At 37.3% G+C, this 60,948-nt stretch overlaps 7 protein-coding genes and 1 long non-coding RNA gene across 9 annotated transcripts; 6 read left to right on the forward strand and 2 right to left on the reverse strand.

Annotated features, from left to right (window-relative positions):
* The first annotated feature begins 20,074 nt into the window (after window positions 1-20,074).
* On the forward strand, window positions 20,075-24,305 carry LOC131298875 (PWWP domain-containing protein 3-like). Its single transcript, XM_058324374.1, has 2 exons — window positions 20,075-20,212; window positions 20,472-24,305. The coding sequence occupies exon 2, from the start codon at window positions 20,513-20,515 to the stop codon at window positions 23,966-23,968; it is 3,456 nt and encodes a 1,151-aa protein (XP_058180357.1). The 5' UTR covers window positions 20,075-20,212; window positions 20,472-20,512; the 3' UTR covers window positions 23,969-24,305.
* Window positions 24,306-25,030: 725 nt separating this feature from the next.
* Window positions 25,031-27,679, reverse strand: LOC131298876 (universal stress protein A-like protein). 2 transcript variants are annotated; one of them, XM_058324376.1, is made up of 5 exons: window positions 27,556-27,655; window positions 27,291-27,525; window positions 25,930-26,051; window positions 25,670-25,788; window positions 25,031-25,372 (listed from the first exon to the last, which is right to left on the reverse strand). In XM_058324376.1, exons 2-5 carry the CDS (start codon window positions 27,481-27,483, stop codon window positions 25,264-25,266), a joined length of 543 nt encoding a protein of 180 aa, XP_058180359.1. In that variant the 5' UTR covers window positions 27,484-27,525; window positions 27,556-27,655; the 3' UTR covers window positions 25,031-25,263. The 2 variants fall into 2 exon arrangements, with proteins under 2 accessions (XP_058180359.1, XP_058180358.1); XM_058324375.1 differs by having other exon boundaries at window positions 27,291-27,679.
* A 4,345-nt stretch (window positions 27,680-32,024) lies between these two features.
* LOC131298877 (cinnamoyl-CoA reductase-like SNL6) lies at window positions 32,025-39,166 on the reverse strand. The gene is made up of 5 exons (XM_058324377.1): window positions 38,628-39,166; window positions 37,329-37,513; window positions 33,618-33,812; window positions 32,815-32,968; window positions 32,025-32,509 (listed from the first exon to the last, which is right to left on the reverse strand). Exons 1-5 carry the CDS (start codon window positions 38,869-38,871, stop codon window positions 32,208-32,210), a joined length of 1,080 nt encoding a protein of 359 aa, XP_058180360.1. The 5' UTR covers window positions 38,872-39,166; the 3' UTR covers window positions 32,025-32,207.
* Window positions 33,820-36,906, forward strand: LOC131298878 (uncharacterized). The gene is made up of 2 exons (XR_009190570.1): window positions 33,820-34,193; window positions 34,567-36,906. It is a non-coding gene; the product is annotated as an uncharacterized LOC131298878 (long non-coding RNA).
* Window positions 39,167-44,204: 5,038 nt separating the features above from the next.
* Window positions 44,205-49,309, forward strand: LOC131298879 (uncharacterized). Its single transcript, XM_058324378.1, has 8 exons — window positions 44,205-44,387; window positions 45,938-46,098; window positions 47,459-47,506; window positions 47,591-47,637; window positions 48,468-48,534; window positions 48,609-48,652; window positions 48,953-49,010; window positions 49,088-49,309. Exons 2-8 carry the CDS (start codon window positions 46,039-46,041, stop codon window positions 49,136-49,138), a joined length of 375 nt encoding a protein of 124 aa, XP_058180361.1. The 5' UTR covers window positions 44,205-44,387; window positions 45,938-46,038; the 3' UTR covers window positions 49,139-49,309.
* A 4,497-nt stretch (window positions 49,310-53,806) lies between these two features.
* On the forward strand, window positions 53,807-54,939 carry LOC131298880 (uncharacterized). The gene has a single exon (XM_058324379.1). It carries the CDS (start codon window positions 53,924-53,926, stop codon window positions 54,665-54,667), a length of 744 nt encoding a protein of 247 aa, XP_058180362.1. The 5' UTR covers window positions 53,807-53,923; the 3' UTR covers window positions 54,668-54,939.
* Window positions 54,940-56,974: 2,035 nt separating this feature from the next.
* LOC131298881 (uncharacterized) lies at window positions 56,975-58,206 on the forward strand. Its single transcript, XM_058324380.1, has one exon. The coding sequence runs from the start codon at window positions 57,148-57,150 to the stop codon at window positions 57,901-57,903; it is 756 nt and encodes a 251-aa protein (XP_058180363.1). The 5' UTR covers window positions 56,975-57,147; the 3' UTR covers window positions 57,904-58,206.
* Window positions 58,207-60,014: 1,808 nt separating this feature from the next.
* LOC131298496 (uncharacterized) lies at window positions 60,015-60,671 on the forward strand. The gene has a single exon (XM_058323983.1). The coding sequence runs from the start codon at window positions 60,015-60,017 to the stop codon at window positions 60,669-60,671; it is 657 nt and encodes a 218-aa protein (XP_058179966.1).
* The last annotated feature ends 277 nt before the right edge of the window (window positions 60,672-60,948 follow it).

Consider the following 60,948-nt stretch of genomic DNA (forward strand, 5'->3'; position numbering starts at 1 on the left):
GTTGAACACCTTTTTTTTTCCCTACGTAGTGTATCAGATTTGACTCTATATAAATTTTTAGATTTTTTATGCATGTTAAAATTGGATTCTATGAATGCAGCATGGTATTGGTTTTGAGTTTTGTGGTTTGGATTAATATAGTTCAGTGTGTATCCTATCAATGCAATTAACTCGGTATATGTGATTAGGATTATCATTGGTAGTGATATACACACGGGTAGAGGCTTAACAAATAAAACTTTTTGTTGCGGAGTGCTGCAGGCATAGGTAATTAGCATATTAAAGTTTTGCAACAACAAAAATATACCGTATTTTACTTTGTTCCTACCCATTTTTTTCAACATGTCATCCCTTTGCTCATTGCTCGACCCGTAGCTTTAGTTGTCTTCAAAATGTGTTGCGCCGTGCCTTCAGGCACGGACATTCGCTATAAATATATATAGTTGAATGGATCATGTGAAATCATATGGGTACATGTTATACAAGAATATTCTAGAATTAAGATAAACAATTCGGTTTACATTGTTGAGCATCAACGTAAAATATAATAGGACTAAAATCCATTTCTAATAACGAATTCGAGTTTTTAAATATTCATCCTTAGACCTTATCTCACGTAAGTATTCATTCTGGTCATTTTGAACGATTATGTTTTCATCCTTCCAAATGCTGAATTACCTATCTTACCCTTTTTAATAAAATATTCATATGTATGTGTATATTGTCTTCCTAAATTAGTGAAATTCAACCATTTCCTAATTTAATGAGATTCAACCATTTCAATAGTTCCTAAATTAATGGGATTCATTGTTATCTATAATTAAGGACTTTTTAAAATATTCGGAGGAATTCAAATAGTGGGATTGATATTGTTTCTATATGTAACGAATTGCATCCAAAAGTCACATTGTAATCCAAACATCAAGTTCGTCATTCTAACTACAATCCTACAATTATGCAAGTTCGTTTAGTCCCTTCTCATGAATGTTCCTAATTTAAATCACAAAAACACCATGTACTATACGTAATTCCACCATGAAATTGGTCTCATAAACATGATTGATTTAAAAAAATGAACCTCAAAAATATGAAATATTTCGTAACTCGGTCCAAGTACCCCACAGATTCATGGCGGATTCCATAATTCCACCAGGAAATTGATCTCCTAAATATGACATATTCCAAAAACATGAAATTGATTTCTTACACATGAGTGACAGAATACATCACGACGTATGCTTGATAAGATACCCCATGACGAAATACACCATGAAAAGAAATACAACATGAAATTTGCTTGATAGAATAAATAATCTACTTGATATAATGCACCATGATATTTGCTTGATAGAATATGTACACCATAAACCTGATTGATAAACAAAATACACCATGAAAAAAGAAATACACCATTGAAATCGTACTAATTTTGTGACAAATTTCTGCAAATATTCTATGAATTCCATGATTTCACGAACCAAAGGAGAATAAAATATGATTTAATTGAAAATACATGAAAAACCATGAAAACATAAAACATGAATAACCATGAAAAAAATAAGCCATGAAATAAATATATAAACCATGAATTCGAGATCCAAGCCTAGCCCTTGCCGACCAAGCATCGCCGACCACCGGCGACTCAAAATCATCCTTGCGAGTTGGGGTTTTCATAGAAACTGCATTCGGATTGTTGAGGAAGATCTGTGCGCCGATTTAATTTCTTTATCGGATGTTGGGCACAATGGAGGACTGGTGCCGATTTGGGATTTTCATAGAAACCGCATTCAGATTGTTGAGGAAGATCAATGAGCCAATTTTCTTCACTGGATGTTGCAGGACTTGCAACAATGAAGGACGTGTGTTTCGCCATTTAAGATTTCTTCCAAACAGGGGGATAAAAAATCAAATGGCCTGGGGTTTTCCATTTGAGGGGAACAAATCAATCAATATCTACTCGAGATTTGCGGGATTGTGCGGAGAAATATATGGAAGCTGAAAGTCCAATTAAACAGTGGGACTTGAAGTCTTAAGATTCCATCCCAAAAATCATTATTATTATTATTATTATTATTATATATATATATATATTTGCATGTAAGGGTACTTTTGGGATTAAAAAATAGTGAGGATGAAAACATAAGTGCCAAAATTGGGCAGGATGAAAATCTACGAGGGGTGGGTTCTGAGGATGATTCTTTAAGTCTCCCATTATATAAACCCAAAAAATATTCTCGCAGCACCATAATTCATTCTTCCAACGGTCCGGGTGTCCGGGTCTGCATGCGCATATCACGACAAATTCTATATCCAATTCGATCAAATGTAGACCATCTACATCGAGATTAAGGAGTTCACAGGATATTACTTACATACGGCCTGACTCAAAGAATTGAATCCTAAAAAATTGTACGACGAGCAAATTCACAAATCAACCGGACTAATCTTTCGGGGGTTGCAGTAAAATAATCATCAGATCCCTCAATCGGACAAGGTTGCTGAATTTCATACAAGCACCTCCTTCGGCCACGCTGCTTTCTTGGGCTATTTAACAAGAATCATTGCTATTTGTCTCTCTTGTAAGTTTGTAACAATCATGCTACAGACACACCACTCTTTTACTCCCCAGACACTCCTCACTTACAAGCACTGAAACTCGCAGATGTGAAAAGAGAAGTGTTTGGGGGGGACCGAGTGGTATATCCCATCATGTCACAAAATAAGAGAGGAAAGAGAAAAACAATGAAACAACGGATAACCAAAGGTCACCGAATGTGAGAAAGGAGTACAACTTCTCCCTCCGCAATAGACGATTTGGGCTACACCATGCTATTTGACTACCTAGATTCCACCCCGATCTTCTTGAATGATTCAAGCGATTTATTTTAGGAATTCCTCTTTTAATGCCGCTTGTTTGGGCATAATACTTGGAAACCAAGACTAACAAAATTAAAAGACTAATAGGAATATGAGTAACAAAATTAAAAAACTAATAGGAATATGCCTAAACAAGCGGTATTAAAAGAGGAATTCCTAAAATGAATAATTCCTATAAAATAAAGTTTTCATACTTCCATCCTTTTTAAGTGTCATGCTTCGTAATTTCAATTTATTAAAAAGACATCATCATTACACCTTTCACATCAATTTTTACCTCTACTTTCCATCCTTACCCTCTATGGAAATATCATCATTACATTTTTACTCACTAACTTTTCAAAATGAAATCTACTTTTATGGGCAAAATGAAAATTTCACCAACTTTTACCCACTAACTTTACAAAATGGACACTTATAAAAGAACAAACCAAAATGGAATACTGGACTCTAAAAAAGGGACGGAGGGAGTAATTGAAATCTCCTAAATTCTTGTCTTACATCAAGTACGCTAACTAGTCGATCTCTTGAGAATTCCGCTGCGTTATCATTGTTTGTTGTTTGATTTTTTTGTTTGGTTGAGTATCAAAGAAGGAAGGAATTTCATGGATCTTGAGTTTTGTGGGCAAATTTGCTTCACTAATCCCTTTCCTTTTGCTGTTTCCTCAACAAAACCGGCTATAAATAATCCATCTTCGTAGATACAAGAAAATGCCGCCTTCCAAACGCAGCCTTTTAGTCATTCTTAGCTCGACAGTGTCGAGCCAAATGGATTTTGAACTGGCATTGCTCATTATCTCAAATTAAAGTAGGCTTGCTTTGACCGGAGGAAACTGAAGATTATTGATATCCCAGAGACCAGCTTTTGTATTATTTTTTTCGCATTTGTTATTAGTTTTCTGTCAATTTCTTGTAGATTATTGATTCGTTATGATGAGAGGAATCTAAAAAGTAAAAGAATAACTTGGAAACCCAAATCTTTTTGAATTATCAAATTTGATTAAGGACAAAAAAAATAATCTAAATAGATTATTTAGCCAGAAAAGACCTTAGCTCTGCCCCATAGCTTCTCTAGCAGTGTTGGGCAAATTAGTGTTAGGTGAAACGGGAAATGTTCAATCCACAATCCACCAAATAGCAACATTTTGATTTGAAGACGGGCTCCATTACAAAAGGCAAATTAAGTATTTATTTTTTAAGAAAGGTAATTTCAAGCTCAAAAATCATGTGTTTATGTAAATAATTTTCCTATCAATATGGATCTTATTTGATAGATCTCATTGAGATCTTTTAATCGGTGCAAAAAAAATCAAAAAATTATTTTTCACTGACATTATTTTTGAGTTTATAAATGTGAAATAAGCTGCTTATTTTTTAAGAAGATTTCTGGAACGGGGTAGAGCATAGTTTGTTGCCTTGGTGGTTTATGACTATCTGTGGAAATTAGCTCTCGACCTGGGGTGCTAGACTCATTTTGTATCGGTCAGTTTCTGTAAGGAAGCCTCGTCAATAGTAGAACTACCGTGATAGCTGTTCATCGAGATCTTGCATGCGGTTCTCTCTAACATCCGACCGCCGAATCATTTTATCATTGGATGTATCCTTCATCTAATTTGGTCGTGTAATCCGTCTTCATGTGTGCAATTTCTCTTTTTAGTTGTATTAGATGCGCACGGTATATGGTAATATAATTTTATCAATGAAGTTCTTAGTCTTTGAAAAGAAAAAATGACTCTGAATCTTGGTCCGCTTCTAGCATCTCGATCGACCCACAAGATGGACTTTTACCAGTCACGTCCCCCGTCTTTGTGTTCCCCGTGAGATACGCCAAGGAATTAAGCCGTGTTTATAGACCTTAAATTGGCATGATCTAAAGTCATCGCCTAATTAATGCATCTAAATAATACCATATATAGACCACAATTGAAGGCCTGAAGCAAGCAAGCAAAGTACATCGATCCTTACAAGTTTATAGTACATATATATCTCCTCACTAGCTGTTCTTTTTCTTTGGGTGGGAGAAGATGTTTGATCGCAAGGTGTGTTTTGCTTTGTTTGTTGTTCTCTTAATTTCACTTCCCACCCCAATGGCTGCCCGGGTTTCTCCATGTGGTAAGCATCGTCAATTTTCTGTCTTGGAAAAGCCTTCTCTGATACACATTCTTATTTGATTGTGTATAATATGCACCCTTTAAACTGCTTTAATTGAATTTGTACGTAACATTTTTTGCGTAAAAGTCCACAACTTTACTCTCGAATTCATAACTATTATGTATGTATGAATCTTTATAATATACAAATGTTAGGGATTTTCATACAAAATCGTAATTTTTTTGGGTTATTGATTCGTGTTAACGAGAGGAATCGGAAAAGTAAATTTTTTTTAACTTTTACCCAAGTATTTTGATAAATAACCATTTTTTAGCAAAGAGTGACTTTTTCAGCTACAGAGTTGTTATTTCTCAAAATACTTGGATATAAAAGTAAATTTTTTTTTTACTTTTCTTATTCCTCTCGTTGAGATCGACGAATCAATAATCCAAAAAAATTTAGCACAAAACTAACAAATGTGAAAAAAATTCAAATAAGGACAAAATTAACAAATTTAAGTTAAGCTCATAAGAATGCAGCCTAAAATCTTTTCTTGAGAATTCGAACATGCTGCATTTTACTAGGAAGAGCTGAGGGGAGAAGGAAAGGTAAGAACTAAAGCCATTCACAGTAGTATAATAAAAAATGGATAATCAAAAATTGACATCAGCTTTTGATTATTCATTTAAGAAGTTGCTAAGCTTAACAATATTGAAGTTCACAATGGTCATTTCTAGTTCATAACCAAAATAAGGGATCCACTACAATTTCTCTCTCTCTCTCTCTCTCTCTCTCTCTCTCTCTCTCTCTCTCTCTCTCTCTCTCTCTCCTCCTCTATTTCCCGCCATTCACCTCCTTCCGTTAAATTTTTTTAGGGCAAAAATATATCGAACATATGGTGTTCTTCATAGTGTTCTCTATCAAAACAACACCGAAACAATTTTTTTCTTCGTATTCCTGTAGCCTATCTAACCAAACTAATATCACAAATCCACCACTCTCTTAATCTTCCAAAAAAATAAAATCAGATGTGTTTTTGAATTTGAAAAAAAATACAAGGTTCTTCATGTATTCAACCATAGGGGAGGAATGAAAAAGGAATAAAATAGAAAAGGAAAAGAAGAATGAAACACCTTAATCCGGCAACGATGGATTGAATTGTAGATGATCGAGAAATATGAGCTTCACTTTTGGAGGGAAAGAAAGATTAACCATTTGTGGTTGAAGTGAAGAGATATAGAGCAGGCGAAGAAGATAAGAAGAAAATACTAGTTGAAACTCGCGTATATACAAAATTTGGAACTAGCTAGTTAACTTATATGGTGTGAGATTCACAAATTTTGATTATTGAAAAAGGTTGCTAATTTTAGTTATCCAAAGCCTAAAATTTGATTATTTCTAAGGATGTTGCTAAGTTTGATTTTACCATTGTGAGCCATCTTTTGCATCAACATTGTTAACTTTAACAATAATTGGTTTTTGATTATACCACTGTAAATGGCTTAAGAAGTAAGAAATAAATATACATACAAATACACCAAGAGGTCTTTGGGCCAACAACATGAGGGAGTGCGCTTAGGTACTAAGGCCATCCATAGTGGTGTAATTAAAAATGGATAACCAAAAGTTGACATATCAGCTTTTGATTATTCACTTAAGAGGTTACTAAGCTTAACAATGTTGAGGTTCACAATGGTCACTTCTAGTCCATAACCAAAATAAGAGGTCCATTATAATTTCACACAATCTCTCTCTCCCCCTCTGTTTCCTGCCATTCACTTTCCTCCAATACATTTTATTTTGTTGGCAAAAATATATCGAACATATGGTACGTTCTTCCTAGTGTTATCTATGAAAACAACACCGAAACTTTTTTTTTCTTCCTATTCCTGTAGCCTATATCACAAATCCACCACTCCCTTAATCTTTCAAAAAAAAAAAATTTAGATGTGTTCTTGAATTTGAAAAAGAATGCAAGGTTCTTCTTCTTCTCTATTTTTTTTGGAAGGTTCTTCATTTACTCAACCATAAGGGGGATAAACAAAAAAGGAATAACCACTTTTTAGTCAAAAAAATTATTATTTTTTTGCTGAAAAGTGATTATTTCTCAAAATACTTCGGTAAATCTAAAAAAAATTACTTTTCCAATTCCTCTCCTCGAGACGAATTAATAACCCATAAAAGTTTGGTGCAAAAACTAACAAATGCGAAAAAAAATTAAATAAAGACAATTTTCATATTTAAGTTAAGTTTAAGTTAAGTTCATAAGAATGCAGCCTAAAATAGACGAGAAAGAAGAGTGAAATACCATAATCCAGCAACGATGGGTTAAATTGTAGATGATTGAGAAATATGAGCTTCACTTTTGGAGGAAAAGAAAGAGAAACATTTTGTGGTTGGAGTAAAGAAGATATGGAGCAAGTGAAGAAGAGAAGAAGAAAATATTAATTGAAATACGCGTGTATATAAATTTTGGAACCAGTTAACTTATATGGTGTAGGGTTCACAAATTTTTATTATTGAAAAAGGTTACTAATTTTAGTTATGCAAAACCCAAAATTTGATTATTTCTAAAGATGTTGCTAAATTTGATTATACCATTGTGAGCCATTTTTTGTACCAATATTGTTAACTTTAACAACAAATTGACTTTTGATTATACCACTGTGGATGACCTGAGAGTAAGGAGGTTAAGGTACTAATTAATCTAACAATACTAACTTTCACCGAGGAAAACGAATTACAGATTGGTACTAACAATTTTTCTGTGCATCTTCTTAACCATTTGTAAAGAATCCATTTCTTGGAAGGTCTTAAGAAGTTCTAAGTTTAAAGAGAATGAAAAATTATTAATTAAGTTCTAACAATACTACGGGGTTCTAGCGCAATTCGATAGACTCCACTAAGATCTTGGTCAGATATGATTAAATTGGTCTGATACAATTAATCTTTTTGTTAGACAACATTTGTTGTACAAAAATGTGGTAGCTAGGAGAGGTAGCACCAAAAAATAATACTCAGTACCAAAAAAAATGTGGGGGGAGAGGTCCCTGCATCAAATAATCTAATCTATATTCTGATGGTCATAGCTCAAAAGTGCAAGAGTTTGAACTGCACGAAACATACAAGAAACGATAAAATTCCCGACAGTGGCTCCAACGGCCAGCAATGGCGCCAAATGACGCCTCGTCTCTGTTGTCAGCAGCTTAGAAACTGACATTGGGATCCCGTGAGCGGAATGGTTTTTGGCTATTTAATGCAGAGACGCGAAATAATTTTTTTTATTTGTATTTGTTGATATGATTGCTTTCCAAGAAGTCCTTGATGAATTACTTGGTAGTGTATACAGTATATTATATTTACCAATGAAATCAAAGTAGTTATCGATCCTTTTGAATTTGCAGAAGAGCAAGAAGGCAAGAATACTTGCGGCCTAAAGTTTGTAGTGCGCATCGATGTACACCCAAGCCCATTTCGCGGTGCAGGAGGTCACGGATATGAACGAGGCGGGAACTCATAAGTTTTGTAACCATATATATGGCTTTAGAGAGTGTTTACATTTCTGTGTATTTTTTGCACTTATAATAATCAATTTCCATTGCTTGTAGTGGTTATTTATGGTAAATTGACTTTGAACAGGCATTGCCCACTATATATCCAATTAAACTAGGCTCTTTACCTGATATCCCAAAGACCAGACCTAGCCCTGCCCCTAGAGCTTCTCTGGCATTGTTGAGCAAATTAGTACTGTTTGGTACAATGGGAAAAGTTTTATTCACCAATTAGCAAAACTGAACTCGGGGTTTCATTACAATTTGATGAAAGGAAAATGTTTACATTCACTGCTTAAGAGTTGGGACAATGCACCATATGAATTGGCTTCGTAAAAGTTGATAGCACCTAAAAGATTTCAAATCTGTGACCTAAAAGAAACCGAACCCTAAGTTCCAATAGTTGACCACCGTGCCAATTCCTTGGCATTCCATCTAAAGCTATCTGGATACCAATTAAATTAGATGAGACCATTGCACCTCAGAGTTAATTTCCTTAATGGCCTGCAAAGGAGACTAGCAGAGGTAGCAGTATAAGCGCCTTTAGTAAGAGAACCAAATAATCTCATCTTCTCTATTAATTTGGTATTGACTAAGCTAGCGAGTGGATGGAAGAATTGCCCAATCCATAGTTCCATAGCCAGGGGATTCAGTTTCACTAACATCAGTAGAGATTACGTTTGATCGAGTAGAAGCAGAGGCCTTTCATTTTACCCTGTTCCAGCTGCAATACAGGCATTATCTCTTCGCTCAGGTCCTTGGACGGTCATCTTGACTCCCGTCCGGACAAGATGGTCAATCGATCCACGATTATCCAGATATTGTTGTGATTCCAGAGTTCGGCTTACAACCTAGGCATGGACTTCGAGTTTGGGAAAAATTCAAAATACCCCCCAATCTTTATTATAAATTTCAATTAGACTCTCAAACTTTCAAAAAAAATTAATTTTACTCCCAACATTATCTTCCGTTAATTAAAACGCCCCCTTCCGTCCAAATGACTAACGGATTTCGTTAAAGTCCCCGTTAAATAGCGTTCCGATCGAATTTCGATGATCCGAGCCGCTCAATGTGATTAAAATGTGATTTTAATGGTATCCTTAAGAAATCGGCAAAAAAAAATGATTAGAAAGGGCTTCATCCGAATAGTTTTTTATTTAACTATTAAATAAAAAACTGCTCGAATGAAGCCCTTGCCGGTCAATTTTTTTGCTGACTTCTCGCGGATAACCTTAAAATCATGTTCTGAACACATTGAATGGCTTGGATCATCGAAAGGGGAGGTGCGGACCGATCCTGATTTTGTTCAAGTTAGGGCAGCCAAATTTTGCTTCGGTCCACACCTCCCCTTTCCCGATCGAATTTCGATGATTCGAGCCGCTCAATATGTTCAAAATGTGATTTTAAAGGTAGCCTCGAGAAAATAAAAAAAAAGAAGAAGACCAGGAACGGCTTAATTTAAGCAATTTTTTATTAAACAATTTAATAAAAAACTATTCGAATTAAACTCTTTCCGGTCTCTCTTTTTTTGCATCGAATGGCTCTAAGTACATCTATGTCCGAATTTTGTTTCTGAAACATCTATGTCCTAATCATTTTCCAACAGTGTGTGTTGGTGTGGGTGAGTAAAATAATGACGGTTACGTGTGTACATACATTTATGTATATAATTTCTTCTCTCTATCAAATCTAGCGAGAAGCATACATACTTATAGGCTATACTTTCGTTAGTAATGTAGAGGGAATGACTTCATTGTCTCCGGTCATTTTGGGGACATCGTAACTTTTGGCATAACAAAACCATTATGAGTATAACCAAAATCCATTACAAGCATAACAGAATCATAATAAGGCCTTTGGTTGATTTTTTGGATATTTTTTGGTTATGTCTTGTTTGGGTTTTGTTATGCTTGTAATGGATTTTAGTTATGCTCATAATGGTAAAGTTATGCCAAAAATTACAGTGTCCCTAAAATGACCAGGGACATCATAACATCATCCGTACGTAGATATGTCTTTCGAGCTCCCACTTAATACAAATCATGCATTTGCACTGGACCCAAAATCCTTTGACTTTATTTTCTATCCAAAGAATGCTTTTTTGCCATGAAACAACTTAGGATGATGCTATGGTGTCCCCGGTCATTTTGGGGACACCGTAATTTTTAGCATAACTTTACCATTAGGAGTATAATTAAAATCAATTACAAGCATAACAGAACCCAAACAAGACATAACCAAGGAATATCCAAAAAACCAACCAAAGCGTAACTAAACCCAACCAAGGCATAACAAATAAGTTATGCCTTGCTATGGTTTTGTTATGCTTGTAATAGATTTTGGTTATACTCATAATGGTTTTGTTATGCCAAAAGTTACGGTGTCCCCAAAATGACCGGAGACACCGAAATCAAAATTCAAGTTTTCGACAATTGACATGGGATAGTATCACTCATTGATCGCTAGCTGCGGACTCATTTTGATTTTGAGTCTATCTGTGTATTTCAAACAACCCATTTGTAGAGCTCGTTGAAAAAATAATCCCCACCAAAAGAATTTGGAGAGTGACAAACTCATAATTAAAACAATCTTTGTCATCTCTCCATTTTATAAATATATATAGTTGAATGGATCATGTGAAATCATATGGGTACATGTTATACAAGAATATTCTAGAATTAAGATAAACAATTCGGTTTACATTGTTGAGCACCAACGTAAAATATAATAGGACTAAAATCCATTTCTAATAACGAATTAGGGGAAAATAATTATTTTCCTTATAGATTACTTGTTTTCTTTTATCTAGAGAAAGACAAAAATGAGCGAGTGGACTTAGTGGGATTATATAAACCCAAAAAATATTCTCGCAGCACCATAATTCATTCTTCCAACGGTCCGGGTGTCCGGGTCTGCATACGCGTATCACGATAAATTCTGTATCCAATTCGATCAAATGTAGACCATCTACATCGAGATTAAGGAGTTCACAGGATATTACTTACATACGGTCTGACTCAAAGAATTGAATTCTAAAAAATTGTACGACGAGCAAATTCACAAATCAACCGGACTAATCTTTCGGGGGTTGCAGTAAAATAATCACCAGATCCCTCAATCGGACAAGGTTGCTGAATTTCATACAAGCACCTCCTTCGGCCACGCCGCTTTCTTGGGCTATTAAACAAGAATCATTGCTACCTGTCTCTCTTGTAAGTTTGTAACAATTATGCTACAGACATACCACTCAGTTACTCCCCAAACACTCCTCACTTACAAGCAGTGAAACTCGCAGATGTGAAAAGAGGAGTGTTTGGGGGGACCGAGTGGCGTGTCCCATCATGTCACAAAATAAGAGAGGAAAGAGAAAAACAATGAAACAACGGATAACCAAAAGTCACCGAATGTGAAAAAAGAGTACAACTTCTCCCTCCGCAATAGACGATTTGGGCTACACCATGCTATCTGACTACCTAGATTCCACCCCGGTCTTATTGAATGATTCAAGCGATTTATTTTAGGACTTCCTCTTTTAATGCCGCTTGTTTGGGCATAATACTTGGAAACCAAGACTAACAAAATTAAAAGACTAATAGGAATATGAGTAACAAAATTAAAAGACTAATAGGAATATGCCTAAAAAAGTGGCATTAAAAGAGGAATTCCTAAAATGAATAATTCCTATAAAATAAAGTTTTCATACCTCCGTCCCCTTTTAAGTGTCATGTTTCGTAATTTCAATTTATTAAAAAGACATCATCATTACACCTTTAACATTAATTTTTACCTCTACTTTCCATCCTTACCTTATATGGAAATATCATCATTACATTTTTACTCACTAAACTTTTCAAAATGAAATCTACCTTTATGGGCAAAATGGAAAATTCACCAACTTTTACCCACTAACTTTACAAAATGGACACTTATAAAGAACAACTCAAAATGGAATACTGGACTCTAAAAAAGGGACGGAGGGAGTAATTGAAATCTCCTAAATTCTTGTCTTACATCAAGTACGTTAACTAATCTCTTGAGAATTCCGCTGCGTTATCATTGTTTGTTGTTTGATTTTTTTGTTTGCATGTGGTTGTTGTCTTAACTCAAGATCCATGAAATTCCTTCCTTCTTTGATACTCAACCAAACACAAAGTAATAAACGGAAATTTAACGAAAAACAAAAAAGATACGTTGAAAATCCCTAAATGATGGAAATTATGGTGACACATCACACAAAAGAGTTCGGCTTTTTGAAGCTTACAATTCAAATGTAGCCTAAAGAGCAATAACGCTTTGAGAAATCACATGCATTCACATTAACCAAACAGCCATAACCGAGAACTGGCATTATGATTATTGATATCCCAGAGGCCAGCTTTTGTATTATTTTTTTCGCATTTGTTATTAGTTTTCTGTCAATTTCTTGTAGATTATTGCTTCGTTATGATGAGAGGAATCTAAAAAGTACAAGAATAACTTGGAAACCCAAATCTTTTTGAATTATCAAATTTGATTAAGAACAAAAAAAATAATCTAAATAGATTATTTAGCCAAAAAAGACCCTTAGCTCTGCCCCATAGCTTCTCTAGGAGTGTTGGTCAAATTAGTGTGAGGTGAGACGGGAAATGTTCAATCCACAATCCACCAAATAGCAACATTTTGATTTGAACACGGGCTCCGCTCCAAAAGGCAAATTAAGTATTTATTTTTTAAGAAATGTAATTTCAAGCTCAAAAATCATGTATTTACGCAAATAATTTTCCTATCAATATGGATCTTATTTGATAAATCTCATTGAGATCTTTTAATCGGTGCAAAAAAAATCAAAAAATTATTTTTCACTTACATTATTTTTGAGTTTAAAAATATGAAATAAGCTGCTTATTTTTTAAGAAGGTTTCTGGAACGGGGTAGAGCATAGTTTGTTGCCTTGGTGGTTTATGACTATCTGTGGAAATTAGCTCTTGACCTGGGGTGCTAGACTCATTTTGTATCGGTCAGTTTCTGTAAGGAAGCCTCGTCAATAGTGGAACTACCGTGACAGCTGTTCATCGACATCTTGCATGCGGTTCTCTCTAACATCTGACCGCCGAATCATTTTATCATTGGATGTATCCTTCATTTAATTTGGTCGTGTAATTCGTCTTCGTGTGTGCAATTTCTCTTTTCAGTTGTACTAGATGCACACGGTATATGGTAATATAATTTTATCAATGAAGTTCTTAGTCTTTGAAAAGAAAAAATGACTCTGAATCTTGGTCCGCTTCTAGCATCTCGATCGACCCACAAGATGGACTTTTACCAGTCACGTTCCCCGTCTTTGTGTTCCCCGTGAGATACGCCAAGGAATTAAGCCGTGTTATAGACCTTAAATTGGCATGATCTAAAGTCATCGCCTAATTAATACATCTAAATAATACCATATATAGACCACAGTTGAAGGCCTGAAGCAAGCAAGCAAAGTACATCGATCCTTACAAGTTTATAGGACATATATATCTCCTCACTAGCAGTTCTTTTTCTTTGGGTGGGAAGATGTTTGATCGCAAGGTGTGTTTTGTTTTGTTTGTTGTTCTCTTAATTTCACTTCCCACCCCAATGGCTGCCCGGGTTTCTCCATGTGGTAAGCATCGTCAATTCTCTTTCTTGGAAAAGCCTTCTCTGATACACATTCTTATTTGATTGTGTATAATATGCACCCTTTAAACTGCTTTAATTGAATCCGTACGTAACATTTTTTGCGTAAAAGTCCACAACTTTAATCTCGAATTCATAACTTTTATGTAGTTATGAATCTTTATAATATACAAATGTTAGGGATTTTCATACAAAATCGTAATTTTTTTGGATTATTGATTCGTGTTAACGAGGGGAATTGAAAAAGTAAATTTTTTTTAACTTTTTCCCAAGTATTTTGATAAATAACCATTTTTTAGCAAAAAGTGACTTTTTCAGCTAAAGAGTTGTTATTTCTCAAAATACTTTGGTAAAAGTAATTTTTTTTTTACTTTTCTGATTCCTCTCGTTGAGATGAATCAATAACCCAAAAAAATTTGGCGCAAAACTAACAAATGTGAAAAAATATAAATAAGGACAAAATTAACAAATTTAAGTTAAGCTCATAAGAATGTAGCCTAAAATCTTTTCTTGAGAATTCAAACATGCTGCATTTTACTGGGAAGAGCTGAGGGGAGAAGGAAAGGTAAGAACTAAGGCCATTCATAGTGGTATAATAAAAAATGGATAATCAAAAGTTGACACATCAGCTTTTAATTATTCATTTAAGAAGTTGCAAAGCTTAACAATGTTGAAGTTCACAATGGTCACTTCTAATTCATAACCAAAATAAGAGGTCCACTACAATTTTACTCTCTCTCTCTCTCTCTCTCTCTCTCTCTCTCTCTCTCTCTCTCTCTCTCTCTCCCGCCATTCACCTCCCTCCATTACATTTTTTTTGGGCAAAAATATATCGAACATATGGTGTTTTTCATAGTGTTCTCTATCAAAACAACACCGAAACAATTTTTTTCTTCCTATTCCTATAGCCTATCTAACCAAACTAATATCACAAATCCACCACTCTCTTAATCTTCCAAAAAAACAAAATCAGATGTGTTCTTGAATTTGAAAAAAAATGCAAGATTCTTCATATACTCAACCGTAGGGGAGGAATGAAAAAGGAATAAAATAGAAAAGGAAAATGAGTGAAACACCTTAATCCGGCAATAATGGGTTGAATTGTAGATGATCGAAAGATATGAGCTTCACTTTTGGAGGGGAAGAAGAGAAACAGTTTGTGATTGAAGTGAAGAAGATATAGAGCAAACGAAAAAGATAAGAAGAAAATATTAGTTGAAACACGCATATATACAAAATTTGGAAATAGTTAACTTATATGATGTGAGGTTCATAAATTTTGATTATTGAAAAAATGTTGCTAGTTTTGGTTGTCCAAAGTCCAAAATTTGATTATTTCTAAAAATATTGCCAAGTTTGATTATACTATTGTGAGTCATCTTTTACATCAACATTGTTAACTTTAACAATAATTGGTTTTTGATTATATAACTGTGAATGGCCTAAGAAGTAAGAAATAAATATACATACAGATACACCAAGAGGTGTTTGACCCAACAACATGAGGAGATGCGCTTAGGTACTAAGGCCATCCATAGTGGTGTAATTACAAATGGATAACCAAAAGTTGACACAAAAGCTTTTGATTATTCACTTAAGAGGTCACTAAACTTAACAATGTTGAGGTTCACAATGGTCTCTTCTAGTCCATAACCAAAATAAGGGGTCCACTATAATTTCACACAATCTCTCTCTCCCTCTCTGTTTTCCGCCATTCACTTTCCTCCATTACGTTTTTTTTTTGGCAAAAATATATCGAACATATGGTACATTCTTCCTAGTGTTATCTATCAAAACAACACCGAAACTTTTTTTTTTCTTCCTATTCATGTAGCCTATGTCACAAATCCACCACTTCTTGAATTTGGAAAAGAATGCAAGGTTCTTCCTTTCTTTTTTTTGCAAGGTTCTTCATTTACTCAACCATAGGGGGATGAACAAAAAAGGAATAGCCACTTTTTAGTCGAAAAAATTATTATATTTTGCTAAAAAGTGATTATTTCTCAAAATACTTGGGTAAATGATAAAAAAAATGACTTTTCCGATTCCTCTCTTCATGACGAATCAATAACCCATAAAAGTTTGGCGCAAAAACTAACAAATGCGAAAAAAATTCAAATAAAGACAATTTTCATATTTAAGTTAAGTTTAAGTTAAGTTCATAAGAATGCAGCCTAAAATAGAAACGGAAAAGAAGAGTGAAATACCTTAATCCAGCAACGATGGGTTAAATTGTAGATGATCGAGAAATACGAGTTTCACTTTTGGAGAAAAAGAAAGAGAAACATTTTATGCTTGAAGTAAAGAAGATATAGAGCAGGTGAAGAAGAGAAGAAGAAAATACTGGTTAAAATACGCGTGTATATAAATTTTGGAACCAGTTAACTTATGTTGTGTGTGGTTCACAAATTTTGATTATTAAAAAATGTTGCTAGTTTTAGTTATCCAAAGCCCAAAATTTGATTATTTCTAAGGATGTTGCTAAGTTTAATTATATCATTGTGAACCATTTTTTGTACCAATATTGTTAACTTTAACAACAATTGACTTTTGATTATACCACTATGGATGGCCTGAGAGTAAGGAAGTTAAGGTACTAATTAATCTAACAATATATACTAACTTTCACTCAGGAAAACGAATTACTGATTGGTACTAACAATTTTTCTGTGCATCTTCTTAACCATTTGTAAAGAATCCATTTCTTGGAAGGTCTTAAGAAGTTCTAAGATTAAAGAGAATGAAAAATTATTAATTAAGTTCTAACAATACTATAGGGTTCTAAGGCGATTCGATAGACTCCACTGAGATCTTGGTCAGATACAATAATCTTTTTGTCAGACAACATTTGTTGTACAAACATGTGGTAGCTAAGAGAGGTAGCACCAAAAAAAAAAAATACTCAGTACCAAAAAAATGTGGTGGGAGAGGTCCCTACATCAAATAATCTATCTATAATCTGATGGTCATAGCTCATAAGTGTAAGAGATTGAACTGCAGGAAACATACAAGAAACGATAAAATTCCCGACAGTGGCTCTGGCGGCCAGCAATGGCGCCAAATGACGCCTCGTCTCTGTTGTCGGCAGCTGAGAAATTGACATTGGGATCCCGTGAGCGGAATAGTTTTTGGCTGTTTAATGCAGACACGCGAAATAACTTTTTTATTTGTATTTGTTGATATGATTGCTTTCCAAGAAATCCTTGATGAATTACTTGGTAGTGAATACGGTATATTACTTACCAATGAAATCAAAGTAGTTATCGATCCTTTTGAATTTGCAGAAGGGCAAGAAGGCAAGAATACTTGCGGCCTAAAGTTTGTAGTGCGCAGCGGTGTACACCCAAGCCCATTTGGCCATGCAAGAGGTCACTCAAATGAAAAAGGCGGGAAGTCATAAGTTTTGTAACCATATATATGGCTTTAGAGAGTGTTTACATTTCTGTGTATTTTTTGCACTTATAATAATCAATTTCCATTGCTTGTAGTGGTTATTTATGGTAAATTGACTTTGAACAGGCATTGCCCACTATATATCCAATTAAACTAGGCTCTTTACTTGATATCCCAAAGACCAGACCTAGCCCTGCCCCTAGAGCTTCTCTGGCATTGTTGAGCAAATTAGTACTGTTTGGTACAATGGGAAAAGTTTTATTCACCAATTAGCAAAACTGAACTCGGGGTTTCGTTACAATTTGATGAAAGGAAAATGCTTACATTCGCTGCTTAAGAGTTGGGACAATGCGCCATATGAATTGGCTTCGTAAAAGTTGATAGTACCTAAAAGATTTCTAATCTATGACCTAAAAGAAACCGAACCCTAAGTTCCAATAGTTGACCACCGTGCCAATTCCTTGGAGTTCCATCTAAAGATATCTGGATACCAATTAAATTAGATGAGACCATTGCCCCTGAGAGTTAATTTCCTTAATGGCCTGCCAAGGAGACTAGCAGAGGTAGCAGTATAAGCGCCTTTAGTAAGAGAACCAAATAATCTCATCTTCTCTATTAATTTGGTACTGACTGAGCTAGCGAGTGGATGGAAGAATTGCCCAATCCATAGTTCCATAGCCAGGGGATTCAGTTTCACTAACATCAGTAGAGATTACGTTTGATCGAGCAGAAGCAGAGGCCTTTCATTTTACCCTATTCCGGCTGCTATACAGGCATTATCCCTTCGCTCAGGTCCCTGGACGGCCATCTTGACTCCCGTCCGGACAGGATGGTCAATCGATCCACGATTATCCAAATGGCGTTGTGATTCCAGAGTTCGGCTTACAAAATTCAATTCATTTTAATTTCTATCTCTATAAGATTTACCTATTTCAATGTATATCTATCAGATTGTAGTTTCATGTACCAAACATTTCCATATCAATCCATCCGAAATTTTTGTTCTGACAATGAGATGGCGAGTGGATGGGAGAAAGAGACTTTCATTTCCGGTCTCCTTTTTATTGAATATTGTATTCAATTTCATGAAAAAACAGAATGAGAATAATGTATTGGCAAGAATGTTAGACCATAAAGAAGCTATGGTATCCCATTTAACTTAAGTTGGGCCAGCCTCTTTTTGGGATTCCATACCTTGGGACTTTATGTTCATAATGATGTCATGCTTGCCTTTGGTACTCCGGAGAAACAAATCTTAATCGAACCTATATTTGCTCAATGAATACAATCCGCTCATGATAAAACTTCATATGGATTTGATGTACTTTTATCTTCAACGAGTGGCCCGGCATTCAATGCGGGCCGAAGCATACGGTTGCCCAGTAGGCATGGACTTCATTTCTAATAACAAATTAGGGGAAAATAATTATTTTCCTTGTAGATTTACTTGTTTTCTTTTTTCTAGAGAAAGACAAAAACAATAGTGTGAGTCTGTGTGAGCGAGTGGACTTTGTGGGATTATATAAACCCACAAAATATTCTCGCAGCACCATAATTCATTCTTCCAACGGTTCGGGTGCCCAGATCAGCATACGCGTACCACGATTAATCTTGTATCCAGTTCAATCAAATGTAGACCATCTACATCTAGATTAAGGAGTTCACAGGAAATTACTTTCATACGGCCTGATTCAAAGAATTGAATCCTAAAAAATTGTACGACAAGCAAATTCACAAACCAACCGGACTAATCTTTCCGGGGTTGCAGTAAAATAATCACCAGATCCCTCAATCAGACAAGGTTGCTGAATTTCATACAAGCACCTGCTTCGGCCAAGCAGTTTTCTTGGGCTATTAAACAGGAATTATTGCTACCTGTCTCTGGAGTATAACAATCATGCTACAGATATGTCTTTCGGTTATTCTCCAGGCACTCCTCTCTTACAAGCAGTAGAACTCGTAAATGTGTGAAGCCTACTGCTTGTGAGAGAAGAGTATTTGGAGAGGACCGAAAGGCGTGTTCCCAACATGTCACAAAAGAAGAGAGGAAAGAGAACAACAATGAAACAACGGATAACCAAATGTCACCGAATGTGAAAAAAGAGTACAACTTCTCCCTCCGTGGTAGACGATTTGGGCTACACCATGCTATCTGACTACCTGGATACCACCCCTGTCTTCTTGAATGATTCGAACGGTTCATTTCGTAAAACTAATGTACGATGTTTTTATACAAGAAATAATTTTGATTCCAATAGATTTATCTTGAAAAAAAAAAAAAAAAAAAAGAGAGGAGAAGATCGTCAAATTTAAATCTTTTCTATGTTCGGATTGAATACTCCATTTGATAATATCCCATCAACCTGAATTTACGTGCATGCCAATCATAAACCACACATTGCAATCCCAATAAAAAATAAAAAATGAACGGATCAAAATTTTCAAATGCATACCCGAACTGGACGGTGCAGTGGGCATGGTTAACCGCCGAGAAGGTAAAAGGACAAAACTCTATTTCAGGAGGTAATAATGGGAGTACTAATTTCTCTCTCTAGAAACAAATACATACACAGCACACACACACTCTCTCTCTCTACAAGGATTTTCACAGAGATTCTCGGGAAAATGGTATAGAAATTAGACCTCCACTGCCGAAGCTTCAGGTACTCCACTCCATTTTTACTCTGCAGTTCTTCTTCGTTCATCATTTTTATGTTTGGGGTCTAATTTTCCTCAGGCCATGTGGTTTCGTTACTGTATATGGTTTGGCTTTATTCTAACCGACACGTACGTATATATGGATATGTATTATGTGTCGTCTCATTTTCTTCCGCGCCGACGGCGTAAAACCCTCGCGGGATTGGGTTGATTGTTGATATATTTTTGTTTCCTTTCCCTGTTTTTGTATTTCCGTTATTACAGGTGTGAACTCTCCGCGATTCTTAGAAATCGTTTTCCCAAATATGGGAACAGAGGAAAGAGAAACCCTAACTGAGACCTTGGAGTCAGCTGTGGAGGCTCAAGAGAATGGGGCTAGGGTTTGTGTTCCAAAAATGGGAACGGAGGAAAGAGAAACCCTAAGTGAGACCTTGGAGTCAGCTGTTGAAGCTCGGGAGAATGGGACTAGGGTTTCTGTTCCAAAAATGGGAACAGAGGAAGCAGAAACCCTAACTGAGACCTTGGAGTCAGCTGTTCAACCTCAGGAGAATGGGGCTAGGGTTTCTGTTGACGGCGTCGAGGGTGTAAAGGATGATGTTTGTGTGGGTGGTGATGGTGGAGTTGTTATTGAAGCTAGGGTTGTGGAGACCGAAATTTGTGTTGAGAAGAGCTTCGTGTCGACTAATGGTGGTGATGGCGGGTTTATTGGAGATGCTAAAGAGACAGGGGGTGCTGCGGTAGAAGGTTTGTCCAATGGAGATTCAACTCTGATGAATGGAGATGGTTCTTATGAGGAAATCGGGTTGAACCAAGATGGTGTTTCTGTTGGTGTGGAAGTTCACGGCTCGTTGGACAGTGTAAATGAGAAAGGCGAAAATTGTGGGTATGATGATAACAAAGGTTCTGTGGCTGAAAATGAGGGAACCCCAGGTGAGGAGGTTATGAAAATTCCTGGTTCTGAGGGTAATAGAAAATTCAATGCCAGTCATAATGAAGTAGAAAATAATGGTGAAGTAGAAGAGGATGCCGGGGATGAAGAACATGAGTATTCGGTGGGTGACTTCGTGTGGGGCAAAATTAGGAGTCACCCTTGGTGGCCTGGACGAATTTACGATCCTACAGATGCGTCAGAGTATGCTAGAAAGTATAGTCAAGGGGGAAAGCTGCTTGTTGCTTACTTTGGGGACGAGTCTTTCTCTTGGTGCTCCCCATCTCAGTTAAAACCCTTTGCAGAGGATTTTGAAGAAATGTCGGGCCAAAGTAATTCTAAGAGCTTTGTAAATGCTGTGCAGAATGCCATAGATGAGATACGTAAGCTTGTGGAGTTCAAGATGACTTGCTATTGCATATCTGACAAAGATCGAGTTGGGTTTGAGAGAGATGTGGCGATGAATGCTGGAATCAAGGAAGGAGTACTTGTGCCTGACTGTGATGTAAATAAACTTTTAATTTTTCTTAATGGACAATCAGAATTGCTTTCAACGCTGAGGTCTATCGCTAAGGGTGTTTCTAACACCAGTTTGCCTGAGTTTACGGTGTTGAGGAATTCCCTTGCGGCATTTTATCGAGCAAAGGGAGGTCACAAACTGCCTTTGTTCTATGAACCTGTGTCTATTGAAGGCCTGGAAGACAAGAGTAGGAATGTTGGAGTAACAGATGTAAAAGATTTCAGTGGTGTGGTGCAAGTTCCTTTTGGAGGTCCTGTGGAAGAAGTATGGATTTCATCACCAATGCATCCAGGATTAGGTCAAGCTGATCAATCGTTGCTGCAGAAATGCTCGGGATTAATGGATGACAAGCTCTATGAAAGAAGGAAGAAGAAAGCTGTTGCTGAACTTATTGAAGAAGACATGGTTGTAAAACCTGATAACGAAATGGGGAGTTTGGTCAAGGATGTAACAACACCAGGCAAATTGGTGAAAACATCTGGAAAGGAAAAAGTGAAGAGCAGTGATGAAGTTGTAAGTCAGGATGGTGTTGATTTGAGTTCTCCATCAGGGAAGAAGAGGGGGAGACGGAAGAGGTCGGAGACTGAAGGCTCTGTTAAATCGCAAGTGAATAAAGTTCGGAGAGCCAAAAATGGTGCTGGTGAGGGGGAAGAAGAATCTAAAGACGGTGTGTCTACTGTTGGGAACGAAGATACAGATGCCAAAGAAGAAACTGAGAAGGGTTTGGCCTCAGGGATCAAGAGGGGTAGAAAGAAGAGGGTGGAGACTCAAGAATCTTCCGAGAAGAAAGTTCCGAGACAGAAAAATGGTGGTGGGGGTGAAGAAGGAATTAAGAAGAAGGGCGGTGTGTCTAGTATTGGGGATGAGGATACGAATGCCAAAGAAGAAACTGAGAAGGGTTTGGTTTCTGTGAGGAAGAGGGCAAGAAGAAAGAAACCGGAGACACAAGGATCTGAGAAACCTGCAGAGAAGGAAGTTGAGAGTGCTAAAAATGGTGATGCGGAGGGAGACAATGCTTTGAGTGTCGGGAAGGATGATAGCATCCCCAAAGAAGAAACTGAGAAGGGTTTGGCATCGAGGGAAAGAAAGAAGAGCAGATACTTATCACCTCCTTTTGCAGGTCTAAAGAAGGGGGGAAGAAACTCAAGCACCAAGAAGGACTCTTTAGATGCAGAATTCGAGAAAATTGCTAAAGTTGCTCGAGTTGGGGAGCGGATGATCAGTGCGGCTGGTCAAATCATTGGATCACCTTCTTTTACAAGTCTAAAGAGGGGGGTAAGAAACTCAAGCACCGAGAAGGACTCTGTAGATGCAGGATCCGAGAAAATTGCTAAAGTTGCTCGAATTGGGGCGCGGATGATCAGTGCGGCTGGTCAACTCATCGGATCACCTCCTGTTGTGAACTGTAGTGATGAAACCAAGGTTGACTCAGTTGCTATCTCTACTCCTAACCCTCCAAGAGAAGATCAGAAGAAGATTATAGACACTGTCAAACTCAATGCTGATACAAAGAAAGTAGTAACTGAAGTAAGGTCTGCAGCTACTAACCCTCTACAGTTGAAGGAGAAAAGTGCAGTTGATATATTTTTGGAGTTTATTTCTGAGTTCCGTAGTGCTCTATACTTAAATGGGTCAAAGTACAAGATTTTCCACAGGGGTCAACCTGGTAGAAAGAGAAAGTTGCTGAGCTCTGGACATGACACTCAGATTCCTGAATCTAAAACTCCACGAAAAAGAAATGGAAAGAAGGAACAAGAACTATCGGGTGTGAAAAAGCTTGAGAAAGATGGTGGGGAGTTGAGGAAGAAGAGGAAGAAGGAGACGGTTAATAATAAGAAAGACGGTGAAGCTGCTACCATGCCTGTGACCCTTACGGTGACGTTTCCCTCTGGCTTCTCTTTGCCTTCAAGAAATGACCTCAAGGCAGTGTTTAGCAAGTTTGGGGCTTTGAATGAGAAAGAAACAGAGGTGCTTTATAATTGCAGCTGTGCTATGGTTGTTTTCATGAAAAGCTCTGATGCGGAAGAAGCATTCAATGCATCTATCAAGGCGAGCCCCTTTGGACCTGCTAAGGTTAGTTATCGGCTCAGATATTCTTTGGATGGCTATGAGAAAGTAGCTTCTCCTTCTTATAAGGAGGGAGGCGAAAACCCAGTTGATGATGCATCTCGAGTTCTCTTCACTGTTAAGGAAAAGCTTGAGCTGATGACCTCGATGCTGGAGAAGTCTTATGGGAATATGTTACCTGAGGATCAATCTAAGTTGGAAGTTGAGATGAAAGGGCTTTTGGAGGTGGTAAATACAGTGACCTAGTCTACAACAGCTAAAATGGAGTGAGTAAGTTCAATGTGGAGCCCAATTTTTTTGTCTGCGTGATGGTTGGTGTCCCACTCTTTTTGCTTAGGAATATATGTCAATGTTTTGTTCATAGTTATGGTGGTTGTATCAAAGAATGTAGGAGAAGAAAACTCTCTTTGGAGTTACTAGGGTATATCCTTTCGGTCCGTTGCTTTTGTTTGCTGTCTTGTAAGAAAGCTGCTTGTACTTGCCTATGATGGTAATCAGTTGCTTTTGTTTGCTGTCTTGTAAGAAAGCTGCTTGTACTTGCCTATGATGGTAATCAAAATCAGTGACTCTCTCTCTCTCTCTCTCTCTCTCTCTCTCTCTCTCTCTCTCTCTCAATTGAATTGTTAGTTGTGATCTTTATTTATTAGTCTCTTAATTCGGCCAAATTTTGGATATGTTTCATGTGAATATTGGTGGGTTTTCATGGATTGTTATATATGGCTTCAGTGGCCCAGTTAATCTGATTCCTTATGCCTAGTTTTGTGGCGTTGGTAGAAAGAAAACCTCAGTAAATGAGGAATTATGAAATCATCATGGAATAAGTCCTGTATCAAGTAGAGATGGCTTGAGCAGCCGATCTCATGGTCCACATTCAGCATGTCTAGGGCCTAGGCATTCAATTTCGATAAGCTGTATTTGGGTTATGAATTTGTGATAGATTTTTGGAAGGAAGAGAAAGGGAAACACAGCTTGGATTTGTACCTTATTTTCTTTTGCTCTCACATAATTCCTCCACAAACCTGACATCTAAACACAGCTTAACCCAGACTGAATCAATATCCCGACTGATCTCACACTCCAGTTGGAGGAATTATGATGGGGGTTTTTGTGAATCAGCTAAATGCTTTTGAGCATTAGATAAGCATGTGCCAGTATAAGCACAGCTGCACAAGACTCCACATTCTGACAAATGCAATAAACTTGCATAGCCTGACAAATAGTTGAACCAGATTTCGTTTCAAAAGCAAAACTAACATCTCTACAGGGCCAGGCAAATTTTCAACACATTGGCTGGTTAGAAATAAGGACTAACGAATGCAAAATCAACTACTATATTTTTCCTTTTTTTTCAGTGCGAAAACAAACTCCAAATGTACCTCCAAACCTGGTGCACAAAATGATGGAAACTGAGTTTACTATGGTCAAAGCCACAGAGAGACATTGAAGAACAAAAAGGGAAGAAGTTCATATGTAATTTATTTACAGGCAAACGTTCCAGTTCTATTGGAAGAACTAAATGTATCAAAGCACATCCAGTACAATTAGTCATCGATTGGGTCCTGAGGAGCCTCATCAACCTTGCGCTTGATCGTGATGACAGGGCACTCAGCATGCTTCGCGCAAAATTCACTCACAGTGCCTACAAAAACCCTGCAAACCAGATTTCAGATGCATAATTGCTTAGAAATCTGGGGTTTAAACATAACTATAACTGTACGGTAGTTTCCTGTCCTAGAAGATGAATCGATATTTCGAAAAAGCAGAAGCATACAAAAGTGTTAATTGATATAGCGAGAGAGAGAGAGAGTGGGGGGGGGGGGGGGGGGGGGGGGGGGGTGTCATCAAGTCCGTCTTCCTCGGTGAATTAATTTACATGAGAAGTTAGGAAATAATGTCCAAAAAAACATCAAGCATCAACATTAGATTCGTAAGAAAACTTGAACATACCTTTGGAAAGGGCCAAGACCCCTGCTTCCCACAACCAGCAAATCAGGCTGGACTCGGTTGACCTCATGGCAGATTACTTCCTTTGGATCACCTTTCTTGATCCATGCTTCACAAGGAACCTACAATATTTTCAGCATCACGACAACCAATAAGGCATTGTAAATTTGTAATTTGTACGGAACGTTACACCACCTAGTGTGCGTGAACATGCGACAAGGAGAGAAAGAGGCATGTAAGCATTTAAGACAATTTCTCAGTACCCCAATCTCATGACATCTGTTGACAAAGTACTCAAGCAAATGGAGTCCTCTTATCTTGTTCCGGTGGTTCAACTTCTTAAAATCATCAGGAGACGCATATATACTATCCATATCGTCAAAACCTAGCCAAAACACATTAAAGAAGAACCATCAGCTGGTAAGAGAAACAAGAAAATAAGAGCTGTCTCGACATGCAGATGTATGGAATTCATGATGAAATAGACAACATGAAGGAAAGGTGACAATACATACAATAAGAATAATGATTGCTAGATGATTGTACAAAAGGTCGAGCCAGGTTAGGTATGTGGGGGAAACAGGTCTGTAGGTAATCGTCTTAAACACATTGAGATCCTTTCCTATCTGTGGGGTCAGATTTAGCAATCAATGGCCTGCAGCAAGACCATTCTCACCCTTGTTCATGAATACACTCGGAATGAATGTTGATGAGTAAGATGCAAACTCCACAATGTTTGCTAGCTAAATACGAGAGTTACTGTGTGTGTTAGTCAACGAGCCTAGTTGTCCAATATGCTTATCAGCGCCAAATCTTAAGAGTATGAAAAAAACGATTATACCGTTGAAATTTCTGAGATTTCTTCTCCTCTACCGGCAATCGGAATGTAGAGAAATGTCATGACCTAGATATTACAAATCATTCCACAGATACGAGCGAAATACATACAAACACTTCTCCACACTGAGGCTGAGTTATTCCTAAATTATCGCTCTGGTATTTTTCTGTATCATTTCCTTTTCCTAATTTTTTATTTAGCCTTTCGCCATAATTTTTGAGCTAATCATTCGTCGAGGAGTAAAAATTAGAACTTACGAACCAAAAGCAAAAAGAATTCACTAAATGCGAACAGAAATTGAAGTCTTCAATTAGTGTCGTGACATGAGAACTTTTTTCAACTTAATACTTCTCTAATTCCTATCGTCAAGAGGAATGGTCAATCCAAAAAAATTAACGCGAATCTAAAGGAAAAAAAAGTATCAAAACAATAATTTAGGATGAACAGGGCCTGAGAACTCGTATTATTATATTCTTCGTTTTTTAACACAAAAGGGGCAACGACGGCCGCTCGTTGAATGTGAAATTTCAGTCCAATCGACAAGCGAAAATGGTGATCCATAAATTCACAGTTCAGATTGTTCCGCGTGCCCATTATTAATTGAACGCCACAACATAATCTAAAGTGCAAATACTTAACACGTACGTAGACCTTAAACCAAATTCAATTAACCAACCCTAACAAGCGAAGAAATCAAAGATCCAGACGCCCTCATTCATGCAACAGTGTATTGTAATTTGTACATATGTTGAGAGAGAGAGAGAGAGAGAGAGAGAGAGAGAGAACCGTCTTGGTCGGGGACTTGGACGTGGAGGAAGAGGAGAGTGAAGGCGGAGGTGTTGGCGCGAACGATCTTACTGAGAGTCCATTCGAAAGCTCCTTTGCTGCTAATGGAAGCATGAGGGTATCCCTTTATCGTCGACTCGTTCACTCCCACCATTATCCGAGTCTGCGACGATTCCGCTGCTCCGCCCTCCATTGATCGATCTTCGTATAACCGTCTCTCTCTCTCTCTCTCTCTCTCTCTCTCTCTCTCTCTCTCTCTCTCTCCCTCTAAAATCTCTGTGAACTCAGACTACTGCTCCGTTTTGAAAGAGTGATTAATTCCTTTCCTTTAATGAATTTGTATTGCGTGGGCGCATCGTTGTCCGCAGTGCGCGGTACCGACATTTGGTCCAGCAATTGTTACGATGCGCGGCAACGTGTTGGCATTACGAACGAGGGAGCCGGGGGCGGGTCCCGTTCCAGAACCTAAATTATTATACGGAGTACTTATTTTTTACCAAGGAGAAACTTTTGTGTATTCAGGGGATACCAAGCCTTTTGGTATTCCTTTGATTTGTTTCTCTTTTTTCGGTCATTTTTTGATTACATTTTGATGATCGACACCGTTCATTTTGTAGAGTTCGATGAGAATCTTATTCATACCAAAAATTGCTTTTATCGAACTTTTATTTGATACATGATCGGAACATATTAAAATCGCAAAACAAACAAAATTGTGTTCTGATTCAGTGTGTTTTTTGACCCAGTTTTGATTTTCTTCAATATTCACGTGTGTTGATCATGTATCAAATAAAGTCCAATGAACTCTATTTTTTGTATGAATAATGTTCTCACCGAACTCTACAAAATAAACGGACCCGATCAACAAAATGTGATCTGAAAATGGCTGTAAAAGAGAGAAACGGACCGAAGGGAGACCAATGGGCTTGGTATCCCCAGGATACACAAAAGTTTCTCTTTACTAAGAAGATAAATTCAAGCTCAAAAATAATGTGTTTAAGCAAATAATTTTTCTAGTCATATGGGTTTTGTTTGATAGGTAGATTTCATTGAAATCTTTTGAACGATGAAAAAAAAATTAAAAAATTATTTTTTATTTATATTAGTATTTTTTAATTTGAAAATGTGAATAAGTATTTACGGAGTAAGGAGTATATTTTAAAGAACGTGTTGTGGAACGGGGACACCTATAAAATATTTTCCGCAATATTGGAAATTGATTTTAACACTTCAAAATTGACGGGGAGGCTCCAAAATGATGTCATTTTGTGTATCAATACAGTTCAATTTCGGAGCCCCTCCATCGATTTTTGGAGTGCGAAAATCACAATCCTGCAATATTATGTACTTCCTCCGTCCGGATTTAATAGTCCATCGTTTAATTCTAATTGGATAAAAAATTAGTTATATCTTTAAATTGATAACGAATTTTATATCTAAAATGAATCTTGTTTAATAGATCTCATTTAGTTCTATAAGACAATGTTTTTAAAATGAGCGGCGATAATGCCACAATTCACTACGTTAGGGCCACGACAGTTTTCTGAATATGACAATTTTACCCTAAGATTCTTCTCTCTCCTCTCAGACTGTGTTCCGCTTTACCTTTTACATTTCTTTTTCTTTTTTGAACCTTCTTTACCTTTCATTCTAGTTCTCACTAGTTTGGGTGCCCGATCGAGGGAGGGAGGGGGGCTGCTGTCCCCAAGGGGACAGCAGCGTGCTGCTGCATCTCATTTTGGGGCCCATCTCGGTCTCGCTTCGATGATCTGAATCGTTCACTTTGTAGAGCTCGTCGAGTAGAACAACTATGCAAAAAATCAGCTTAATTGGATATCATTAAGTACTTGATCGGAACTTTTTTATCTTAAAAAGAATGGATCCGAAACACTGGATCAAATCCACTGTAACCCATGGACTGAGAGTTATATGGGCTCCGATAAGGTATTTAATGATATCCAATTAAGCTAATTTTTTGCATAGTTGTTCTACTCGACGAGCTCTACAAAGTGAACGATTCAGATCATCGAAGCGAGACCGGGATGGGCTCCAAAATTGAGACAGCAGCACGCTGCTGTCCCCTCGAGGACAGCAGTCCCCCGCGTCCTCGAGGGAGGGAGGGGGGCTGCTGTCCCAAGGTCACAAATCTGAATTTGCTCTAGGATAGAGACCCGACCTCTTCTTCCCCAAACAAGACCAAATTATTGATGCAGGAGTGATTGGCGCTAACATTTGATTTTTTTTCTCTTTGCAATCACAAGATTAGAGGAACACCTCCTTAACCCATCACCAGTTTTGATTATTCGTCTATTTGATTGAGGAGGTGTTCTCTTACATATTGTCTATTGCATGTAATTGGGGTTCAGAGTGGTCATTTGGGACACATTCAGGGCTAGCCCAAAGGAAAGGCTCAAGAGGCCGCCGCTTTGGGCTTCCATATTTTGGGCCAAAAATAGGGCACCCATTATTAGATAAGTATATATATTTTGTGTACGCAATTATTATACAAACTCTTTTGGTGGTTCAGTACTAAAGTGTTTGCTCTTCCACATAAGATATTTGGGTTCAAGTCTTGGTAGAATACTTTTTTTAAAGTGTTTTTTTGCCAAAAAAAATATTCTCGTCACACAAATTAGGGCTAATGTGAATATGTGATTCAAACATGAGTCCACTAAATATTATTGCAACCACACAAGCCATTAAGGCCAGAATATTTACCATGTTTTATAGTATGAACAAAAATGATATATAGATAAGTATTTCTATTTATTATTTTTAAATTAGAAAATCTATCACTAAGCCTAAGGCATTTAAATACTTTGGGCTGGCCCTGGACACATTGAAAGGCTGCAATTGAAGGGGGGGTTGGATGCATGGGATAGCGGTGGCTGTTTTTTAAGGAGAGAGATGATTGAGAAGGTCGAACAGAGGGCCGTGGGTTTTTTAGCAGTGGTTTTTTTAGCAGGGACGAGAATGGAATGGAGTGGTGTGCCAGAAAGAGAGAGCGGGGGGGGGGGGGGGGGGGGGGGGGGGGGGGGGGCGCTGGTGGGGGGGGGGGGGGTGGTTGGAGTTGGGTGGAGTTTGTGTTCATTTGGCCAGAGGGTGTAAGCCTCGTGGCATTATCGCCACCCTTCAAAATTACATAAAACATTATAAATTACAAAATATAATCGATTGAAAAATAACACGAAATCTCAAAAAGGACTATTAAATCCGGACAAAGTATTTAGCATAATTAGATGAGAGATATCGAAAATAAGGATACATACTCCATTTTATTTTTTCAATTTTCTTTGAAAAAAGAAACTGTTTCTCTACTTGGAGCTCTTATTTCTCAATTTTCTTTATTTTCAACTGTCGTGGAGAAATATTTTAAAAGAAAATCATAATAAGACCAAAATGATCATTTTAGAACCTTGTCAATCTCAATGTTAAACAAGCTGTAAATTTTTTTTCCAAGATTTTGTGCCCATTTTTGGATACTATTAAAAATAGTGATGGCTGTCCTACATCTATGTTAAGGTGGACTTTTCAAGTGGTGGATGATTTGAGGCTATGTTTGGTTCTATGTAATAAAAGTGGAATAGAATGGCTATTCTTAGGGGATGTCTACTCTGATTTTTGGTTCACTACAAATCGAAAAGTAGTGACTATTGCTTGGTTCATTTGGAAGTCCCCGTATTGATTTGGTTTTTAAAGATTTACAATTCCACTCCACCATACATATTTGGATTGTTAATGTCACTCACATAATTACTAATGCGACTCCAAATTCTACTATTACCACTCTAAATTTCATTCGATTGAGATGTACTTCTAGCATACCGAACACATGAATTGGAATGTGAATTCCATTCTTGCTAGGATTCCTTGCCAATGTGAATGATTATTTCAGTCTCAATTCCTCAAATTCCATTACAAGTTAGGGTGCCTCTCGAATCCGAGTGGATGGCCCGCTAGTTTTGGACATAATTTCCCAATGGAGGGCTCCGGACAGAGGGTGATCCAAAATCAATTGTGACGTTGTTGGTCGCAATGGGAAGGTTGCTAAGGGATTGGAATGGTTTCTCCATGGGAAGTCATGGCTTTGGTTTGGGATATCAGGCAATTCCATTTGGAATTAGGTTAAGCTAATGAGCTTGCCCATGCAGTGGCATCTAATGAACCCTAAGAAGTGAAGTATAGACCGACATCTTCTAACATCAATATTTTCATTTATTTTGTGGATTGGATTCATACGTTATTGCCAGAATATTATTTGCTGAGACTGCTTTGTTTGGATTGATGTTTGAAATTTTTTTTGAAAAATAGTAGGGGTAATAAGCGGAGAGAGATAGAGAGAGAAATGTTGGGAGTAGGAGGAATTTAGGGAGAATCTAGGGGGAATTTTTAAAAAAATGCTTTTTGAATCCTAAAGAGAACAAGGATATACCTTCCGTGCATAGACAGAGGTACATAGAGACAAGTGTGGGCAGCCAACCCCACTAGCTGTCAATTTTTCGTAGAGATATGTATATTTTTTATTCAATTTTTACTAATTCAACCCCATTTTAAAATTCATTTTTGCCCTAGCCCATATAAGAGTTTTGTACTTAGCCAAAAAAAAAGTCAAAATAGAATCTTTACCCACAAAATTCCCAAACGTAGCACTAGTTTGTTCGTTCTTCAAAACAAATCAAAGGTTTCATTTCTTTAGACTCTTCTCCTAATCTCTGCTCAACTGCTCTGCACCAATTAGCAACTAGAAAACTGAATTACATATAGTTCAAATTTCCAACCCCACTTATCAAAAATCCTTGCTCCGCCACGGCTTCCTCGTGCCTAAAATTACAAAGATGGGCCAACCTGATTGTCTGATAAAGTTCCGTACGGCAAAAAGTAGCACTACTAAAATTTTACCGATAAATAATAAGACCTCTAACAGTCATCACTACATTGCAGTGTCCTCGACATTAGTCCACAAAGCTTGGTATTTGATAATTTGAACCGGAATGAAAAACTATCAGAAGAGGCGTTTCCCCCTGATAACACGTCCGTTTGCATCCCGGTATCGCCGGCCAATTTTAGTAGCTCTTCCTCTCTCTGAATCACTTGATCAAAGCAAATGTACCTTCCGGATGCTGTCTTGTTCATTGCCTCGAAAACGTATACATGTGCTTCCGCTAATCTATTTACGTCAACTGTAGCCAGCAATCCGTCCCCGTACATCTCTCGAGCTCCTAAATATATGATTGGATTGAATAATGTCAGTGATAGCCCCTTAAATCTTTTACATCCATAAATGCATGTACGGGTGTTCTAGTGCATTTTTGGCGATTCGATCAAGTGAGATTCATGAGAGGTGTGAAGATTCTCACGTGATCCAATGGCCAGAAATACACCATGATGCCGGGGTAAATATTTTTGGGTACAGGAGATCTAGAGTGAAGTTCTTAAACATTAGTTGGTTCATTGGATTCATACAGGTTTTTGAATTTCCACATGGCGAAAAATTCAGGTTGGAAGGATGAAGATGATATGTTACCTTTGAGGTAAGCAAACGTTGGTGTTGAATTCCTGTGAGAGAACTCAGGACCAGTGATGAGACCTGGGCATAAAGTTACCAGCTTGAACTCATCATGCTCTGCTATCCTCCATGCTGCTTTCTCTGCCCTTAGTTTGCCCAATGCATACCAGAGCTGTCATATGTTTTACACCAAGGTGACTTAGTAAAATATCAAATTCACCGAAAGGGGCAATCTCCGTTTAAAGAATTATCGATAGACAGTAGACATGTGAGTAATTGGTATAGTTGGTTTTATAGTTTTCATGGAGAATAGGTTTTTAACTTAAGCCGCCTATTAAATGATTTGTTCATGTGTTGATAGACGTATGAAGACACTGATTTTTTGGGATGCTGTTCGAAATATCACTGTGGACCTGCGATGGGACCATAACCGTGAGTTTGGTGGGGGATGTGGCTAAAGGTATGAGAGAGCTTTATCGGTTTATCCCTAGCCTCCAAGATATCAGAAAATCTCGTAGCAATTACTAATCAAGTGATCACTAGCTTCACACTAATAATTCAGGATCCTCTCAAGACAAGTTTCTTGTGAAATAATCCTGCCCAAGGTTCTTTGACCAACTTGCGATTAAAATTTGCAAGTGATGCCAGCCCTTTTACCAAAATAAATCACACTATAGAAAATTATTTTGTGCACCTAGAGCTTGAGGACCTTTTCCACCACAAAAACTGTGTGTCCACCATGTGCCGAGGGAGGGTCACATTGGTGCATCCTCAAGTGAAGGATTCATTCTCGTGTAAGGTAACAAGAATTGGGGAAGTACCTTTTTCTCAATGCAGAACGGTTCATCGCTCCAGCAGTCATGGTTAACAAGGGTAGATAGGTCACTTCGAGACTTGTCTCGCCAGATGCAGGCCAAAAGAGAGGAAGTGAGTACACAGCTTCTTACAGAGGATGTTCTTGCACATGCTTCCATAACGTTCTCTGTTCCCTTCACTTCTATCTCTGCCATCCATTTCTAACAACAGAAAAAGTTTTAGCTCAATTACTTAGCAAAGCGTAAAAATCCAAGTATATAGTAGTAAGAGTTGAACATCAACCTGTTCCAGTCGACAACTTGACATGAAATACGAAAACAATTTTACCAACACAAAGGGGAATTCAAGATTTATTGCAAATGGAGGGGCAAAGCGGGTACGAATCAACTTGTTAAAGTCCACACACACGCTCATTCAATGTCCATTAGCGTGTGGATTCGGAATCAAGTCTAGAATTCCTTTCGGATTTCCTTGTCTCTAGCAATTTTTCTTGTACAAATTAGTGGCTATAAGGGAAAAAAAACTAACGCAATACAATCTCTTATTTATCTAGCAATCAAACCTAACTAAATAACCTGCAAGTTTACCGGTGAATATGTATACTGCCTTGTGAACAGTTCACAATTCTATTTTAGCTATCAATTTTTTCTTTCACAACTACACTAATACTATCCATTTTACCTAACACCAATTAAAAAATATATTTTTTCACTCATTTTCTATTATCTTTATTGTTTAAAGAGAGGAGAAGGAAGGGAAGAGAGAGAGAAAGAAACAATAAAAAGAAAGAAAGAAAGGAGTATGAATAGTGCATAGGTAAAATATAGTACAACTGTTCATAAATGAATTTTAGCTACCATTTTACCTATACTGGTGCAGCTGTGCTTTTTGAGTTTTTCCTCTCCAAAGTAGCTAAAAAGGCATTTTGCCTATGCGGCTGTACTTGCTCTTAAGTGGGCCTTACAAAGCTACTTTAAGACACACTAGCTATATAGAAAAAGGATGTGGCTGGTTATATGATCTTCTATTTCAGGCGAATGGAAAGAGATATCAGTACTAATGAATAAAGTAACATATCATCCCAGCCGATAAATCTTTTTAAGTGCAATAGGTTAGTAAACTACTACATCTAACCCTTTCACCGTTTTTGAGTAACTAAATCTCGTTCCGCTTTCTCCCAAAACCTTTTTTTTCAAAAAGAAAGTAATTTCAAACTCAAATATAACGAAAATGAAAAAACAAAATTAATTTTTTTTGCACCGTATTAAAGATTTCAATGAAATCTATCAAACAAGATCCATATTAGTAGAAAAATTATTTGCGTAAACACAGAATTTTTGACCTTGACATTGCCTTTTTCTTTTTCTTAAAGTTCTTTTTTTGAAAAATTGGAACGGCCTTAAAAAGATTTTTCTCAATGTCACTTTTTACTTTCCCAGCATTACAAGGCACAAAACCTTCCGGATCCAGCACGAAAAAACAATATGCAGATAGAACAGTGATTATGACCATTCAACTAGATATCTTCTTTGAGAATAAATTCTTTACACCGCCGGTATAAACATTTGTTTTCTCCAAATCAATTGCATTGCGATACATGTCAAAACAGTGGTCTCAATTAATAAAATATGGCGATGTGACGCAATACAATTGATTTGAAGGAAACAAATATTTACACCGACGGTGTAAAGAATTTATTCTCATCTTCTTTGCACCTTTGGAAAAGGGGGAAAAAGTTCTCTTGAAATGTCTTCACTGAATAATGCAAACTCGTGATGCAAAGGTAACCGCGTGACCAGTGGTGGACCTAGAAAATCACAATGGTGGGGGCCCATATTATTTTGTAATCTTCAAGAAAAAATTTGTAAAAAAACAAATGACGCAAAGATTAAATATTCAGTACCGAATAAAATTATATAATGTGTATGTTTACAAAAAGTTTCTACAATATATGTACCTTTAAGGTATTTCTCCATGTTTTCAATAAAAAAAATAGTTCTCCTTGACTTTATTCAAATAAGATAAACTTCAAATACCACCTAGTTAGACGAAAAGCCTTACCAATGACGAAGTACAAAATTTTACAAGTGAGGCTACACAAAACATTAAAAGCCCTAATTTTTTCAATATAGAAAGTCGTGATTTGTTTATCGAAAAAGGTACTCCTAATTTAGTTAACAAGAATTCCTAACTCAAGATCAAAATCAAAGCTCCAATTTCCGGGTATAGTAGTCAATATGTAATGTATCAAACAAAAGACCACCCCGGGTTCCGGGTTTGGCCAAATGGGAATAAAAAAGTTAATAATGTTTGTCCTTCATGAGATCGCATGTTCGAATTCTGCGAAGGCCAAACATTCCAAACCCTTGGGAACACTAGAGGATTTGTCCGGTCATTAAACTTCAGTAACCCGGAATCAGTCAAGGTGTGCCCAAGCTGACCCAAATATCTGGTTATCAAACCAAAATTGAAGTGGTGGGTTAGTTTTTTTTTTTTTTGGCTAGGCGATATACGTCAGCGGATGTTAGTTTGTGGGGGGAGGGAGGGGTATTAGTATTAGCACGGAGTCCAGAGACTATCCACGTGCCCCTTATTGCGTCCACCCCTGCATGTGACACCCATTATGACAATGAAAGGGCCACGCGATCATCTCACTAATTTTTTCTTTTTTTTCATAATTGATATCTGGCAAACTTGACCAACTAATCTGGGAGCAATAAAGTTGTCCACTAACGGGCCCCAAGTAAAAACGAGACAAAACCAGACCCAACACATGAATAATTGATATTTGGAAGCTGGACATGGAAATCCATTTATCCAGTGTTTGTTTACTTTTTGCTACCCATCCAGATTTCCATATCCCCTTCCAAGGTGATAAATTTTAAATTTTGGACACCTCCTGAGGTGTCCAAATCATATCTGCCTCTTGGCCCTCTCTATCCCGCCAAAATACTCCTTTTAATCATTATTGTACTTTATTCACTTTTCATATTGTAATATAATTTCTCTTTCAATCATATCCATCTCTTTAGTTCGCTCATAATATATCCCCTTATCCACTAAAAATTTAATCGCAAAAAAAAAAAGCACGAGCGTGAGTCTAACCAAGACTAAAAAATTCCCAAGACCCTGGTTGCAGAGTGAACACAGCGAAAGCATGCGGTTCATGTGCCTAATAAAAAAAATGTAGATACTCAAATCGTCTGCAATGCAATATCTTAAAAAATAGTGCGAATTATTGGGACCAATTACTATTTCAGCTTTTCAACCCGTCATTATAAATGCAATGACTGCTAAGAAATCGACAGAAAATCAAACCATTTGGTGGAGCCGCTGCCAATCAATGCAAAACAAGTACTACTAGCTACTTGGCTGCTTTTTTTTAATCATAGCTACTAGCTACTTGGCTACTTGCATACCTAATAAACTACTCCATCCGTTCCAAAATGGATGACAATTTTTGAAATTCGTGTTATTTTTCATCGCTTATATTTTTCAATCTATAATATTTTTTATGAGTTTAAAAACTTTGTATGATAGAACTAATCAAGAACTATCAAACAAGATCTATATTGCATATATTTTGAGATTCATATTGAAATATATAAGTAATTGAAATTGGCACAGATATTAAAAATTGACATTTAATTTGGGACGGAAGGAATACTATGGGATTATTAAGGGCTTGTTTGGATAGGAGGGAAAGAGATACTCACAGAATAGCCAGCGAGGCCAGCTGGGTCAATGAAACCGGCGGTGTGAAACACTCCACGACAACCGTCGAATGCTTCCGATATGCTCTGGACATCAGAAAGGTCCCCCATAACAGCGCTGATATTGTTGTTGTTGGTCCCCCTCATCTCCCCCGACATTTCCATCTCTCTCAGCTTATCTCTGTCTTCTGCAGAATTTTCAATTCAAACACCCATTAACGGACTAGTATGAGTATTTTCAAACTACAAAATTGACGGCATATATAAGTTCTTCAGGCTGGCTCTGTTTTAAATTTACTCCGACTATTTATTTGATAGTTCTCTATTAAGTTTATAATATAAAATTTTCAAAATTATGAAACCCACTATAAATTGGAATATATAATCGTTTAGAAGATGAGAATAACGAAAATAAACAAACAGGACAGAGAAAGTATGGAAATAGAGATAAAGATGGTGTCAGGGTCATGGAGTGAAAATAGATTCGATAAAGATTAAAAGAAGCTCGTGCCTCATGGTGGACGTGGACCGATCAAGCCCAATAATGCAAATTCCTTGTTTTCTTCTAGAAGACAGGGACAAATATGGAACCAGATCGCAATTCACGAAACTAGTCATCTCAAAATAAAACAAATCCAATTCTGGTCTTTTAGCCAAAATGAATAATAAAAATTTGGGCACTTACCTCTACAATTCCCATTTCCCGTAAACCAAACAGGGGACGTAATAGTACTATTAGGGGTTAGATTAGTGATCTTGGCATGTGATTAGTTATGCTCTCTCCTAAGATGTTTGGTTTGTAAACAGGACCTAGGCCCCTACACACATTTCAATTATCTCACTAACTATTTTATATTTTTAGATTATTTGGAAAATTCTATAGAATCGACTCCGCAAACACTGCAAGTCTCTCGAGTGAAAAAAAGTTGATAAAATTTCTATATGTGAAAAAACTACTATAATTTTACGTTCTTGAATATTTTTCAATCATGGTTATATAATTAAATGTAATTATATATACGTACACAGTTACAGTTTCGTATTCTTCTTAGAACTAGTACATAGCAATATTTAAAATAGATTATTTTTTGAAAGTATTAACGTAAATACACAAAATTTGGGTTCGCTGATTACAAATCCTGCGTCTATGACTGCTGAAAAGAAGCTGTTGAGGCCACCTCACATGACACGTGTTATGAGTGGGGGAAGTGTGTGGTACAAATCGTAAGAATTAATTCGATATGCACACAAGTTGATCCGAGACATTCTGAATTATAAAAAAAAATATGTACTAGCGTTTACCTTCGTTGGTGACAATAAGTCGGACGGAGTAACCGCGGAGTAAGAGGCGGTTAACGATAGCGATGCCGAGGAACGATATGCCGCTGGTGACGCACACCACCTTCTCTTCGGCCGTCGCATGCCGAGCTGGGTCCCTGAACTCGTCTCCCTCTTTCCCCCTGCGCATCCCGGCGCAAGATAGCAGCATCCGGCGGAATTCCTCGATTTCCAACTGCTGGGTCTCGTATTGCCCGATTATCCCCATAGCAGAAGAGGATGCGAGTAGTCTCACAGACTCTCGGAGTAGCTTCTGTTGCTACTTCCTCCCGTCTCTCGAATTTAATAAGTGCCGGTAGAAGTCGCCATGAGAGAGAGAGAGAGAGAGAGAGGAAACCGATTTAACTGGATGGCTTGTCGCTTCATGCAATTTGTACATGGATTTCGGTTCAGCTTTATTAACAGCCACAGGGATGAACCATCGGCTTGGCTTACTTCATCAGCTGAGCCTGTCCAAACTAAAAACACCAACGGCCCATTTGCCAGACCGAATATAAACACACATATATATGTTATCACTACTAGCATAAAGCCTAGATCCAGAGACCCAAATAAATAAGAAGGGACACTCTGTTCGTTCACAGATTTATTTAGCCATTCAAAAATAAATAATCTAAAATACTTGAGCATATTTTTTCAATCCCATTAATTGAAAATGTTGAACAATCCAATTAGACAGCAATCCCAAAAAACTTAATTATATAGTAGGCATGTTGATACGCTCTCTTTAGTCTTGCGCTTTTTGTAGGCATCCTACATAAATAAAGAGAACACATAAATATAAGCCTCTGTTTATTATCCCAATTAATAACAGTTTTATGATCAATATAAAATTATTGTTACCTTGTAATACGTACATACACTCGTGAGATCAATCAACATTCAACACAAATGTCACTGAATAGATAAAATTTATTTCATGTGGATTTTTTTGCCACTATGACTATAAATGTATAGGCTCGTTTTGAGTAGGATGCTATATAATTTTGAATCACGTTCAATCCATTATCCTGCAAAAATGATAAATGATACGTCTATAAATTCATAGGTTTGCTCTGTGTAGGATGCTATAAAAATTAAGATATTTGGTTTTCAGGAGTTCACCTTTGATTTCATTTTTTTTGAAATCAATAGGTGGAGTGGAAGACAAACTTTGCCAAAGTATCCTTGAGGGTGAGTTTTATATATTGAATCAGTGGAGTCTTTTATCATCATCTTCTCATCATATCTTTTTAGACAAAATCACAAGATTTAGATGCTATCCATCCAATACACGGCCATGAAAAGAAACATTTTATCTCATAGATTGCATTACCATAATCAACAATAATCGACCTAGGCACAAACAATATCATGAAACAGAAATAAGATACACAACTATCCATCATACGGAATGAATTATCCGGTTACGTCAATCTAGTTATCCCAACTGGTAAATAAAATCCCACTAATCCATATTATAACAAAGAATGACCCATAAATATTAAAATCCCACTAAAAATGACCCAGAAATTTTTTAAAAAATAAAAAACAAAATTTAGCCGAAACCCAATAGATTTTTGGGAATAGGCTACCATAAGTTTTTTTTACTTTTAATAATAACAAAGAACATTGTACGTGGAACTCAATTTGAAATTCATATCATGTTAGTACTCACCAAAATTCTAGGAACTCAAATTGAATCACGATAATCTGCATAAAAATATACAGTCCATAGGCGATTTTTCTATTTGGAGGTGTATTATTTAAGTTTGGCACACCAATCACTTCTTGGATAGTTTCCCATAGAATTGGCACGACAATCTTTTTAGCTATTAAAATAGAAACAGTCGTGAGACAGGACTATATACACAACTATCCATCGCGCGAAATTTTCCCCCAATTACATTCATTAAACACACAACGAAATTCATGGTCACGTAGACAATCATGCTCCTTCACCATCCAAAAAACAGTATTAATGGAGAACGTACGAGGCCTTAAAGGTGTTTACAAAAAACGAAAATAGTTAGCTAGAGTGGAATGACTTTGAGTTAGTCATTTGCCGTTTCGATGATTCTTTTGTCGTTTGAACGATCATTGTCAGCGTCTCCACACTCAAGTATTTTTCTTTTTCCATTGGAGTGATTTTACATTCGGGTTGACATTCGCACGATCCATCCTATAAAAAATTGATTGATCATCCATGCACAAAGTGTGTAAAGGAAAAAATAATTATTAGCGATAAATAATTATTAGAGTGTTCGGGTGTTTAAATCTACTCTGTGCATAGCACGGGAAATCGACTCACACACCTTGAAATTGAATAAATCGACTCGTCCTTCGTGTACGGCGTGTGAAAAGAAAAAAGCATTGACACATAAACATACAAATAAGTACATCAAAGAGGCTTGCCCCGAAGTTGGAAAGATTGTTTGGCCGTCGTACCATATGTGGCTTGATTCAGTATCTCGACACGATTTCTCTTGTACTGTGAAAGCAAAAAAGAGAGACGTAGAACGAATTAACAAACAAAAGTTTCTGTTTTTTGCAGTATTCGTATTCAAAAAATTGATTAAATAGAGCTATACCAAGAAAAATAGCAACAGAGATTAGTTTTTTTTAGCTAGCTAAAAGGAACAATTATGGAAAGAAGAGAAAGATGATTGCTTGTTTTCCATTTGAAACTGAAGCAATTATTGGTGCAATTACGTATGGAAGAATCAAGCAATTACTAAAGCAATTACGTATGGAAAATTATGGAAAGGAGAGGAAGATTTTTTTTTTTCAATTTTTTGAATATGTAGGTGCCACATGTCGCAACCATAGGCATCCTTACTAACGCCACGTGTCGCAACCACGGTCCTTCTAGCCATGATATAAACGATTGAGATAATATTCCCGAATTGTATATCCCTATTGGACTGGTTATAGTAATACTTTCTTCTCCCATATCCTTATTGTATTGTCTTCAGAATAATGATTTATGCACTCCTTTTTTTTACATTTCACATTCTTTTTTTTGTCTTTATCCGGATGAATTTACAATGTTACCATTGTACGTGTGGAAATGTGTATTGAAAAAATGACAACATAATAAATTCATGTGATTTGAGACAAAAAAAAGAAGAAAAAAAAAGAGGAATGTGAAAATCACTTCTCTATTTTACCGTAATTGAGAAAATAGAACATATCCTTTCAATTCTATATACATCTACTTATATCCACCACAAAATAAACCAACCATATACAAATTCCATCTTCTATGAATTACCTCAAATAAATAACCAACAACATTATCCCCCTATATGGATATATATCCGTCTTATTATCATACTCTCACTGTCCGGATTTAATAGTCTATTTTGGGAGTTCGTGTCACTTTTCAATCAATTATATCTTATAATTTATAATGTTTTATGTAATTTTGAAATCATTATCTTACAGAATAATTGAGATCTACAGTATCACAAGATCTATATTGGATATAAATTTTTTTACTAATTTAAAAATATAACTCATTTTTTATTCGATTAAAATTAAATTAGAAATTATTAAATCCGGACAGAGGAAATATCTTTTGCATAAAAGTATATCCATCCAAAAATTAATCCGGTTGGCAAACCGCCTGCGAACTTTCAGCAAACTCGATAGAAGCAGCCGGCTCCACTATTGTCCGCCCGGCTTGGACGAGGCGGCTTGGCTTAAAACAACAGCTCAGATGGGAAGACAGGAGATTTCGGTTCGGGATCAGTCACGTGCTGACCGGCCAGTAAGCACGGGGATCATGCAATGCCGCGCTACCACCCCCACGGTACTAGTAAAAAGAAATGATAGCGCGACGATAGCTGTACCACGAAATGTTTTTAAAACGCAAAGTTTGGCTCTTTCTGAGCTTACGTGGTCTCTATTTATTGGTTGATATTCGACTGGCCTGTGACTTTAGACACGGCTGGCTTACACAGACAAGTTCTTCTTCTTTTTTTTTTTGAACAGCCAAAAGGGTGGAAGGGGCGACCAACGTTACAATCCCTTTTGAGGGTGATCATAGGGGCTCCTTACTTGCTGTGAAATGTCCGGTTCGAGCCATAGCTATTATTCTAGATGACAAGCCGTCATCACAAGACCCACCTACATATAAGTGGACATAAATATTTACCCCTACATCCCATTGTTACTGGCAAGACTCGAAACGGAGTCTCACCTAAGGATAAAGGACACCCTATCCACTAAGCTACCATCTCCCCGGTGGTAGCAGACAAGTTCATCACAGAAGAAAGCAAAGTCAACTATAGACTGCCTTGTTGTCTTTGTTATTTGAAAAGAATTTTTCAAAAAATTCCTCCTAAATTCTTTTTACTTTCAACATTTTTCTCTTTATCTCTCTCCACTTATTACCCCTACTATTTTTCAAAAAAACTTTTTAAAACACAAACCAAACAAAATTTTTAAAATTAAAGGAAATAATTTTGTCATTCTTTTTTTTTTTCTAACGATATTTTTCTTCTCTCCCCAAATAAATCATCTATATTACTATTGCAGTGAGGCTCGTTGGCTACAAACCGCCTTTATGCCTCAAGATGGTGAGCTATAGGGTTGGTCTTCAATAAATACCAATGTTCTGAATACCGTACCGGTCAGGGTACCGGTTTTTCTATTGGTACGGTATGTACCGGTACCGGTCAAATACCGGGTACCGTTTCGGATTGATCGCTATTAGTGTTATTTTCCTACTTAAAAAAAAATTTATAGTATAATATACACTTTTTTAAAATAAAAAAAATAAAAAATCCGGTATTTGCCCGGTACCGTCCGGTATTTGCCCGGTACCGTCCGGTATATTGTCCGGTACTTGAAAAAAATATAAATTTAAAAGTAGTCCCGTACTGTCCGGTACCGGCCGGTATGTCCGGTACCGACCGGTATTTGAGCCGGAACGAAATTAGAGGTGTAGGGTACCGAATTTGGTCAAAAACGGTACGTACCGACCGGTACGAAACGGTATTAATAACATTGATAAATACGGTAACATTTAACAACTTCAGGGCCTGTTTATATGCAAGATAAGGATTGTGGATATTAATTAATAAGAGGAATAAGATAGTAGTAGGTATTAATTAATAAAAAATGATTCACATTAATGTGACGTTAATAGAAGATGTATTAAATACTACATGGTTTGGATGGTGTATTAAAAAGGAGCTATAAAATAGTACTTGATTTGGATGAAGGATAAATTGGAAGTATAAGGGAGAATGAATAATGTAAAAACTGTTAAATAACTTTTTTGCCCTTGTACAGTGTTAAGTTAAATTATTCATTAAGATAAATATAAAATTGCAAAAGTCAATAAAATGAATTACTTTTCATAACTAAGAAATAATAATTTAATTAATTAATTAATTTGCTAAGTATAAAAAAATTAAAATTCATTTCTGTATAAAGTGTTTTTTTTTAATTTCATGTTTTTTTTAAGTTTGGATGAGTGTTTTTTTTTTTTTGGCAAATGCATGAAACACATGGCATACATGCACATAATATAAAATTCCTAAGTTCTTTTTTATTCTCTTTTTTATTGCCGTAATAAGAGAGAGAGAGAGAGAGAGAGAGAGAGAGGAGAACGGCAGCAGCAGCTCCTCGCCGGACTTCACGATCGCAGCAGAGAAGGAGAACGGAGGAAGATCCAGTTCACACACGGACTTCACGATCGTCGTCGATCGGCGGCGTCTCCTCGCTGTCGTCACGGTACGCCCCCCCCCCCCCCCCCCCCCCCCCCCCCCCCCTCTCTCTTTTCCATTTTTCCCGATCTGTCATAGGAGGCTGCTGTGGGTGGGGGAAGGGGGATAAGGAGGGGTAAAATCGTCAATTTTTGAGGGGTATTAGGGGGGATTAGATATGGTTATCTCAAACCCTGCCATAAGTAATACCCCGAATCCCCTTCTCGCCGGTGTTAGAGAAGAAGGGGGATAAGCAATACCCAGCCTCAATGGCTTCCCAAACCAGGGCTTCGGCTGTGAGACCAGGTTTAAAAGAGGGGTATTGTTAACACCCCTTGGTAAGCCGACATCCAAACAGGTCCTCAGTTCTCTATAAGGAGAAATTTTTCGGTGCCGTGTGGGTATATCCCACGTGGTACCACATCCAAGCCGCCCAATACACTATTTGACAAGGGCGGAAGTACACCCACCATGGGTTGGGCTGTAGCTCAGGTCCACTTTAGAAACCCTCCATAAAAAATAATAAATAGCTAGTTTTTACTAGCAGCGGAGTCGCGATTTTGATATGAAGGGGGGCCGGCTTAATAGCTAAAACTTTTTTATCTCATAAAGTGTTTGCTTTCCAACACATCAAATTTGTACATTGAAATAATTTTAGCCTAATGTAGTTAAAGTATACCGATCATTTTGCATTTTTGTCAACAGTCACGTGTTTATTTTTCATTGATGAAAAAATTGAGAATGTAAAATAACTGATTTTTTATCAAATTAAACAAAAATTATTAAGATTATAAGTACCTACATGAATAATTATCGATAATATTCAAAATCAAGTATATAAATATAAAAAATTTAAAAATCTAGGTCGGGACCCTAGGCCCCAACATAGCTTCGCCCCTTGTTTTTGGAAGCTCTAGAATATCCTTGTGAAGTATGTAGAGTTTTTTGTGAGAATTAATCGCATGTGTAATTCCAGAATTATCTCTGAAAATATCTTTGTACTAGAACACTTTCCATGAAGAGTATAAATAGGTGATAGGTTCTAACCATTTTGTACCAAACCAAAAAAAATTTGAGTTCAAATATAATACAAACACTCTCGTTCCCAACTCTTGTTTTTAATATTATCTCTCCTCCACAAATCTTGAACATATTTTAAGATACGCAATACGTATTCTATATGATTTATACAAATGAAAAAAAATTTGCCCACCCAAAATTTTTTTTTGATTAGCCCAAAATAAAATCAATTCTTGGTTCTACCCTTGCTATTGGATAGTTTGGATTGAAACTCTCTCTCTCATTTCACTTCAACACTCTCTTCTTCTTCTTTTTTCTTTCCAAATCCGAGCTGTCCAAAAACGCAATAAACAGTTCGAATGTACGAGTGGACACTACGTGGTACCCGCTCAGCAATGAAATTTTTTCCCTCTCTGAAGTACTACTATGTTTTCTTCAATCTATGTTTTCTCATCCAAGAGTAACGGGAATTTGGAAAGCTACAGAATTTTTTGCTGAAGCTAATATACTACTGTACAATTTTTTTTGAAAATTAATTGTAATTTTTTTTTTGATAAGAGGTTATTAATTGGAGATAGGAGAGGTCTCTGAAGTCTCAAATTCTCAATTCTTCTGCAAGCATGCAACTCTCTCTCTCCCTCCCCGCATAGAAGATAGTTATGGCTAGTTCAGGCCCTCCATTTCCAGTGCCTCACAAGAAACTCTCGCTAGATATCAATGTGAGTCTCTCTCTCTCTTTTACCTTCCTTTTCTATATTGATTTCTGGATCATTGCCGTTAATTTCCTGGGGAGAATAAATTTTTTCCCTTTCTTTTCTTCTTACATTTAGCGCCTTTTGTTGTTTTCATCTCAGTTAAGCTTACAAAATGGTGGAGCTAATAGTTTGGCTGTTACTACCATATAAGGCTATATATAATACTAGCACGTTGGTATGTTGGACCTTAACTAAAACGTGATCATTCATATAAACAGGATGATGATAACCAAAAATTTCCCTCACAATAGGTGTAACCAACTAACCAAGTGGAAGTTCTAAGTTGGCATTGGTTATAGCTTGCACACAACCTGTTTGCTTTAATGTCTGCTCTGTTTTTTCCACACTGGTGATGTTTCATGGAGGGAGGGAGGGAGGGAGAGAGAGAGAGAGAGAGAGATGAATATGAAATCCATTGGAATTCATCAGTTTGTAGGACTGGAATTTAATGGGTGGATGTGAAACGGCAATCCACATGATATGAAATCCAATTGCTAAATGGATGGTTAGAAGAGCCATTTCAAAATTAAATTGTGGGGCGTCGGGTTTTCTGGAGGAGTTTTATCAAAGATTGTAGTTGTACATAAATATATGTTTGATAAACTTGCCTTGGACAGTTGGACTGAACCATTTTTTTTTATAGATGCTATGAGACAATGTTAGGACGAAAAAGTGACAACTATGCTGAACGACCAATACAAAAACCAGTTCAACATTCTTGAACTAAAACATTATTTATCTCCCTTTTTTCTCTTTTTGGGAAATGATAATGGCAAAATTGTTTGTGTTTGTGCCAAAACTTTAGTGTATAAAAGCTTTGTACCTTGCACATGGTACAAAGCTTTTATGTACTACAGTTTTGGCACAAACAAAAACAGTTTTGGCATTAGCAACACTCTTTTTTTAACCCTTCTACTTCCTCACAAAAATAAAAATAAAACAAAAATGTTCAAACACAAAGGGGTTCCCCGTTTAATGGAAGCAAAGGCAATGGAGAAAGTTGAATCCTTCGCTTTTAACGAACGTGGCTAGCGCCATTGGATTTTGATATTTTGAATTATGGAGACATACACATGCATATTCGTGTGGGGTCTGGTTGGGATGAAACTAAGTTTTCAAATCTAAAACCATTTAGTTCTAGCACTTGGAGTTTTGCTGCAAAATGTCGCTGTTGGATCTTTCTTTGTGAATTTAACCTTGCAACTTTCCAATATACACATGTCTACCCGTGTTTTCATAGTCTTTTACTTTTTATATCAATTCTATCATTTTTATGTGTTCTTTCACGAAACCAAACTGAGATTCTTACCTTTTCTTGTGGCAGGGAAGTAAAACGGAGCTAATTATTTGTAGCTATGATGATCATATTCTTGTGGGTTCCACACTTCCCTTTGGTTGGAAAGGACTATGATTGTGGATGGGGGTGCTTCTAATACTTTAGGTGTTTTTTCTTTAGGTTATCGCAACCCAGATAGGAAGCATGGGAACAATATTGCATGCCAGGTATGTATGCTGTTGTTTTATTACTTTTTACTTCGGAAAGTTCTCATTTCAAAAAAAAAAAAAAAAAAAACTTCGGTTGTTTAGCAGGCATAGATTGTATAGTTGGAATGACATTCAAAATAGTGAGGTCTAGTTGAAAGTCATATTTTTATGCTGCAAAATATCCTATGATTTTGATTGCTGATCTTGATCTTTATGTGCACTCAGTGTTCTTATTTAATCCTATATTGCAAGTAAATGTTGAACATTGTGTTGTTAAAGTTCTCATTGATTAAGTTGTCTGCGTGTCAGGACATTATGCTTCTCTTATCTGAAAATATTCCCACAATAGGACTATTCTACATACGGCCAGATTCATTTCTTAGGCCAATTCTCAAAATGTGACAGCTTGTTCAAGATGTGAAATTCACATGTTTCCATTGTAAAAGATACCAGCAGAGTCAAAAATAATTCGTCTGTGTAGCTCCAATTACAAAGATTAACGAAGGGTGGGATAAATTGTTCAAACTCAAACTCAAAGTCACATGTCTGCTTGTCTATATGACTGATATCAAGCCACATAAATATAGGTGTATTTTCTTTATATAGCAGATAACTAGAAGTAAGAACAGGAGAAAACAAAAGAAGAGGATGGGGCCGGAAGAGTAGATCGTAAGACACGGCTCCTGGTTTTTACTTTTTACTACTTTTCTTGCTAATTGTTTTAGCATTACTGGTGCCAAAGCCATGCTACTTAATATTATCCTTTTGGTGTGAAAGAGGATTGACTTTTTACTCATTACCTTTCATCTGGGAGAAAGTTTGGAAAAGTTGTCTTTAATGATTTGCAGGAAGGAAGAAGGGATGTTAATTCAGCCGACCTTCAATGTCTCTGTTATATTTGGTAAACGAGACGAGGTAAGAAAGCCTATGCTTTACTCTGTTCCTTTAGTCTCTATTAAGTGTTTGATCAACTAAATGCACATTTGCAGCCAATGCTAGTAGCATGTGCTCGTCAGCTGATCGAAAACATTAGGTATTTTCCCCTTTACTTTATAATGATAGTATCACACATATGATCCGAATGAAAATTAACTCATTAATCACCCACCACAACTTTGTTGTCCTACATTTGGAACTTCAGTGAATACCATCATACTTGATGCTTTTGCCTATGAATCTTCATACAAATAAAATGTAACCCTCTTTTTTCCTATCGGACATATGCATGAATTCTACGATGCGTGTATATAATGCTTTTACTAGCGTTTGTTGTTAAGATTACAAGAAGTTCTTTGAGTGAATATCTTTTTCACACATTATGTTATGGTTGCAGTAGCTGTGGATCTTCCAGGCCATTGGTGCTTTCTCTTGGTCTCAAGGACCATTCTGCGGTACAAATCTAAACATCTGAATTTTGTTGAAAATGAAATAGGTGGAAGTGCCTAATGACAACCGTGGTTTCATGCAGGAAACATTGAAAGGCATTATTCATGCTGTGATAGAGAATCGCCTCTGGTAATTTTCTGCCATAGAAATCTGAAAATGATTCTCGAAGTAGACTCGTAGGCAGGCCTTTGTAGCTTTGAACTTATTGTGCCTGGGACTGCCTTCTCTTGGTGGTTTGAAATGGAGGATATTATTATATTGAAGGAAAAACCAAGGTTAATTTTACTTATTCACACATTAACCATATATTTGACCCAAATTTATTAGGCTGTTATATTGCTAATAAAAGGATAGTGATACTCGTACTAATTAGCTTCTCAAACTCGGGGTGTGTTAGGGCCAGAGAACGCACACAAGCAAAAGAAACAATTAATCGAACGAACAAGACATGCAACATACGTGGTTCCGACTTAAGTGATATAAAGTGTCTAATGGAGCATATTTTCATTTTCTTGCTAATAAATTCTTGACATTTGATTTTGTCCTCACTTTTAACGCTTTTGGAGTATAATGACCTTATCAAACGTTTTTGAAAATGTCAACGGAGATGCTCTTGAACTATGAACTTCAGGTAGCAATTTGGTGAATATATACTATACAGGAATGGTAATGTAAAATCCACTAAGAGCCATGAAACGAGCATCTGGTTGATAAGCCCGCGCATTAATCTATTTCACGGTCGCCTTATTTCATCAATGTATTCTATACCGATAGAATTTTGTGATCAATAGCATAGACTCCCTGGATTTCTATGCCATAGTGGCAAGACTTCCGTGCGGTTTGGTTAGCCGGAATAGATACGAGACTGGATTACAAATCCCACGAGACAGCATTTGCTGACGTTTGAATGTAGCAATCCCTAGAGATATACAATTCTAGAACTCATAGGGTATATGCTATCTTATGTTACGTAATACTATAAATCTCCTTTCTAGTTTGGCCCGATCTCGTCCTGCGAACTTCGTGTCTTTTCACGTCGAGTGGATTTGATAAAAACTCTCGATTATGGTTCAAGTTAGTAATTGTCTTGAGAGCATGTTTGATTGATGGAATTAATGATGGGCTTGTGGGGTATGTAGCTAATTTATTCGTTTTAAGAAATTCTACGAGTTGATGTTCTGTCTCTGGAATCCATTTTTCCCGAAATAGACTTGTTCCCAAGCACTGTATCAAATGATGTACGATCAACATAATTTGTGACGTGATTTCTGTTCTTGACAAGCTCTAAGAAGTGGATTGTCCCGATTGCTCGGAAAGAGCCCAATAGGACACCCTAGCCTCTTTTTAGCTGGATCCTATTGAAAACGTACTTCAAGTTAGAGTTTCTTTTAGACATACAACAAAGTACTCCCCTCCGTCTGTCCCATTTTTTTTTGTCATTTTTGGTATTCGTGTCAGTTTTCAATTGCTTATATCTTCCATTATGAATCTAAAAAAATATGCAATATGGGTTTTGTTTGATAGTTCTCGATTAGTGTTATATAAAGTTCTTAAAATTTTGAAAAACTTTATAGATTAGGAGATACTATAAACGTTTAAAGAATGGCACGAAAAACGAAAAATGACAAACAAAATGGGACGGAGGGAGGACTAACTTTGTGGTGGACTTTTGGAACTACCTCTTGTTTGGTGATTGGATTATTTCCTTTAGTCAACTGTTTTTGATTGGTTTTGAACTCTTTAACTTCATTTGTTTGAACTTGGATGCCAATTTTGATTGAAATCCATGAATGCGTACGGAGTTGCTCACACTGAATTCATTGCAATCCAAATTCACTTACGAGATTAGTCATATTAAATTCTAATCTTATTTGAGCTATGATATGATATTATGAGTTCGTAATGCAAGTCGCCGATATCTTAAGGAAATACGTGGAAAGTTTGGTTACATTTTCTTTTGTTTAAAGAAGCTGTATGCATTCTTAATGATCAAAAAGCTTTTCATATAGTATAATATAATGTGCTATGACATTAAATAATGTCCCAAAATCTCATTCTTAACTTTTCCTTCAAGTTAATTAAGAAACACTGTTGATGTGATGACAATGGGTGTTCCCATGTGTTGGCTTCTTGCTAAAGTTGGAGTTTGCGTCTCGGATGGGCGTAAGATTATTCTTAATATTGTGTTTACTCGGTTGGGTCTCGGGTTAAGAATATGATGCTATCACTCTTTATTCTTATTAATCTTTATAACAACTCAGAAATTAATGAAATTTTTTTGTCTTTCAAAAAAAAAAAAAAAAAACTCTTGATGTGACGACGAGAATGTATAAAACTACTTCATTCATTCCTTTTTAAGTGTCTTGTTTCATAACTCTAACCCCGTTTGGCTAAATAAGCCAAGTGGCTTGTTTTTTTTGTCCTTATTCAAATTTTTTTCGTATTTGTTAGTTTTTCGTTATTTTTTGGGGATTAATGCATTGTCATGACGAGAGGAATTTAAAAAGTTAAAAATTATGATCGAAATCAATTTTTTTTGAATAAAGATGAAATTAACTAACAAATACGAAAAAAATTTGAATAAGGACAACAAAATAAATCACTTGGCTTATTTAGCCAAACGGGTTATTAAAAAGACATTATTATTATACCTTTTACATTAACTTTTTCCTCAACTTTTCTTACTTATCCATCATCATTACATTTTTACTCATTAACTTTTCAATTTTTAGAGACAAAATAGACAATGCACAAATTTTTACCCACTAACTTTACAAAATGGATAGTTATTAAAGGATAGCTCAATATAAAATACTGGATTCTAAATAAGAAACGGAGAGAGTATAAATGATTATTTTAACCTTCGCCCAAATGGTGTAGGATAATAGGTAAAATGTGCATTGATATCCAAAAAATATGTATTGATATTTGTGAAAGTGCTTTGATATTTATGAGATATGCATTGATATTCGAACTTGTTTGAAATTATTGGCATTTTATCCTCTGCCCAGTGTGCGGGGGTTAGCAAGACCGAACTATAAAAACTAGTTTTTCATTTTTGGAGAATGATTTTGACACTCTCCAAATTGATAACCGCGCTTCTAAAGGGGGGGAATTGAGAGGGACTGTAGTGCACCCGCCCGCAATATAACGTGTAGTGCGGCCAATTCGACCGTTTATTTCGGCACGGACGACTTGGATTTAATCCGAACTCCTACAAATCCTAGCCGTTCATTGTTCAGATAAAAATCTGAGCCGTCTATTGCTGAGATGAACGGCCAGATTGGCTGCCGCACTACATATGTAGTGCGGGAGGTGCACTACAGCACCCCCGGGTCCAAGGGGAGAGTGCCAAAATTAATCCCTATATGAAATTGATTTTGACACTCCCCTAGAGAATGTGGTTATCAATTTGGAGAGTGTCAAAATTAATTTCTTCCTTCTTTTTTTAATTGGAGTATCTTACTCCTAGTCCTACCACGCACGGGAGAGGTGTGATGGAATAGAACAAACGTAAGCTGTGACGAAAAATGATTTTCCGGAATTTATCCAAAACAAATGAAAGTCTTTTTTTATTTTTTATCTGCAATGAAAGTCAACTACCAAGGGCAAAGCTACGTTTGCACTACCGTTAATAACAAAAATAATAATAAATAAACTACGTTTGCACTGACATAATACTCCAGTATCATGTTGATGGAAAATTATTGGGTGCTACTGGGCATATTTCTGTTACTTATGCCCTAACACCTATCTCTATTTGCACAAAGTACATAGGCTCAGTTTAGATGGTGAAATTCTCAATGATGAATAAGAATGTCATGCCATATCTCCACAATTCTTAATTTTGGAACATTGAACCCTGCTATTGGTACTGATCACCACCGTACCGATGGGGTATCGGCGAGCATGTGGGGCCACTTTGGGTCCCGCACGAATGATTCAAGTAGTTCACTAATTTAAAAAAAAAAAACGAGAGGATTTGTGAAAAAATCAGTTCAATTCAATATATGTAAGTGTTCAATCCAATCTCTTTAGCTTTTCGCATAACATGATTTGTATGTGATTCCTAACAACGTAATTTAACTAGGAATGTAATTTTGAAACTAAGTAAAAATCTTCTTTACCCCATGATATTCTTTGATTCGCGGCTCAACCCATAAGAAAATGAAATGTTGGTTCCACTAAATCTTAAAATTAGTACTCCCTCCGTTTATTTTTAAGTGTTCAATTTCGTAACTCCAATTTATTAAAAAGGCATCATCATTACACATTTAATACCAACTTTTACCTCTACTATCATTTCTTACCTTTTATAGAGACATCACCACTACTTACTTACTAATTTTTAAAAATGGATTCTACTTTTAGAGACAAAATAGAATATTTACCAACTTTCATTCACTAATTTTACAAAATAAATACTTATTAAGAGACAGTCCAAAATAAAATACAGAATTCTAAAAAAAGACGGAGAAAGTAATATTTTCTAAACAAGATTACCGAATTAATCTAAACAAAGGAATGCAAGTACTTCAGGTATTAATAAATTATTAGAAATTTGATTCCTGAAAGACCTTTTTCATTATTCACACACTCCTCAAAATTTTGTCCGACCAAACATAACCATAAATCCCATTACGATGGAGTAAAGTATTGGGGCACTACAATGCCACCGAAGTACCCAATAATTTTTTCCTTACCTTGGTTCCCACCCAACCAAATACTACATACAGTATGCTAACTAAAATACGAGTACTATGAATCCCCATAAGCTAAACTCTTTTTACTCCATTCTCTCTCTAAAAGCAAACACTTCTCTCTCTCTCAAAGCAAACACTTCTCTCTCTCTCAAAGCAAACACTTCTCTCTCTCTCTCTCTCTCTCTCTCTCTCTCTCTCTCGGCCCTAACGTAGAAATGGAAGAAGCAGGCGTATCTTTCTCCCCAAGTTTCAACTTCTACTCTTCCAATGGATTTGCCGAAAAACCCACCGAAGTGCCCGACGGGATGAATCCGTCGGAAACCTGGACCGACGTCGATGATGATTTCGAATTCGCTTGGTTAAGTAGCGATTATGATGTCACCGCCGACGAGATCTTCAGAGAGGGACAAATTCGTCAGATTTTCCCCATTTTCAACCGCGATCTCCTAACGCGTAACGATATTCGGGACCAAACCGATGGTGTAAAGCCGACCGAATTGACTCTGAGACTTCTGTTGGAGAAATCGGTCGTTGATGATGAATTAGACAGTGTACCGGCGGGAACGTACTGTGTATGGAGGCCAAAAGTAGTCGAAAAATCGCCGAGTAGATGCAAGAAGAGCAATTCGACAGGAACGACGGCATCAAAGCAGTGGAAGCTTCGCGATTTGTTGCACCGTCGGAGCAACAGCGAAGGCGGCAAGGAGGACTCGTTCGTGTTCCTCACCCCGAAGCACGGAGAGCAGAAGGCCGAGATACAGGGGACGGTCGAGGCTCAGAAGAAGGCGGAAAAAGTGAAGGCGAAGACAGTGTCGGCTCACGAAGCGTTTTACGTACGGAATCGAGCGTGGAAGCAGGGAGAGAAGAGGAAGTCGTATCTTCCGTACAGGCGAGACCTCGTAGGGTTCGGGTTCTTCGCTAACGTCAACGCGTATGGGAAGGCCTTCCCTCCTTTCTGAAAAGAACCCTACGAGGTCTTGCCCTCTACGGAAGATCAAATTTTTTTCACACTCTGTTTCTTTCTTTGGCTACGGAGTCTATTTGTGCATAATCTCATGAACGCAGTTTTGCACTTTTGCTCCATTTGGTTTAATCCTTCGATCTTCTACTCAGCAGGGCTAGTGTTGCTTCTTAGGATATGTAGATAAGGCTAGCAACACTAAAGCACAACATGTAATCTCATTTGACATCTATTATAGAGTTTCAAAGACTGTACGTATGCTTTTGATCACGAGATGTCGCCGCGGCTACTCTGTCAGTGACTTCGTCCCGTATTGCTTGCTTGTTATGGGGGAATTCAACCTTTTTAAGGGGTCGTTGAAGTCAATATCAACTAGTACTCCCTGCGTTGTTTGCTGCTTCGTTTTGAGTTGTTCTACGCCGGAACCTTTTTATGGGGAGCCTATTGTCAGTATTATGTGCAGTATGCGTGTTGTGCACGATTTGAGCCATCGAACCATTCATTTGATGGCTCGGATCTCATCTGTATAGAAAGAAGAGAAATGTTTGTTTGTTGGTATGTGCGAGCTCTAAATGGCAATAGTAAATTAGTTGTACCTTGGCCTCCTCATATGCATAGGAAGAAAGAGAAATGCGATGATCTTCTCCAGTAGTACTTCCCACTGTCTTGTTCGGTCCATTTGTGGTCCTTTGTGACATTGCATACCACCTACCTATCTCTGTTGGTAAATAAGACTAAAGATGACTTTCTTTTATGATTGAATAATTGATTTTCCATTGATTTGAACTCTAACTTCCTTTGATTCAAACCGATGAAGCCATTCAAAGTTATTAGTCATAATGAATTCATTGGCAGTCAAATTCACTTATGAGATTCATCATAATGAATTCATTAATTGGCAGTCAAATTCACTTATGAGATTGGTCATAATGAATTCTAATGCCGTCTATAACCTAGACCTCCCAAAATCTCGTTCTTTAACATTCTTCTCATGTTAGCTTAGTAACCAAACTCTCGATGACGAGAAGGTATAAAAATCTCAATTTTATTTTTATTATTTCTTTTAGTATCATATTCCTACCAAGCATACGAGGAGAAATTATTCAAAGCCTCTATGGTAAGGTTAAACACGAATCTAGACCACACGTTAATGTGAAGTCTACACACTTGGGGGTTGATCCCACATCAATATGTGATCCAGATTTGTGCTCAATTTTGCCCCAGGGGCATTGAATATGTTCTCACATAATAGAGGTGTGATGCCATGATGGAAACAAGTGAAAATACGTACGTGACTGCGTAGAGCAAGTACACTAGTGGTTTGCATTTATGTATCGTGTTGATTAAAAATTTATTTGGTGTCGGTGCCCAAAAATATTTCTCTACCACGCATTCTTGTGGAGCTTGAAACAAAGTGCATGGACCTTAAAAATGTTAGGACACACATGGGAGTAGCACAAGAAGACCCAATATTTCTCATCAAAAGTAATTGTTCATTGGTCTATCCAATTTTCTTCCTCATCATACAATTATGTTAGGTCCATGCAATTTTTCCAGAGCTCATGTTGATGAGTATTTATTGGGTGATCTTGTGGCACTACCACGTTATACTGCAATGTCTTTCGGCGCCACACCTTTCTTTGGCATTGGAGGACTCTGCAGTCCCAAGGGACGGCAGTGCGTGCTAAGTCCACAAATGGCACTGTACGTTTAGTGCTTTGAGGGGTTCCATCCTTGAGCTTTCTAAATCCCCGCTTGGCAATGGAATTAGATTAAGCTAATTTTTTACAGAAACTTAAAAAAAACATTTTGAGAATAATGAGCGATTTGAATCAATTTCGTGAGATTCAAAATGCGCCCTCCAAAAATATAAAAACATTAATATGATTCCTTTGCAAAAGGGGATTTAGGAAGCTCAAGGAGGGAGGGAGCCCCTCAAAGCCGTTCTTTTGGATGGCAAAATTAAGTTTTCCAGATTGATGGTGTAATCAATGACACAACAGAACAAGAGAGGCCTCCCCCTTTTTTCCTTTCCAAACTCCCTCTCTTGCAAAATGCTTCACTGTCTTAAAAGCACCGTCACAAATCTGTCCTCACCACTCATTTTTTACGTGAAAAAATATTATTCAGCGTCCTTAAATCATGTATTGTACGTCACAAGCTTCTGCTTCACCGCACATTTACGTGAAATAAAAATTATTTAATGCTAACGCCGTTGAAGCACTACCACAAACTTGTGCGTTACTGCACGTTTACGTGACATAAAAAAAATTATTCTAACGCCGTTGAAGCACCGCCACAAGCCTAACCAACCACTACTAACTTAGGCCTATTTTGGCCTTATACTACATCTCTCTTGCTTTCTTCCCCAACCAAATATACCACAACCCTTAGTGCTTACTATAAATCTCTATATGCTTCTCATCTCCTCCCTCTGGTCCACTCTCTTTCACACTCTCTCGGACTCGAAACACTAAAATGGAAGAAGAAGCCGTATCTTTCAACTTCTACGACTCTTCCCATCATGGATTTGCAGAAAAAAACGCTCAAGTCACCGACGAGGGGAATCCATTGGAAACGCCGACCGGCATGGACGACGATTTCGAATTCACTCACATGAGTAGCGATTACGACGCCACCGCCGGCGAGATCTTCCGCGAGGGCCAAATCCGTCCGGTTTTCCCCGTTTTCAACCGCGATCTTCTAACGCGTAACGACTTGGACCGAAGCGATCGTGGTAAGAAGCTTACCGAGCTACTGACTCTGAGACTTGCGTTGGAGAAATCCTTCCGCTTCGCCTATGAGAGGGACGACGAAGAACGCGGTCCTCCATCGTCGCCGTTGTCGGAATCAGAGGCCGACGATTCCTGCTGCGTATGGAGGCCGGAAGCAGCCGAGAAATCACCGCGTAGGTACAAGAAGAGCGATTCGGCTGGAGCGTTGGCGTCGAAGCAGTGGAAGCTTAGCGATTTCTTACACCGTCGGAGCAGCAGCGAAGGCATGGAGGACTCGTTCGCGTTCTTTACGCCAACGTATGGAGAGCAGCGAGAGGGTGAGATGCAGGCGACAGTTGAGTCGACTCAGAAGGCGGGAAAAACAAACGCGAAGAAGAAGAAGAAGGTGTCGGTGGCGTCGGCCCACGAAGTGTTTTGCGTACGGAAGCTTCAAGGAGAGAAGAGGAAGTCGTTTCTTCCGTACAGGCAAGACCTCGTTGGGTTCTTCGCTCCTTTCTGAAGAGAAGAAAACCTCCATTTTTTTACTCTATTACGTAAGATTTCGTGAAAGCAGTTTTGGTCTGTTTCAATTCTTCCTTTTGTTGTGTTTTTTCCTTTCCAATGTTGAAAGAGTGTTTGCGAGGATAGTTTAGGTAACTTAGGCATGTAATCTTCCCTGTTTTTTTTGTTTAGCTTTCAGGGTTTTTTTGTGTGTGTGTAAAGTTTTAGCTTTCAGTTTCTCAACAGTTGTTGCTTGTTAGGATATGAATTGTGTAGATGAGGCTAGCAACACCAACAAGAACTTGTATTCTCATTTTGAGCCAGTATTTTTTGCAACGGGGGCGAGTTATATTTTTGGAGAGGGGGTACTATATATTTTGATAATACTACTCCCTCCGTTCCATAATGTTTGACATTTTCAAGAATACGTGCCATTTTTAAATTGTATATATCTTTCAATCCATAATGTTTTAGACGATTTTTTGAACTTTGTTTAATAGAACAAATTAAACTCTATCAAACAAGATTCATATTGCTTATAAAAAAAATTATGGATTAAAAGATATAGTTAATTTTTTCATAAGGCTGGAACAGTGAAAGTGCCAAACATTATGGGACGGAGGGAATAGTATTTTTTAGAATCATAAGGGGGTCGACCGCCTCTACTAGCCTCCTGCCTCCATAATGATAATTACTATTCAAAGAGAGTATGCTTTTGATCACAAGTCGTCAATCACCGCGGTTAATTAATACTCCCTCCCCAGCTCCAAAATAGTTTGACCAGTTTGCAAAACAAAAACTTAAATTTAATACATTTTTATCGGAAAAAAAAAATCGAAGTTTTTGCCACTAGTTACTAAAACTTCAATGAGTTCTTTCACTTTATCAAAAGAATCTGATTTTTTTTGGTAAAAATTTATTTGTTTTAGAGTTTTCGGCTTCGCGTTCGCGGACTGAACAATTTTATTTTTTTGGGAAGGATGGAGTAATAGGATAATTTAAGATGCTCTGTGTTGGCTATTGGTGGGGTTTTCCGTTACCAAATCACGATCAAACCTAATTGCTGACAATTAGACCCTTTTCAGTTGACAGTTTAACATAATATCTACGAGGGAAACTACTCGAGCATTTTACGGGCCGGTCCAATTTATTTATCGTTATTCTCTCCAACTCCCGCCCAATTTCTTAAATATACATTTAAGGATTCAACATACTTTTATACCAATAATACCCCTTAATCCTCCTCGGCTTCTCCTCATACCACCACTGTACCTCCCCCTCACCTTATTTTGGTTTAAGGTTCGACAGAACCCTCACTTCGGCATCCTCCAACCTTTGACGAGTGTTGATGACTTCTGGCGATCCACTAGTGCTATTTCAAAGTGCCCTGATCTGCTATCTCTCGATATTAATCGTACCTTTGTTGGACTACACTCAACTATTCTATTAGTCGCTCCCTTGTGGCAAATGAATAAAGGACGTCTGTGTATCATGCAAAAAATATTAGTGAGCTAATTGTTTTATTAGTTGATTGACTTGACTGAAATAAAACAATAAAAAAAAAAACGAAACAAATAAACAATAAGAAGGTAGAATACTAGCTTGGTCTTCTTTTTCTGACCATGTATGCTATGAGTACTTTTTAATGGTAAAATTTCGACGTGTGTACTTATATATATACACATATTGACTGCGTGAATCAATGGCACACAACTGGGTGGAAGTATTTTATGAAATGGTGTACATCACATAGCATGTTGACGTGATGTCACCGATTTATTCATGTTCTGCCTGCGTTGACAGTCCTGACTGGTTGGCCGCATCGGTCCCTCCTTCGGACACAATCAACGGGTCATGAAAGAATCGGTCCTTGGCAAAGTCATTTCTCACCCTTGTTTTCGTTTCCAAACCCCAATTTTCTTTCCCAAACCTAATAGCAGTAGTATAAATCCTGGTACGCACACTCCTCCCTCCACATCTCTCTCTCAAAACATTGCACATATAACCCTTTTTTTATAACTCAAGTGTTCGAATCATCTTAAGCATACCTCGATTGGCTTTGAAGGCTAATTCCACCGTGTACTTACAAATACCTCCCTTTCTCTTTCTCTCTCTCTCCAAACGCAAAAGATGGAAGAAATGCCCGACAGTGAAGGGGTATCTTTCTGTCTCAGCTTCAAATTCTACTCTTCCGGTAGATGTGAAGAAACAGCTGCCAAATTCACTGAGGAGAAAAAGCCACTGGAAACCTTGACCGACACTGAGGACGATATTGATTTCACTTTCGTACTCGGCGATTCGGACCTCATCGCTGACGAGACCTCCGGTGAGGGGCAAATTCGTCAACTTTTCCCCATTTTCAACCCCGATCTTCCAGTACGCAACGGCCTGGACCAAAGTGATGGTAAGAAGCCGACTGGATTGACTCTGAGACTTCCGTTGCAGAAATTGTTCGCCGATGAATTGGAAAGTGTACCTGCGGGGGAGTACAGTGTATGGAGGCCGAAAGCAGTCGATTCTTCGAGTAGATACAAGAAGTGTGGTTCGACTGGATCGGCGTTGAAGCGGTGGAAGCTTCGCGATTTGTTGTTACTTCGACGTCGAAGCAACAGCGAAGGCAAGGAGGGCTCGTCCGTGTTCATGACTCCGAAGAACAGAGAGCTAAAGGCAGAGAAACAGGGGAGACTTGAGACTACGAAGGCGGGAAAAGAAAAGGCGAAGGAGAAGGTGTATCGCTGCCGGCTCACGAAGTGTTTTACAAACGGAATCCAGCATGTATGGCCGTAAACGAGTCGAGTTGTGCCGTGTTCAAGTTTGTTTATTAAATTTTTTGACAAGCTCGAGCTCGAACATATGAGCCAATTAAGCGTGAGCCGAGCCAATCGAAACTTGACTCGACCTCGTTCAAGCTTGTTCACGAGCCTTTAACAAACCAACAAACATATTTTTATACTTGCATAGTAGAGAAAACTTTGATTGTGCATGTGCCTTCATCGATATGGGTTACAAGAAAAAGTTGAGAAATATATAGTGATACAATTTACTATAGTTTTTGAGTATTGCA

Source organism: Rhododendron vialii, chromosome 8a (assembly GCF_030253575.1).
Source record: "Rhododendron vialii isolate Sample 1 chromosome 8a, ASM3025357v1".
NCBI lineage: Eukaryota > Viridiplantae > Streptophyta > Magnoliopsida > Ericales > Ericaceae > Rhododendron > Rhododendron vialii.

Coding starts and splice junctions, on each gene's coding strand:
- LOC131298875 (XM_058324374.1), top strand. CDS start 20,513: ATGGGAACAGAGGAAAGAGAAACCCTAACTGAGACCTTGGAGTCAGCT.
- LOC131298876 (XM_058324375.1), bottom strand. CDS start 27,483: ATGGAGGGCGGAGCAGCGGAATCGTCGCAGACTCGGATAATGGTGGGA. Junction 25,789..25,929: donor ACAGATGTCATGAGATTGGG/GTACTGAGAAAT, acceptor AAAATATTGTAG/GTTCCTTGTGAAGCATGGAT. Junction 25,373..25,669: donor GGTCTTGGCCCTTTCCAAAG/GTATGTTCAAGT, acceptor TCTGGTTTGCAG/GGTTTTTGTAGGCACTGTGA.
- LOC131298877 (XM_058324377.1), bottom strand. CDS start 38,871: ATGGGGATAATCGGGCAATACGAGACCCAGCAGTTGGAAATCGAGGAA. Junction 32,969..33,617: donor CGTTCTGCATTGAGAAAAAG/GTACTTCCCCAA, acceptor AACATATGACAG/CTCTGGTATGCATTGGGCAA. Junction 32,510..32,814: donor AACGTTTGCTTACCTCAAAG/GTAACATATCAT, acceptor TCATATATTTAG/GAGCTCGAGAGATGTACGGG.
- LOC131298879 (XM_058324378.1), top strand. CDS start 46,039: ATGGCTAGTTCAGGCCCTCCATTTCCAGTGCCTCACAAGAAACTCTCG. Junction 46,099..47,458: donor AACTCTCGCTAGATATCAAT/GTGAGTCTCTCT, acceptor TTCTTGTGGCAG/GGAAGTAAAACGGAGCTAAT. Junction 47,638..48,467: donor GGAACAATATTGCATGCCAG/GTATGTATGCTG, acceptor AATGATTTGCAG/GAAGGAAGAAGGGATGTTAA.
- LOC131298880 (XM_058324379.1), top strand. CDS start 53,924: ATGGAAGAAGCAGGCGTATCTTTCTCCCCAAGTTTCAACTTCTACTCT.
- LOC131298881 (XM_058324380.1), top strand. CDS start 57,148: ATGGAAGAAGAAGCCGTATCTTTCAACTTCTACGACTCTTCCCATCAT.
- LOC131298496 (XM_058323983.1), top strand. CDS start 60,015: ATGGAAGAAATGCCCGACAGTGAAGGGGTATCTTTCTGTCTCAGCTTC.